The 70,442-nt window shown below is 45.5% G+C and overlaps 3 protein-coding genes and 1 long non-coding RNA gene across 5 annotated transcripts in view; 1 reads left to right on the top strand and 3 right to left on the bottom strand.

The window, feature by feature from the left end:
- Positions 1-4,217: 4,217 nt before the first annotated feature.
- On the top strand, positions 4,218-36,896 carry ZDHHC9 (zDHHC palmitoyltransferase 9). Of its 2 annotated transcripts, XM_040468161.1 has the most exons (11): positions 4,218-4,412; positions 4,758-4,825; positions 6,008-6,309; positions 16,171-16,331; positions 21,357-21,515; positions 27,498-27,635; positions 28,558-28,606; positions 29,360-29,462; positions 30,857-30,960; positions 31,357-31,453; positions 35,324-36,896. In XM_040468161.1, exons 3-11 carry the CDS (start codon positions 6,143-6,145, stop codon positions 35,438-35,440), a joined length of 1,095 nt encoding a protein of 364 aa, XP_040324095.1. In that variant the 5' UTR covers positions 4,218-4,412; positions 4,758-4,825; positions 6,008-6,142; the 3' UTR covers positions 35,441-36,896. The 2 variants fall into 2 exon arrangements, with proteins under 2 accessions (XP_040324095.1, XP_040324096.1); XM_040468162.1 differs by lacking the exon at positions 4,758-4,825.
- A 3,319-nt stretch (positions 36,897-40,215) lies between these two features.
- LOC121025540 (uncharacterized) lies at positions 40,216-44,056 on the bottom strand. Its single transcript, XR_005788096.1, has 3 exons — positions 43,944-44,056; positions 43,195-43,196; positions 40,216-40,226 (listed from the first exon to the last, which is right to left on the bottom strand). It is a non-coding gene; the product is annotated as an uncharacterized LOC121025540 (long non-coding RNA).
- Positions 44,057-46,840: 2,784 nt separating this feature from the next.
- SASH3 (SAM and SH3 domain containing 3) lies at positions 46,841-60,440 on the bottom strand. Its single transcript, XM_040468077.1, has 8 exons — positions 60,213-60,440; positions 53,441-53,536; positions 52,570-52,716; positions 50,926-51,064; positions 49,573-49,721; positions 49,214-49,423; positions 48,913-49,063; positions 46,841-48,364 (listed from the first exon to the last, which is right to left on the bottom strand). Exons 1-8 carry the CDS (start codon positions 60,267-60,269, stop codon positions 48,174-48,176), a joined length of 1,140 nt encoding a protein of 379 aa, XP_040324011.1. The 5' UTR covers positions 60,270-60,440; the 3' UTR covers positions 46,841-48,173.
- A 7,804-nt stretch (positions 60,441-68,244) lies between these two features.
- The window catches only part of XPNPEP2 (X-prolyl aminopeptidase 2), a 26,916-nt gene continuing 24,718 nt past the window's right edge, over positions 68,245-70,442 (bottom strand). The window contains exons 20-21 of the mRNA XM_040468076.1: positions 70,306-70,395; positions 68,245-69,683 (exon numbers count right to left, since the gene is read on the bottom strand). Of these exons, the coding sequence (XP_040324010.1) occupies positions 69,489-69,683; positions 70,306-70,395 (285 nt within the window). The 3' untranslated portion in view covers positions 68,245-69,488. The remainder of the gene's footprint in view (positions 69,684-70,305; positions 70,396-70,442) is intronic.

Consider the following 70,442-nt stretch of genomic DNA (forward strand, 5'->3'; position numbering starts at 1 on the left):
TGCTTAGTATAGTCTGGGCAAACTGTGGGTGCTCAATACACACCTAATGATTAAATGATAAACCAGTTTATATATTGGGCAACACAATCCCTTGAGGTCAGCACCTGGAATGAGAGGGTTGGGTAGTGTCAGAGACTAGGGCTGTGCTGGGTCAGTATCAGATGCTCTCACTTGGATATCAAGTTTAGACCACAATCTAGGAACCTCATTTATATAAAGCACCTACCATAATCCCTGGCTCAGAAGAGGTCCTCAGTAAATGGTCTTTATTGGTGAGTGAGTAGTCTTAGGGCAAGTGTTGAGGGCTTAAGCACAACACCTAAAACCATTCAGGATGGAGTCACAAATCCACAGACTAGAGATGAAACAAAATTGAGAACTGGCAGGAGCAGACAGGTATTAGAGACTGAAACAAAGGCTCGGTATGAGCAGTTCACTTGCATTGTAACATCACCTTCCTTGCCACTCCAGGCATTTTTATTGGGTTTTCTGTATGTTCGGCTTTCACACAGTGGCATCTTAAAGGTGTTTTTCAGTCTCTGACAGGAGCCAACAATGCCAGCACAGTGCTATGAATACAGGAGGTGTGTAATGAAAGAGATTCCACTGATCTCTCACCTGTTGCAACAGATAATGTGGCAGCAATGTTGAGGATTCACTTAACAGGTGAGGATGATGGTGCTAGAGAACAGCAATTTGACTAGAACAAGATTACTGCCTAAGCTTTTCCTAGTCAGAGAGTGGGGTGCCCCTGGGATTGGGGAACCAAGAGGTCAGTCAGGTAAGGATTAACTTCAGTGACAAATTTAGACATTATGAAGACATGGGGGCACATGGATGACACGGGTTCAACAAAGTAAAGAATAGGTTTCCTTCTTTTTACCTTTCTCTCCCCTAGTCAGTAGTGTAGACAAAGGAATGAGGTGAGAGAGGGTAGTTACATACAGATGTCATCATAACATATAGCATTGATTGTGTTTCTCCTATATGCCAGACATTTAGTACACATTATCTCTAATCTCCTTTATAACTCTATGAAATAGGCATTAACTCTATTTTACAGGAGTTTATTTTTTAATGTTTATTTTTGAAGGAGGGAGAGAGGGAGAGGCAGAGAGACAGAGGAAGAGAGAGAATCCCAAGCAGGCTCCACTCTGTCAGCACAGAGCCCGATGCGGGGCTCAATCCCACAAACCATGAGATCATGAACCTGAGCCGAAATCAAGAGTCGATCGCCCAACTGACTGAGCCACCGAGGCACCTCTATTTTACAGAAGTTTATACAAGCTACTAAGAGTCAGGATTTGAACCCAGGTCTATCTGGCAATAAAGCTTTTGTGCCTTCTGTTATGTACACCATTCTGCTTCTTCTATGTTAGTGGTAGTAGCCCAGGCTTTAGGGAAATAGCTGTTGGCTAAGAACTAGTTGGTTACGTGTGGGCAGGGCATCCTGTGGCTCTTTCTTTTGCTCATCAATTCATTCTACAAATATATATTTATTTATAGCCAGAAAGTCTGGAGAGGATTGCAGGTCAGGTAGGTGGGGTGGGATGGGACACGTGTGTGGGGAGGAGGGCAAGGGGACATAGGGGGGTTGAAACTTGAGAAAATAGAGAAAAAGGGTCATCATGAGCTTGAATGCAGGATGGGGGCTGACTTGGGGGGTCTGTTCTTGCATGAAGTACTAAAGGGGTCTTTGGGTGTTTGCTGAAGAAATACCTGGAGGAACACTAACAGGCAAGCTGCAACCCACTGGCAGCTCTCAGGACCGCACTTTATACCTACACATCCATACACACTAATGCAGGATCCATAAATATGGAGACAGATTTTTTTAAATGTTTATTTATTTTTGAGAGAGAGAGAGAGAGCACGAGTGGGGAAGGGGCAGAAAGAGAGGGAGACACAGAATTGGAAGCAGGCTCCAGGCTCCAAGCTGTCAAGCACAGAGCCCAACGCGGGGCTCAAACTCATGGACCGAAAACTCACAGATGGCGAGATCATGACCTGAGCCAAAGTTGGATGCTTAACCGACTGAGCCACCCACGTGCTCCATGGAGACAGATATTTTTAAACAAGCACACCAAAATGTATACCACACAATGGAAGCTGATGCCTTTATTCCAGTGGTGTTTCTAGTGCCCATCACATGGCTGTAACTCCCCTTCAAAGGAACCAACCCTCATTTGGATACATAAAGTCTGGGAGGTTTGTTGAGAAGAGAAAAGAAACAATCTCATTTTATAGTCACAATTTAGTTGTGTGTGTGCATTAAGACTTTCAGGATTATATAAAATGATGTAATTACATAGAAGGAAGTGTTACAGAATGTTTGTCCATATAAATCTTCCTTATTTTTCTTTTAGTGGTAAACACAAGTAATAACAGATTGTAATAAAAGAAGCCTGACCTACACAGCCACTTAATCCCAGAGGGATGTGACCCACAGCAGGGAGGGGCAGAGCCCAGGAATGCACTGCTGTAACACATCAATTACAGGACTCCCTGGGCTTCACCTGCATCTGAGATATGGACAAAGTATGTTTGGAAGCTGCAGAGATTTACTTTTGACTGCTCCACAGTCAGGGGGATGGCAGCTGGGATACACATGCTATCCCTAAGGGCATCTAGTGGGTACAGGCTTGGTAATCCAGGGGTCTGACGGGGCCGAGGGAAGTTCCTCTCCCTTTGATAGCCAAGTGTATGCAACACCAGCACCTTCCAGGAATCAAAGGGGAGAATGGGAGGCAATTATAGTGATCATACAGTTTAGAGGGAATAAAGCAGTGATTATAATCAGCATGAGTGCTAAGGAACAATAGAAGCTTTATAAAGATATACTTTACCCTACAAATTAATTATAACACATCTCTCTCATAAGAGAATTACCTAGTGATTTTTTAATCCTTTTAAATTTTTGATTGAAGGGTGGTGCCATGAAAGTGTCAAATGTAATTATCATTAGATAGCTTTTTTTTTTCCTTCATATGATGTGGGACCCAAATACTGTAAAGGAGAATTAGTTCCTGACCATGTACATGGTCCTTCAACTAACACACCAAAACTCTGCCTTGGGAAGAGCTTTGGCAGTCTCCTGTGTACTAATTGCAAATACTCTCACCGTAGAGAAACTTTATTCAAGCTCAGGAAAATGGGTAGCAATCTAGGCATTGTCCCCAACAGTGTGACATGTAAGGAGAGGTCACCTTCAGCCCTTTGTCATATTTCCTCTTATATTTGGAAGCCAAGAGCCATACTAATGAAAACAGACTTAATGCCTTTTAAAGTCCTCTGTAATAATATTAATTCCCTGGTTCTCAACTGTTTTCCCCACTCCAATCTCGAACTTCTAAAGGATGCGACTCACTCAGATCAGTAGCAGTGGCTCATTGTGGCAGTAACTGCAGAGGTGAGAGTGGCAGAAGGAAAAAAATCAATGTGGTTGGTGGGTGGGGACTCTGCCTTGGATCCCCGCCCTCCTTAATTATCATAAGCTTTCCAAAACGAACATTTCCAACCTTCTTGGCAATGTTACTTCATTACCTACCTGGAAGAATTTAAGTCCTGTCAGTAGAGTTTTTCTAACTTCGTCAATTATTTGTTTTCGATACTGCAAAATGATTCTATGTTCCTGGGGACAGGTGTCCCTTTCAAGTTCCTTTTTATGTGTGTTTTCTTCCAAAAGCCAGGGTGGTGGGACAGAGGTGAAGTCCCTAACTACTGAATGGGACTTGGGAGGCAGAGGACTTGTCTTTATGCTAAAAACGAGTAAAATCCCGGGTCGCGGTTGATTTCATGCAAATAGGGCCGAAGAGGCCCAGGGCGGACCTAGTATGAGCCCTGGGTGAGCCCGAGTGAGCACCCGGATCTGCGAGCCAGTGTTGCTTCAGCGTCATGCCGTGTGTGTGAGAAGAGGCTGGTACCCCTGTCTCTCCTTGTCTCATCAGCAATACCTTTCACCTCCGTGTCTGCGTAACTATATCAGTAGAAAGCGACGCTTCTCACATTGGCTCTCGGACCCCAAAGGGAGGCTGGCAGTGGCTTGGCAGGTGGGCACGAAGCCGGGAGATGGGTGGGGGAACGGGGCGGAGGCAGCGTCGAGTGGCGTTCGGGGCAGCCAATGGTAGTTCGGGGCAGGGGTGGCAGGGGCGGAGGCGCCGAGGCCGAGCAGCCAATGGGGGGCGAGCAACTACTGGAACGACCTGGTGACGTGAGGAGCGTTCCATTCGGCCAGCGGTGGGCGGTTGCCACAGCTGGTTTAGGGCCCCGACCGTTGGGGCCCCTTGTCAGGAGGAGGCAGCCTCGGGGCTGGGGAGGAGAAGTCGCTGCCACCTCTGGCGGCTGACGCGGTCCCCTGGGACAGTCCACTTCCTGCCCTCAGTTCCCCGCCGAGTTCGGTCTCCAGGGTTCAGGTAACGAGGGGTGGGGGTTGGGGTCTCCTGGGCTCGGCCGCATGGTGGGCTAACAGCCCGTCCGCTGTACCCAGCCGCGCGGACGTTGGCACTGGCCTTCTCAGCTGGGCAGCCGCCGAGCCCCTGACCGCGGCTGACTACACGTGGCGGGGCGTGTGTGAGTGTGTATGAGCGTGGGGAGGTGGCGCGCGTCCCAACCTGCCTGGGGCGGTGGTCCGCTGCGTGGCGGAGGCTGGGCTGGCCTCCCGACGCCGCGCCCGCCGCCCGCCCGGGCCTCGGGCCTCGGGCCCCAGGCTGGTGGGCCGGTCGCTGGCTCTCGACGGATTTTGATCTTTGTTCTCCCAGGCCCGGCTCCCCTTCCTGGTCTCCCTTCTCCCGCTGGGCCGGTTTATCTGGAGGAGATTGTTTTCCAGGTTAGTTTTACACAAAGGAAGTGTTCTCTGCCCCTCTGGTGCTCCCTCCCCTTTGCCAAGGCTTCTTGCTTTCTCATTTCCCTGCTCATCTCCTAGTCTCTATTTGGACCCTTGTCCTCTCCAGCCTGTAATGATTTCGGGTTGGTTGTTTCTCATCAGTCAGGCTGGCTGCAGGTTTCCACCTCATTCTTGCCAGCGTGGGGCATGTGGTGTCAGTAAATAGAGGCCACAGCACCACACCTGAGAAGAGAAGGGTGGCAGTGGCTGAGAAAGCCTGGGCCTGGGGGTTCAGGATCACCCAAGTGGTGATGGTACTTATGGAATGTCCCAGAAAGCAAGCACATTTATGACTTTTCTTAGCTGCTGACATGTCCACCCACCCCACCCCCAACCATTCCAGAACTCTCCTGCTTAAGTCAGCCTTTCACCTACAGGTCTGTGATGTGGTTTCATTAAGATTCCCACAAATGTTAGGCTAGACTAGCAAGATTGGTTCATTTCCCAGACTCAGGAAGTTACAGAGGGTTTGATTAGGGGAAATCTGTTTTGAGTAAATACAACCTGGATATGTGTACAGAGTGTCCAGAACCTCCTAGCCCTGCCAGAGGGTGACTTGTTCCCTGGTGTGATTCATATTTGAGTGGCTAATTAAAGAAAGAAGGTGAATGGAGGAGGGGAGGGAATGGCTCCTTAAGGATGGAAACTCTACCATTATTTTGAGTCTTCTTACTGATGATTATAGAACACTGTGGTACAGTAGAAAGTGCCCTGGCCTGAAAGTCAGCAGACGTGTTTTCTTGGCTTAGCTTTGCGGCTGTGTGACCCTGGACAAGTGATTTCCTCTCTTTGGTCTTTACTTGTTTCCAAAACAAAGTAATTGGGGCTATCGCCCTAAAAATCCTTTCTAGTTCCAAGGTTCTATGATGATAAAATCATCAGTATTATATTGGAAATATAGGGATTATTAAATCCATAGTAAGAAGACATGGTAACCCCCTTCTTTTTTGAGAACATTTAGCCTTTTCTCCTTTTAGAGGATACACACAGATTGGAAATAAACTTTTCCCACTTCCCTACCACTACCCCTTTAGGCAGTGCTCATTTTTCCACCTCTGGTAAAGGAGGGTTGAACTGCATTTTCTTGTTCCTGCCTCATATTTTTCTTTTTGTGCTTTCTCTTAGGGCTACAAATTGGACTTTTGATGATGTTTGACCCCGCGGCAGCAATAGCAGGCATCGTGATTTCAAAGCTGGGCTCAGCTTCTCTTTCTTCTCTCTTGTAATCACAAAGCCCGTTTTGGACCAGGAATTCCAATCATGTCTGTGATGGTGGTGAGAAAGAAAGTGACACGGAAATGGGAGAAACTCCCAGGCAGGAACACCTTCTGCTGTGATGGTCGAGTCATGATGGCCCGGCAAAAGGGCATCTTCTATTTGACCCTTTTCCTCATCTTGGGGACATGTACACTCTTCTTCGCCTTCGAGTGAGTTTCTATTGAGTAGACTTGCCTGATTATAGTCACTTTGAGTCCAGGGGAAGAACCTTCTTTCTGGAGAGTTTGTGGATGGTCCTTGGATACCACTATCCTCTTGAGTAATGTCTATAGATTATGCTGAGTTCATTTCCTTGTGCTTGTAACAGGGTATTTGCTTCATTAAAAACCCAAGACCTTTGATACCAATTTTGTAGCACAGATTTGGGGCTACCCCTGGCACACTTGGGAAATAAAGGCATTTGTCTTTGTTACTCACCTCTCCTTTTCACTGGTCTCCTTAGGAGTTTAGTGACAGACTCCATCTTCCCCATCCCTCTTGGGCCTAGGGGCAGCCCTCATGGTCATAACTCTATACCACAAAACTCACCTATTCTGTTATTCTGGGTCACCTCTCCTAGCTATTAAATTGAAAAGCCAACTGAACTGGGAACTTGCAGATTGGTTCCAGCCTCAGATGCATGTGTGGCACATATGTGCTTTTTAAATGTGAGTTTCACTCTAGATCACTCAGCATAAACAACTCTGTATCCTGTGTGTGTCTGATACCAGCTTTGGAGTTGTTTTTTTCTTTGATATAATAGCTAGTACTAGAGCCACCATTTGAAGCCTGTATAGGTCACTGCTCTAGGGAGGTGACCAGTTGGATTCTAGGGTACTGTGGCTTGACTACTGGGTATGCTGAGAATGCTGTACGCTCTAGGGATGGGAACAATGCTAATTGCTTTGGGATTATTATGAGGAGGGCCTTGAGGAGCCAAGAGGTGTGTGTGTAGACTGTGAGCCACCCCTGATATGAGTCTGCTATAGTTCATTCACTACCATGACCCCGGGGGCTCCCAGGCTGGGGTGTGGCTGTGGCAGGGAGGAGGGGGCCCCCTTGGCTAGCCTTTGTGGGTAATCAAAATGAGCTCTGATCTCTTGGAGCTCATTTTTGTCCTTCTGTAAGGGCTCCAGGCTTTCCCAGTGCATCAAGAGTGATTTTTCAGGCTGTTTTGCCAGACTTTTTGATGGTTGCAGCTGGCTTGAGCAACAGTGGCAGGGGTGGGGGGAAGTTTATAACAGGGCTAGAAAAGGAAGGTCAGAGAAGCTCTTTGTCAAAGGCTCTTTTGCTTCTGACTTTGTGAAGTATTTGGTGAAGTCAGTCAGGTTGGAGATGGCTTCTTATTTGCTTTCCCAGTCTTAGGTTTACGGTGGCGTGTGTATATGTGTGTACTTGTGTGTGGTATAAGTGAGCATGTGCAATCAGGCAGGCATATGTGTAACACTAATAAAATGCTGTCCCCTCTCACCCTTCTCTCCAAAAAGAAATATTTTTTTGCTTTATTCTTTCCTTGCTTTTTGGAAGTGCAGAGCTGATCTCTGCTTTCTATCATTCTCCCTCTCTTTCAGTCCTTACCCTGCTGAATCACTAGCTCTTTTTGCCGCCACTCCCCTCCATCTTAGAGTTAAATTTGTGAGGTTGGAACTATTTAAAATAGAGATGAGATTTGTTTCTATGCCCTGAGTGAGCTGGTAATTCTGGGCCCAGAAAACCTCTGGTTTGACTGTCCAGGGGAATTGGGAATTTGGAGCTATTGGCGTTTGGCCTTTTTTGTATCTGGGAGCCAGACAGAGTCTGATTTGGATCTGTCCCACTTAGGCTCCAAAGGCCTTTGAACAAAACCGCCTGTGGGATGAAGCTTATAATTAGCTAAGTTACTGTTTGACAGAGGCAGGTTAAGTTTTCTACCAAGACGACTTTTTTCCCCAGGTTATTTCTTGTGCTTTGCCCTCAGATATGAAGGGTGAGGTTGTTTATAAACTGCCTTGAGTTACAGCTGTCTGTATGATAGAGTAAATATTTTTTAGTGTAAGGCTGGGGGAGGGAGAAGTGGGGGAAGGGAGAAGGAAGTAAACGTGTTAGCTAAGGAGTGGAATGGGGAAGCATAAGTCTGACCAAAGGGGAGAGGACCCTGGCAATGAATCATTTTTACTGAGAGTGGTTGAATCTGTTTGCGTGCATATATGTGTGTGTGTGTGTGTGTGTGTGTGTGTGTGTGTGTGTGTGTGTCTGTCCATGTGTGTCTGTCACGTATAGACATACAGACACTCTAGGTGGTGGTTGCTTTATGCCTAGCTGATGACAGGCTGTACAAAGGACACCAGCCTGCCTCTGAAGAATGAAATCTTTTTCTGGTTGACTGTTTTCTTTGGAGTATATAATTCACTACCAACCACACAGTGGGGGATGGGATTTGGGGGACAGGATATGGGCCCCTTAGTTAGTATTAGAACATAGGGAGACCTCAGGAAATCAGCTAATCCAGTCCCCTGCCTTCAGGCTGGTGAGGGTATCTGAACCACCAGTGAAGAGGGCTGTCTATTTTCATCCCTAAATTGTCTAGGAGCATAGATTCCACATCCTTTTACTGTTGCATTTTTGCCTTGGGGAAGTCTAGATCTTGCCGCACATCTGGACCTGCATTTTAGTAGTGGGGTCTCGCTTGCAGCAGGTGCTTAGGAACAAGCACAAGTTGATTTATAGCTGCCCATGGCACAGCCCTGGGTTGGCCAGATGGCTTGAGAAATCTGGTCAGGCATGTGGGCACCCCTTGATGAAAAACATGCAGTATTAGTGGTGCCAGTGGATATCTTTTTATTTTTGGATTTTGCCTTTATATGTTTAGACTTCTCAAAGGAGGGGCCTGTAATTTTCATTGGACAGACAGTAGGCTGAATACATAAAATGAATAAAGGTTGTCCATCTAGGAGCTAGTTAGCTCTGTGTTGTTATAAGTGTTTCCAAAGATACTGGGTAGCCACCTCTAAGGGCTGCTGTCACAAAGTGGATTCCTGCCTGGAATGGGAAATTGGACTACATTATCACTGAGCCTCTTGCAACTCTGAGAGTCTGAAATTCTGCATAACTGTTGTGTTTGTCTGGAAGATTCAAATACACACAAAAAGGAAAGGATAGATTACCAGTAGGTAGCTGTATTTAAATACATTTACATATTTAAATGTAATTGTATCTATGGTAAAAGTATTGACTTTAAAAGCAGAGTGAAAATTGTGCAGTGCTTAAGAAAAGGATTTCTTAATTTATCTTTAGGGGGAGGCATTTAGGAAATGTGCGTGTATATGCCAGTTTCAGCTTTGACCACATGAGCCATTCTCAGTCTTTTCTGGCCAAACCCTGTCCAGCTTGTGTAAACATGTAGCCACCAGCTTGGCTGGTAATGTCAGGACATTATAGCAGAATGACACTGACAACTGTGAGGTGTCCAGCTACTCAAAGACTATTGTAGTAGGTAGTCAAATTCAACTTCCTGATAAAGCTAGGGGGAAGGACCAAGTGCACTGTTATCTGGAATTGGCTTCCTAGCTATCTCTTTTAACTTTGTGACCAGATCACTGGTGGGGTCAAGGTACCCAGACTTCTCTTGTGGCAAGAATGACTATGTGACTTTTGACACCTGAAGTAGAAGCAGTTTGCTGCTATGATCAGTGCTTATGCCTCATTGTGCTGTATGTAGAGGAAATTGTATCAAGGCACTATCAAACCCTGTTGGACTGACACACATAGTTGCTTCTGATGTACAGAGGAGTCATTGAATTGGATGAACTGAAAAAAGCTTTGTAACGCTGCTCAGTAATTGACCCACTTCTAGCCTATCCAAATTCTACCACTCTTTCAAGTCCCTTCTTGAGTTTTCCTTCATGAAACCTTTCTAATAATTCCTGCATTTGTAGGACTAATCATACATACTGCTCATTTAACACATAATCTTATGACATTTCTTAGATTTCTAAATTCTATGATTATTGCACTTTGAGCTCTTTCAATGTCAGGGACTATCTCCTATGTCTATGTAGCCCCCACAGTGCCCTCTGCCAGGCCTTACGTAGCATAGATGGTCAGTAAATGTTACTGAATTAATAACACATTCTGGATACACTTTAAATGTCTTGACTCACATAATCATAGAATGGTAGAACTGGAAGGGGCCTTGGAGACTATCTCCATCCTTTTGCAGGTGAGGAAACCAGGCCCACAGAAGAGGTTACTTTACCAAGATCAGCTGGACAACCAATACCTCTGTATGACACACTACCTTTCATCTCATTGTAACCTTTTGAATATGGAATCCAGAAGACATTCAGGTTTACTAAAGTGTGCATATTGCCAAGTGCTAGACCAGCATATTCTGGGTTCTTGCTAGCTAGTGATTATGTTACCTAGTGGCATCTAGGTTATTTGGGCCTCCCCAGCTATGCTCCTAGGAAATGAAGGTATCTTTGTAGAAAACTGGTAGCATCCTGGCATGGCATTCTGGTAGCCTTGCAGGAACAGGGAAGCCTATCTCTAAGTGTGAACCTAGAAAGTAAGCTTTGTGAGTTATGAGGGGTCATCACCTCTGTGACCACTCAGAGTCCTTGCTGCCTGAATGAGGGTGGCTTGGAGAAAAATTAAGCAATATGTGCTCCCTACCTCATTACCATGTGGGTGATCCTGATGAAAGGGGCATCATGTCCCTGCAGACAGAGGAAAGAGAAATGGTCATCTGACAACACAAAGTTGCCAGGTTTGAGGAGACACAGAGCTATGTAGACAAAAGCCAAACTGACCTGGCAGAATATTTGTGCCTATAGTGACAAGATCCAGGTTCCTGAAGTTACTTAGATGAGATTGGAAAGGGGGAAATGTGACTTTATCATGATCTCTAACCAAGAGAACATTCTCCAGAAAATTTTTCTTTGCAGGTTCTATCTTGTGCTTTACCTAGCCCAAGATTATGTCTATGACTTGGCCAACCAAATGATAGTTTTAGAACATCATAGTTGTCTCTCTGATACCAATCTGTTATAGTACTTGGCTAAGTTCAACTTCCTGATAAAGCACACTCCCTGCAGAAGGGTTGAGTTATGTCTTCTGAACAGTATGCTTTCCTTTCTTTGCAGTTCCATCATTCAGAATTTATCTGTGTATATTCAGTCTCTACTACTTTTTGTGATAATGAGTTTCACACTGTCAATCTCTATCGAATGCATCTCCCATCTTTTGAGAATGAGTTTTAACTGAGTATAGTGATTTTCTATTTTGGGAAAAGCAAGCACAAAGAACAGGGATGTCCCCCAGTATGCCGACATCAGTTGAGATGTTTACTGAAGGAGAGAAGAGACCTTCTAAATCTTCCTCAGAGATGCCTGCTAGTATTGTGTTTAAGAACAAAGGAAGCACCTTATTCATTTTGCAATAGCAAGAAGCTAGTGAATTCAGTGTAATTAAGGGTATGTTTATGGAATGGAGCAATGAGAAGACAAGAACCTTATGATGATGATTAGGTAAGGGCAGTTTAACTAATGGAGGGCCTTGGAATACTGGCCTGTGGGGTTTGGGGATTAATAAAGAGTGGGGAATTGTTCTAAATTTTTAGGCAGGGGTATATTATAATTGAAATTTTTTATTTGTTATATTTGAAATTTGTTACTTTTGGTATAACTAAAATGTGAAATTTGCTATTATAACAGATTTAGCAACTACTTAGCGGGCTTGCCTGGCTACAGATTTTGGCCCTTTTCAGTGAGAGGATGGTTCATTGCCTCAAAATTGAAAATGTCCCTGTTTGGTTAATTTTCCCCATTGCTACTGGAACAAGACAGGGTATACATCTTCCCCTGGCCTTCACATAGCAGTCAGGGGCTGATTTTCAATTATGTTTTTAGTGTCTAAGGAAACTTTTTCCCTATCAGCAGACTCTGAAGTGTCATCAGAAGACCCTTGAGTCAGTCTTATACGTGGTTCTATATGTTTACTATGCTTTAGAGGTAAGTAGTATGTAAAAGGACAGACAATGACCCATATCAGTGAGAACTTATAGCAAAGGCTTATTGCCATTATGTGGGGCTAAGGGCCATCATGGGGCTCTAATCCTTGGGCCCTTTCTGCTGTTCCAAGCTGTGCTTAAATCCACCCTTAATGGCTGCTATGGGAGCAGTTTTAAGCAGCCACCAGCTTCCCAAGAGAGCTCTTCTCTGACCACTTATAGTCCTTAGGGTATGAATCACCATCCTAACCCTTGATTACTGGTCTTATCTTATTCTGTAGCTGTTTCATATGTTAGTTATGTTTTCCCTAACAATATTAACTCCCATTTTCTTTTGTTCTTCATTTGTTAGGCCCATAAATACTTGTTGGCACTGAGCTTTTGGGGAGACTTAGAGGTAGAGTATTGTATAGAACACTAATCCACACTCCCAGTCTATGAGGCAGAGCCCTGCTATGGAATCTGTCTGGTTTCTTACAGGTTCCACTTATGAATCTCTTTTGAGTTTTTTCACATCAGTTGAAGTCTGTGTCATCATCATTGTCCCTCCAATGAACTACCGTGCTGGGGATGGGGGATGGGACATGACACACCAGCCCAGCCTGGCACTGCTGGTTACTGCTAGACAGTACCACCATGTGGCCCATGGGACATGTGGAAGTCCAGTCATTTAGCCTAGCTATGGAAGCCTGAGGCCAATCAAGAAGTTGGTAGAAGATGGCTTAAAATAATGATATCTCTTCAGGTGGAATAAATGAAGACTTAGTGGGGACATGGTAGCATTTATAAAATTTACAAGGGAGAAAAGCAACCACTAAACCCTCTAGAAGGGGAAATTCTCTTGGCACTTTGAAGACAAAAGAGAGTTCTGTTTCAAGAAGCGTATGGATATCATTATTCCAAGAAGTAATATGAATGGAAAGTACTAGGGGGTTTCAAAAACAGCCTATATTTGTGGATGACAGATCCCATCTTTCACTAAGACAAATTACTGATTTAGGATACTCCTGACTTTTCAGATCAATATTGGGAATTACCACCAAATCTATACATACCCTATTCCTGTCAGAGACAGGCCTGTAGCTTACTGCAATTATGGTATTAACCTATGTGGATATTTTTGATCATAACTGCTAAAGACAGACATGACATGTTATAGTTTACAGTAGTCTTAGCCACTGGCTCTCTTAGTTTCCTCTTACTTGGAGTGGAAAGGCCTGTTGGTTCCACATCTGCCTTCTCAGCCACACCCACTCACTAGTGACAACTGGCTGCCAGTAGCCTCATCTCTGGAGAACAATACAGTGGGCCTATTGTGTACTTGTTGACACACAGAGTGGATTGTTTTAGCAGGTGCAGAAGATAGTCCATGTGGAGATTACAGAGACCTTTATCCTTGACGGCGTAGCATAATTCAAATCTAAGTTGTTCTTTGTCTGGTTGACAAGCAGGTGTTGGAATGGGACTTAGTTAATCTCAGGTCCTTTGTGCATGGGGTTAACATTGTGTGCGTGTGTGTGTGTGTGAGAGAGAGAGATGTATATATATTTTCTATCTTTTTTTATTTGGTATTCTTTTTTTTTTTTATTTGAGAGAAGGAGAGACAGAAAGAGAAAGGGAGAGTGTGGTGGAGAGGTGCAGACAGAGAGAGAGGATCTCAAGCAGACTTCACACTCAGTGCAGAGCCCAACACAGGGCTCAGTCCCATGACCCTGGGATCATGACCTGAATCAAAATCAAGAGTTAGACACTCAAGCAACTGAGCTACCCAGGCGCCCCTTTTTCCTCTCTATTTTTTTTTTCCTGTAATAAGACAATTTAAAAGCCCTTTGGTGGCTGATTGGATGGCTCTGATTTTTCTGAGTCTATTTATTGGATGCTGTACACCCAGAGCAGTTTGAGTCCTAGAGACATTACTTGTTTTCAAGAGTGATCTTAGAAATGGGCAGTGATTAGAAAGATGGCTGTTTTCTGTTAGTGTGGTAATTTTACTTGGCTTGCTTGTGAAACAGTCTTGTATTTCTCTTGTGTCCTTTGGGTCCCTGGTAGGTGGAGGTGACTTTTGTTTCTGAATTCACTTCTTGATTATCTGTACTACTGAAGGTGAAACAACGGAAAAGAGGGTAATCCACAAGGTAGTGATATGCAGGGGCTTTAATTACTCTGTACTAAGTCAGATCCTTCAGTTCTTCAAATTTTGTCCCCTACCCTTAGCTTTTAGAAGGAAGTAAGTCATACAAAAGCAGACTAAGACCAAGGATTTTGTTAAAAAACAAATAAGCAGGCAAACAAAAAGCCACAAACATCATTTTGCAAGTTTACTACATATGTTCACCTTTATGACAAACCGCTCAGCCTAATATTATAGTTGACTTGCACCCTTCATGCAGTTGTGTGTGTGGCGGGGAGGCAAGGGGAGGATCTCATGGGGACTGTTCCAAAACTACAGCGAATGTATAACCCCGGGGTTAAATGTTTGCTCTGAATGGACAGCAGCTTGCTTAATCCCCATGCCGATGAGGTAAGCCTTTTTCCTTAGCGTACTTTTTCTACTCTCCCTCTGGTCCTTGCTCATCCACTTATAGTCTGCCTCTAAGAGAAGATCTCTGTGTTGAATGAAAAAATGTCCCCCAGGAGGAAGAGAATAAAAATAGGTCAGTGATAACTCTCATCGCATATTCCTATTTATTTGGTTTGAAATTCAGTTGAATGTGACAAGTATTTGTTGGTAGCTTCTTTGTTCCTGTACTTGCATTAAGCTCTGGGAGATAAAGAAGCATGATGGTAATTGTTAACAGCTGGCATTTACTTAAAGTTTACTATGTGTCAGGTACAGTTCTAAGTACTTTATTTATATTCATGCATTTGATCCACAAAATGACCCTATGTAGTGCTATTATTATCCTCATTTCACAGATAAGGAGACTGAAGTTAATTAAGTCACCCAGCTAGGAGCTGGTAGAACCACAATTCAACCCCAAATGTTCCCACTCCAAAAAAGACAAGGTTCTTGCTCTTATGAAGTCCAGCTGGGGGAGATGAGGTCAACATAGTGAAAAACAGCTAGGAAACAATACAAGGCTCTGGCAATGAGGATGACAGCGGTAGAGAAGGGAGAGATTAGTGCAGCTCAGGATAGGCCTTTCAGAGGAGGCAAGACCTCTCTAAGACCTCTCTCTATCAAATCTACCTTGTGGATTTAGTGTGAGAATTGAATGAGATGGTGCATATAAAGGGCTTAGTGCAATGCCTGGCATATGGTGAATGCTCAGTAAATTGTGATGATGACAATGATGGCATTGATGTCTCTGGGACCTGAAAGATGAGTAGAGCTGGGATATCCAGAGAGGAAGAGGGGTAGTCTTCCAGATGAATTATGAGGAAAGGGGGAGGAAACATTATGTTAAGAAGGGGTGCTAGGAGATTTTCCTTGCCTAACGTCAGTAGGCACCTACTAGCAGAGCTCATTGAGGAGAGAAAAGAATGGATGTTTCAAAGTCAGTCAGCAGCCCAGAAACTTTTCATTGGCTTTGAAGCATGCCAGACCTACCCTCTGTCTGACACTGGGACCCTGCTTCATAAATGGTCCTCATCTTTTCTTCCTCCTCCTTGAGCTCAGGCCTAATGCTAGATGAGTGTTTTTGAAAAGCTCTACACATTCCCAGAGTAAGAGCAACCTGTGGTAATTACAAGTCCAGGCTCAGTTGCTTCCCTGACCTTAATAGGTGTGAGCCTTTCATGAGGCACAGAGGAAATGGGGTTTTCAGCAGGCCAAAAGGAGAGACTGGACTTGGTGATAGGAGAAGTCCCTTGAGACTGTCTTCTCTAGGTTATAGGTCCACCAATCAAATAATTGTTGACTTCCTATTATGTGCAGAACCGTATATAAGGAGTTATGGGTAATTCAAGAGAAGAAAAAACATGGTCCCTTCCCTCAAGGTACTGCCGATTTTCTTGTGGAGACCCGATCGACATGCTGGTAACAATTTGAGGTCAATACAGGGTAGGTATAACTAAATGTTCAATTGGCTGCTTTCTTCAGATGCCGCTACCTGGCTGTCCAGCTGTCTCCTGCCATCCCTGTGTTTGCTGCCATGCTCTTCCTTTTCTCCATGGCTACACTGTTGAGGACCAGCTTCAGTGACCCTGGAGTGATCCCGCGGGCCCTACCAGATGAAGCAGCTTTCATAGAAATGGAGATAGGTGAGTTTTCTAACCAGCTGGCAAGATGCTGTGCAGTGGGTGACTTTAATCACTAAGGGAATAGAATCATGTAGTTGCAGATTAAGAATCACTTCTAGCCTTTTCCCTGTAAGAAACTGAATCTGAGATCATGACCACCCTATGAATTTGGTAAGGCAGATTTAGCAAGATTTGAAAGCCATATGCTTCATACTTCCTTGTGTTGGGTTGCATTTCGGGAGGGGTTTGTTACCAAGGTCCTGCTGCACTGTTCCCAAGAGGATGGCCTTTTTTACTTTTGAAGGGTCATCAACGCATTCGATTTTTTTGATGAAAGCTATAAGCCTTCTTTTCATAAAAAATATTCTTATATGTTTGCATATACATATAATTGTGGCTGTAATTTCAGGGATTATAGATCTTTTGAAGCACATTCACGGGCCCCACCAAGAATTCCTGATTTAAGGGAATACAAAAGATGAGAGGAGACAGCCATGGTGCCAAGAACCATTGAGAATTCTAGGAAGGTAAAGGAAGGAAATGGAAGCAGTTCTAGGCTGATTACAGTGTAGTTTTCAGGTCTCTTTGGGACAGAGATAAAGTGATACAATAGCCATGGGCCAGGGTGACTCCACAAATTAAAGCTGAAGATCCCAGGGCTAGAGGAGGGAATATCCTAGGAGCTCACACTGGGAAAGAAGGCTGTGATACCAGTACTAGCAGGGACTGGGAACCCAGCAGACCCAACATCAGTGCCTCCCTAAATTGTTTGCAAGTCCAGTACCCAAGTAGCTTGAGTCAGCATCCAAGCCAGACAGAGTAGAAGAAAGGGACCCAGAAGTTGTAAGACTAAAAGCTATGCCCATGGAGCACCAATATGCTTCTAGATTTTTAGACTGTTTGTTTTTTTTATTTTAATATTATTTTATTTAATTAAAAACACACAAATCTATCAGGGTTATAATAGGTATTGCATTACATTTATATTTTTTGAGAGAATCTACATTTATATAATATTATCTGCCTAAGAAAATGTTGTGTTTTTATTTTCAGATTGAGTTTTATGCCCTTGGATAAAATGTTTATAGTTTTAAAGCCTAGTTTCTGTATTTCTTCAACGTTTATTTATTTTTGGGACAGAGAGAGACAGAGCATGAACGGGGGAGGGGCAGAGAGAGAGGGAGACACAGAATCGGAAACAGGCTCCAGGCTCTGAGCCATCAGCCCAGAGCCCGACGTGGGGCTCGAACTCACGGACCGCGAGATCGTGACCTGGCTGAAGTCGGACGCTTAACCGACTGCGCCACCCAGGCGCCCCAAGTTTCTGTATTTCTTATATTGAGTTTATTCCTGATGTTTATATGCATGCTATTATTAACAAAATATTTTCTCCCATTTCCATTTGATGTTTTTTCTTCCAGTTTTATTGAGATATAATTGACACAACATTGTGCAAGCTTAAGGTGTAAAGTATGATGGTTTGATACTCCTAGAGTGGTTTGAAAGCTTTTGTATTCCTTTTGTTTATTTTAGCTGCATTTACCTCTAGCTTCTTGCTGAATTTCCTTTTTTTTTAAATTTTTTTTAATGTTTATTTATTTTTGAGAGCGCGCAAGAGAGACAGAGCATGAGCAGGGGAGAGGCAGAGAGACAGGGAGACACATGTCCGAAGCAGGCTCCAGGCTCTGACTGTCAGCACAGGGTCTGATGTGGGGCTTGAACTCACAGACTGTGAGATCATGACCTGAGCCGAAGCCAGGTGCTTAACTGACTGAGCCACCTAGGTGCCCCTGAATTTCTTTTTTAAAAATTCCATCCTGTTTTAGTTGAGCCAAGGGGACATAGGCTTGTGCACATCTGAACTACTTAGGGATGGGGAGAGGGTGGGAATGGTGGGGAGAAAGAAGAGGCCAGGTGTGTTGGTGCAGCCGGAGTTCAGGGGAGACCTGGTAAAGCTGGGGTAGTTAGGAGAAAGATAGGAGGGAGAGTTGTGTGTGCCATTTTTTCTCCATCTGGATTATTCTTTTATCATCCCATTTCCATTCACATATGGAGAAACTGAAGGTCAAGGCAGTGCCTTGACTTGTCTTTTGCATCTCACAGCAGGTGTTAGCAAGGTTAGTTCTGTTTTGCCAGATCACTGGGCCTAGAGCCCAGGTTTGAGCTGTCACATTCTGACCTCCCCTTTTAGCATGTTCTCTGTGTAGAAGATTGCATTCTTGAGTTCATACATATGTTTATGTTAGCAAGTTTTTGTCAACACTACATTCAGCCCTATGCTGGGTATGCTGTGCATGAGGGCTGGGGGATGGGCAGCAGGCGACACTGTGATTTCCTTGTATCATAGTGCCTCATGGGGAGGACAAACCATGAACTGTATCTCACAGGTGCCCTCATGTAAAGCACATGCAAAGGAATATTAAGGTGGCATGCTGGTACTTTTATCATTCTCTAATGAATAGCTATCATCCTTTTAAGACTTGTGACACACTGTTATTGTTTGATTTCACAGCATCTACCCCACTCTTCAAAAAAAGGAAAAAAATTCCATATGGTAGATATTTTTAAAATCAAAGTAAATTGAAAAATTATTCTGTTTTTAGAATTATCCTGCACATCTAGGGGGCAACAAGACAGGCATTCTCATACGCTACAGATTGATGGGCGTGCAAATTGATACAATCTGCCTGGGAAGCATTTTGGCAATAAGCAGTATGGGTTTTAAGGGTTCATACCCTTTGACTCGGTAATTCCACTTCGCTTAGAGTTTAGCTAAAGGAAATAATCAGAGAGTTATACAAATTACTGCAGAAGGATTTTTAGCTCAGCATTTTTTCCTTTGTCCTTCTTTTCTTTTTTAAAAATTTATTTTCAGAGAAAAAGAGAGCGAGAGAGCATACATGCGGAGAAGGGGCAGAGAGAGAGAGAGAGAGAGAGAGAGAGAGGGAAAGAGAAATCCTAAGCAGGTTCTGCGCTGTCAGCACAGAGTCAGACATGGGGCTCAATCTTACAACTGTGAGATCATGACCTGAGCCGAAATTAAGCCCAAACTTTTTTTCTTTTTAATATGGGCCTAGCTATTTTAATGCCAGCAACTTCATATTTACTACTCAGATTTCAACATGCTTTTCTTTTTTTTCTTTCTGTTTTAGAAATTAATTTTAACACATGTATATATTCTTGGGGAAGGGAGGTGGGAACTGGGATTCCCAGTGGTGGTGATCAAAGTGGATTTAAGCTTTATCTGTAATATTTTAGGTTTTTGCATGCAACATCACTTAAATAGTAAAAACTCAGAGACCACTTAAATGCGCCACTATATGGAATGGTCAAATAAATTACAGGATGTGCATATGATGGAATATTATTATATTGCCAATATTCATCTTTTTGGAAGAGAATTTAACAACCACAGAAAAACATTCACCATATAATGTTGAGTGAAAAATATAGGGTACAAAATCATATCTATATCTCAAATTTTTAAAAATCATGAATGTTTACTTATCTATTAAGGAAATATACCAAAATGCATGGGTATCCTTGAGTTGAGAGACTCTCAGTGATTTTTATTTTTTCTTATATGTATTTTCTGTTTTTTCCAAACCTTTTACAATATGCACACATTACTCTTATTTTTAAAAGGTTGTTTTTCTGTTTCTAAGTATTACCAGTCTTTTTTTATGCATATATTTTATTTTTGCAAGATAATACCTTTTTATGGATGTTGCTTTTTAGCTTACATTTTCATTTTGCAATATATTGTGAATATTGTCCTGTGTCTTCATTCACTTGTCTACATCATTTTAGATGGTTGCATAATGTTCCATCCTGTGCATGTATCATAATTTACTTAACCAACCTCCTGTTGTGACACTGAGGTTATTTTCACGTTTTCACTATTAAAAGGGACTCTGTGACAAATAATCCTTCCACCAACATCTTTTGTATATCTCTTTGTAATTTTGTTAAGTTCCTAGAAATAGAATTGATGGATCAAAAAATATAGACCTTTAAAGTTTTGGGAGCCACTGCTTTATTGCTTACCAGTAATATATAAAAATACCTTCTCCCCATCCTTGTCAACATTGGGTATTCTTATTCTTTTTAATATTTGTTAATATAGTAGGTAGAAACAGTATCTGTGTTGGTTTTTATGTCTTTGATTGTCAGTGAATTTGGGTATTTTCATTATATATACATATATTAATGTTTATTATTATATATAATATATAATGTATATAATATATAATATATATGGAATATATAATATATATGTTATATATATTAATGTTTATTTATTTTTGAGACCGAGAGAAAGCGCGAGCAGGAGAAGGGGGCTCTGGAGAGAGAACGAGCAGGAGAGAGAGGGAGACACAGAATCCAAAGCAGGTCCAGGCTCTGAGCTGTCAGCACAGAGCCTGACATGGGGCTTGAACTCATGAACCATGAGATCAAGACCTGAGCCGAAGTCAGATACTTAACCGACTGAGCCACCCAGGTGCCCCTCATTTCATATATTTTTTAGCCATTTCTATTTCTTTTATGAATGCTTTTCTTTGTAATCTGCCAAAAAAACCCCAAAACCTGAAGAAACCCTTTTTCACATATGCACAAAAGAATTGCATGGCATTCAGTGGAATTTGGGGGGACACTGTGATGTTGAAAGTGTCCTCTGGAATGCTAGTCTGTAGAAAACAGTGGGCCCTTAGGGCACTATTGAGTACTCCCAGTGCTTTTTTTTTTTTTTTCAACGTTTTTATTTATTTTTGGGACAGAGAGAGACAGAGCATGAACGGGGGAGGGGCAGAGAGAGAGGGAGACACAGAATTGGAAACAGGCTCCAGGCTCTGAGCCATCAGCCCAGAGCCCGACGCGGGGCTCGAACTCACGGACCGCGAGATCGTGACCTGGCTGAAGTCGGACGCTTAACCGACTGCGCCACCCAGGCGCCCCACTCCCAGTGCTTTTTGAGAAGTGGTAGGACTTTTGGACTCAAATAATGGCTGGCTAGCAGTGATAGTAACTGTCTTTACTGATCTTCAGAGGCTACCAATGGTGCAGTGCCCCAGGGCCAGCGACCACCTCCTCGTATCAAGAATTTTCAGATAAACAACCAGATTGTGAAGCTGAAATACTGTTATACGTGCAAGATCTTCCGGCCACCCCGGGCCTCCCATTGCAGCATCTGTGACAACTGTGTGGGTGAGTAAAACCAAAGGGGCTTTGTCTGGGGGAAAGGCTGAGTTGGAGAGGGTCAGGGTTATTTTTCTAGGGAAAAATCAATAGGGGTGGGAAGATAGATTTACATAAGAAATAAGCTAGATTTAGTTAGGAAACTTTAGATAGGAAGCAAGCTTCTGAACAAGTGAAAAAGCAACTGTACTTGTGTAGATCAAATCTTATTTTAAATATCCTCTGGTCTAAAATTTACTAAAAAAAACCTTTTTGGTAAATGGGGAAGTAAACTTTACCTGTTTTTAAAATCTGCATTTTCCTTGACTGGATTTGTTTCAAGTGGAACCCATCTTATGTAGGGGGAAGAAAACCCTAGTCCATTGGAGGGCAACTTCGGGGAAAGAAGGGATATATAAATCCTGTTCCCAAGAAGAAGAAAGTTGCTAAGATTTATTGAGATCCTACTATATAGGAGGCACTGTGCTAAGTGCTTTCCCTTTCTCTCATTTAAGACTTGTAAAACCCCAGGAGGTATTATCCCCTTTTCACAGATGAGGAAATAGGTGAAGCACCTTTGTGCAGGTTCGTGTAATTAATGTGAGATGCAACTGGAACTGGTCTGATCCTAAAACTGTCATTTTATCTTTCTCTGGTAATGCTGCAAGGGTGGCAGGTGTGCATAATACATGGGTCTGTGCTTCTATCTGCATATATGTGGCTTAGTTGTAAGCATTGCCTCATGTGTGCTGCACCCTGAGAAAGATCAGAAACAGGCAGTAAACATATCCATCGATAGACATATATGTGCAACTCTTTATATATATATATATATATATATATGTATACTTCTTATATGTATACTTCTTATATGTATACTTCATATATATATATACATATATATATATGTAATAAGCATACTTCTAGCATTCTTTATATATGCCATGGAATATGCCTGACTGAGTACATTGCTTTCTTCTTATTAGCCAATTCTTTAGGCAAAGGTTGGGAAGATATATCTTAATTTATATGGTAAAAATCTGTGTGTAGATAGGATTTTTATAAATTAAAACTCATTTTTTTTTAAATTTTTTTTTCAACGTTTATTTATTTTTGGGACAGAGAGAGACAGAGCATGAACGGGCGAGGGGCAGAGAGAGAGGGAGACACAGAATCGGAAACAGGCTCCAGGCTCTGAGCCATCAGCCCAGAGCCTGACGCGGGGCTCAAACTCACGGACCGTGAGATCGTGACCTGGTTGAAGTCGGACGCTTAACCGACTGCACCACCCAGGCGCCCCAAAACTCATTTTAAATTAGCCAGGAAACTTGATATTTCAAGAAGGTCAGATGTGAGGGTTTTGATAAATAATTCCCTCTCCTTATTAATATTCTTAAATATAAAGAACTCATACAAATTGCTTTAAAAAAAAGAGGCAGTAACATTCCAGTAGAAATATGGACAGTTTATGAAACAGGAAATGCAATTAACTAGTTAACAAGAAACAAAATTCATCCATACTAAAAATCAAAGAAATAAAAATTAAAACAGGATCTTCTAAAATCTAGAATATTAGCAAGGAAAACCTGATAATGCTTAGTCCTACCCTGGTAAGAGTGTAAATTGGAACAAAGTTTTTGGAAGACAACCTAGTGAGATTCTTAAAACCCTTATTAAAACATGTACACCCTTTGATGCTAGTGATTCCTTTTCTAGAGACCTGTCCTAAGAAAATAATCAGGGATGTGGTAAAAGGTTTAGGTATGGAAATATTTATCTCAGGATTATTATAATGATTAAAAATTCAATAAATGTAATTGTCCACCAGTAGATAAGCAGTCAAATAAATTGTGGGACATTTATGCAATAGACTTATGGAAAAAGCTCATATCAGAAAGCTAAATGAAATAAAATAGAGATAAGCTACATTTATAGTGTGATCTCAGTTGCACATTTGAAAAAATATATGTAAAGATATATGCAAGGAAATACACCAGAATGCTTAGGCTTATAGTTTATTATCTATAGGTTGTGGAATTTTGAGTGATGCTGTTTCATTCATTTCCTTTTTTATTTTTTTCAAGTTTTCTATGATGAGCATATATTAATTATATTATCAGAAAAAGTATAATTTAAAATGTAGTGAAAATAAATATGTATAAATCTACAGTTTCCAATATTTTTATGGCAAGTTTGCTTAAAGTGAGGCTATATCTGTAATTCTTGATTCAGGTATTATCCTAACCACTTGGGTGTGTCTTCTCTACATCTTCTTTTTCTCTTCTGAAAAGATATATTGTAGCCCTTTAGTCAGGAGATGTACCATTCTTACTACTTGTGTGTGTCTTCTCTACATCTTTTTCTTTTCTGAAAAGATATATTGTAGCCCTTTAATCAGGAGGTGTGCCATTCTTTTTAATTTTTATTTATTTATTTACTTATTTTAACATTTATTTATTATTGAGAGACAGAGAGACACAGAGCATGAGCAGGGGAGGGATAGAGAGAGGGGTAGGGGTAGAGAGAGGGAGAGACACAGAATCTGAACTGGGCTCCAGGCTCTGAGCTGTCAGCACACAGCCCGACATGGGGCTCAAACTCACAAACTATGAGATCATGACCTGAGCTGAAGTCAGTTGCTTAACCAACTGAGCCACCCAGGCGCCCCAGGAGGTGTACCACTCTTGCAGTCTTTATTTTGACCCGTGCATAGCTTATTGCTTTTTAAAAATGATGTATTTTATTCTTTGTGTGTTTTTCATTAAAATAATCCATGTTCATTGTACAAAATATGGGGAGTACAGAAAGTATAAATAAAACTTAATCCCAAATTTACTCTCCATTTTGCTGTATCTCCTTCCAGTGCCACTTATTTAGATCTTATATAGATCACACATGATAGAGTTTTTAATCCTGCCTTTGTCACTTAACATTATATCCTGAGTATTTTTCCAGATCTTTAATAAATGTGTTTTGAATATATTATTTTAATGACTGCATAATCCATCATATGGCTACATTGTAGTTTATTTTTAAAATTTTCAATATTCTAGTTTATTTAAGCAGTTTCCTATAATTAAATATTATTTACTATTCCATTTTATTCATTATTATTGCACTGCAATCAAAATGATTAAATTTCAGGATGTGGAGGAATTAGAACCTTCATACAATGCTGGTGGGAATATGAAATGACATAGCCACTGTGAAAAACAGTTTGGCAGTTCCTCAAAAAGTTAAACATAGAATTAAAATTATCATATGACCCAACAATTCCACCCCTTGTGTGTGTGTGTGTGTGTGTGTGTGTGTGTACATATATATATACATACCTAAATTAGCCTGTTCAGGCTACCATAGCAAAATACAACAGACTGGGTAGCTTAAACAACAGAAATTTATTTTTTCACAGTTCTGCAGGTTAGAAGTTCAAGATCAGGGTGCAGGCAGGATTGATTTCTGGTGAGGTCTCTCTGTCTGGCTTGCAGGTGGGCCACCTTCTTGCTGTGTTCATGTGGCCTTTTTCTATGTTCATGCACTCCTGGTGTCTCATCTTCTTATAAGGATACCAATCTTACAGGATTAGGGCCCTAAGCTTATGACATTTAACCTTAGTTACCTCCTTAGAAGCCGTGTTTCTAAATACAGTCACATTGGGGGTTAGGGCTTCAACCTGAATTTTGGGGGGACACAATTCTGTCCATATCAATACCAAAAAGAGTTGAAAATAGAGACTCAAACATTTTTGTACATCAGTGAGCATGACAGCATTGTTTACAGAAGCCAAAGGTTGGAAACAACCCAAGTGTCCATCAATAAATGAATGGATAAACAAAATGTGGTATATCCATACAATGGAATATTATTCAGCCATAATGAGGAAGAAAGTGCTGATACATACTACAGTGTGGGTGAATCTTGAAAACATTATGCTAAAGTGAAAGAAGCTAGACAGAAAAGCCAAATATTGTATGATTCCACTAATATGAAATATGTAGAATAGACATAGAGATAGAAAGATTAGAAGTTACCAGGGACTGGGGGAAGGGGAAAACGGAGAATTACTCTTTAATGCATACAGAGTTTCTCTTTGGGGGTGATGAAAATATTTGGAAATAGGTAGTGGTGATGATTGCACAACATCGTGAATGTAGTAATTGCCACTAAGTTGTACACTTAGAATGAATAAATTGGCAAAATGCATGCTTTATATTTTACCACAATAAAAAATACTAATAAAAAATTGCTAAACTTAAATTTCTGTGCATATCTCTATTTCCTTAAGAGAAATTACTAAAAATTAATTTATTTTGCCAAAGCGGTGTTAGCCTTATTAAGGCTGTTGACACATACTGCCAAATTGCTTTTCAGAAAGCTTCTCTCAATTTATACTCCCACAAAGAGTATATTAGTGTCCATTCCATGCTATTCTCACCAGCACTGGATGTTATTTTTATATTCTTATTTCAATAGGCAAAAATTGTCTTATTGTTGTATTAGTATTGCACTGAATCATTAGTGAATCTGAAAACATTTAAATATATGTTTATGTGGTATTTGTTAACTGTCTCTTTTTGCCCTTTGACTATTTTCTTTTTTTTTTTTAATTTTTTTTTTCAATGTTTATTTATTTTTGGGACAGAGAGAGACAGAGCATGAACGGGGGAGGGGCAGAGAGAGAGGGAGACACAGAATCGGAAACAGGCTCCAGGCTCTGAGCCATCAGCCCAGAGCCCGACGCGGGGCTCGAACTCACGGACCGCGAGATCGTGACCTGGCTGAAGTCGGACGCTTAACCGACTGCGCCACCCAGGCGCCCCTTGACTATTTTCTTAAAGGAGTATTTTTATTTTGTTATTGATTTGTAAGGACTTCTCATATACTAACATACAAAATTTACATACATTCCCATTGGTTTTTTTCCTGTTTAAAGATTCTTTATAGTATTTTTAACATATATAAAATGCATATTAAGGTTTATGGAGTCAGATATATTTTTCTTTATCATCTGTGTTTTCTTCCATTACTTTTATGCTAAAAATGTCCTGCTCTACAGTGGATAAATGTTCATCTATTCTTTATAGTTATTTTATGGTTGTACTCTGTTTTTACATGTAATTCTAATTCATCTGGAATTAATTTTGATTAATTGTGTGAGGAGAAAAAAATCTAACTTTATTTTCCACCAAGTAGCCAATTGTGTCAGTTATTTATAGAATAATACTTCCTTTCACCACTGTTTTTGTAGAACTGCCTTTATTAGACAGTAAATTCTTAAATATTCTAGAGACTTTCTGGGTACTTTCCATTCCATTGAGCTATGCCACATCATTTTAAGTGTTGTAGTTTTATCATTTAAAAATTTTTTTAATGTTTATTTACTTTTGAGAGAGAGAGACAGACAGACGGACAGACAGAAGAATGCGAGCGGAGAGGGACAGAGAGAGAGGGAGACACAGAATCCGAAGCAGGCTCCAATCTCTGAGCTGTCAGCACACAGACCGACGTGGGGCTTGAACTCATGAGCTGTGAGATCGTGACCTGAGCCAAAGTCGGACGCTTAACTAACTGAGCCACCTAGTTTTATCATTTAAAAAAAAATAACTAGAGGTTAAGAAAAACCACACTACTCATTTTTTAAAACTTTCCTTGGGTATTTTCACCTACTTATTCTTCCTGAACTTAGTAAGTCCACCAAAGGTTTTTCTTTGGAAAAGCAAAGTCTCTGGTCAACTAGCAGTGAGGCAGTGAGGCACTGATCCCTCAGTGCATTAGTTTCTCCAACTGTAAAATGAGGAAAAGAATATCTTATTTTGCTCAACTTCCAGGGTGATTGTGGGGATCAAATGAGATGACTATGAAAACATAGTGAAAAAGTGAAAAATAGAAACCAGTGTTTTTTACAGTTGAAATCAGCAGTGACACTGGGGGTCTCTAAATTAGGTATTATGTAGATGTCGTGTGTGCTTTGTTTGGGCGGCTTTGGCACTGGACTCTCTCTTTCTCCCACAGAGCGCTTCGACCATCACTGCCCCTGGGTGGGGAATTGTGTTGGAAAGAGGAACTACCGCTACTTCTACCTCTTTATCCTGTCTCTCTCCCTCCTCACGATCTATGTCTTCGCCTTCAACATCGTCTATGTGGCCCTCAGTGAGTATGCAAGGCAGTGTGTGTTGTTGGAATAGGGGTGAGGAGTGGGAGAAGACTTAAGGACAGCTGAGGGAAGTTGGGTTTCCTGGTGGGACTTTACTATTGCAAAGGCACCCTAGGACCTGGTAGAAATGAGCACTGCTCTTGGGCAGAGCTCCAAAACTCAGCTCACATCCATCTGTATTTACTGAGTGTGTTGGCCTTCTCATTGGCCCTCTGCTGAAGGTTGAGGCTGTGATTATGGCCTGTACCCAGACTAGTGGACATTTCTGAGGCAGTCTCAAAGACTGAGGATGTATGTTGGCTCTGCATCCTTTCTTCTTCTGCCTTGTAAGACCTGCCCTGTCCAGGTGATAGGAGGGATTATACCAGCAAAATACCTTTTAGTTGCTCATGGTCTACTTTGGGAGATAGAAAATACACACACACACACACACACACACACACACACACACACACACACACAACTACCAAGTAACCCTAAAGGCAGATGGGATGTGGAGTTAAAGGGGGAATCTCTTGATCAAGAGATGAGTTCTCAACTAGATTTTGAATAAGGGAGAGATACGGGTTAATCAGGAGAGAGGATTTTTCTTGGATATTTCTGATTTCTTTCAGCTATGAATGAATATTCCCCATCTGTGCCCATAGTTGGAGGCTAGGGAAAAGGGAAAGGAGTGGGAAGCTTGGCTTCTATCAGACTCTCTAGTCCAGTGCCAGGTCCTGCATTGAAAATGTAAACTCTTTAGTGAGGAGACTACCAGTTTGTAGGTGAGAGTCCCTTGTCTGAGTGAGGGCTTAATCTCTTGCCAGCTTGTAACAAGGGATAGGGAGGGAGGAAAATGAGTGGGTACTAGTGTAAGTGTGCATTTTTTACTAAAGTTATTGATTTTTCTTTCCACTTGTCCTCCCAATTTAACAGAATCCTTGAAAATTGGCTTCCTGGAGACGTTGAAAGAAACTCCTGGAACATATCCTCCCCTGGCAGTATGTCCCTGTGACGCCCTCTTAAACTAGTTTCAAGTAGGCTTTCTCTCTGCAGTTCTCCCACCATCTCGTTTTTCAGATGTCACAGAGTGCCAAAGTCTAAAATAAAAAAAAAATGTAGTCTTAGTGGTAGCAACCAGAATGGAAGATGGCCAGGGCTTAAAAGGAGGTCCTTCCCTCACCCCTTTCTCCACTGCCTCCCTCCTAAGTCCTTCTCATCAGTCTCAGCCCTGCCTCCTCTAGTGGGCTGTCTTTGCTTCAGTATACCTCTTATGTCACTTGATGGAAGTCCTACCTTTTTGTTGCAGCTAAGGCTTATTTTGTATAGCAGTTGTATTTCTGAAAAGGAGATTCAGATGGGATTTCTATAAGTCACATTCTGTTTTTCCCACCAATTTTTCATTACAAAGTTTATTTTTTGATGGATTTTCCATTGGCAGTGATGGCCAACATTGTTTAGCTTTGATGAAATGTCCTCTTCAAAGAGCTAATGATAAATAAATGAACACTTAAATACACAAGAATTCTTAGAGAGCTACTTGTAGTGAATACACAGGGGTCCTTTTCCTTTTATATATCCAGTGAGTTTAGAATTCATCTGTTGTTATATACAGATACTTGGCCATTTGTGATATATGTTCTGAGAGGTAAAGATGGTGTGATTGGTGCCATGAATATGGGCTGAGGCATTGAGTCCCCTGGTGTAGCTGCTTCAACATTCCTTAACATTACCTCACTGTTCTAGAAGTGCTCATTTGCTTCTTCACACTCTGGTCCGTCGTGGGACTGACTGGATTTCACACTTTCCTCGTGGCTCTCAACCAGACAACCAATGAAGATGTGAGTCAACTTTCCCTTTTCCTTATCACATATTCTCCTCTCCAAAGCCTATTCTGTCATTACCTGCTATACCTGCTAGAGAACTGAGTCTCCAGGGCTTGGGAGGTTGAGGCAAATGGCAACCTGGCGTGGGAGACTGTTAAATTTACTGTGTGGAGGAGAAAGCAGACTGCTTTGGTTGGAACTGAGTACCTATGTAGAATTGCGAAGAAGAGGTTCAATGGTTAAGCGGGTACGATGTCTTCAGCTGTTCATAGATCCTTAAAGGCTAGTTAGTGCCTCTGGATTTGGAATGGAGAGGCACAGTTGCACTGACTGAATCCCTCCTTTTAAAAAATTACTAATTAATCCATGTTTATTATAGAAAATCAGAAAATACAGATGAGTAAACAATAGCAAATAGGTTACAACTTTACCTCCTAGATGTCACCATTGGTTTCTTTTCAGTTTTTATTTAAATTCACCATTGTTAATGGTATGATTTGTAGTCTTTCAGACCTGTTCCTGTGTTTGTTTATATGAATATATATATATTGTATATATATGTATATATATATATGTATATATATATATTGTATTTTTTTATTTAATTATTTATTTGGGGTGGGGGGAAGAGAGAGAGGGACAGAGGATCCAAAGTGGGCTCTGTGCTGGCAACGAAGAGCCTGATGTGGGGCTTGAACTCACTGAGATCACGATCTGAGCTGAAGTTGGATGCTTAACCTACTGAGCCACCAGGCACCCCTATATTTTGTATTTTAAAACTTTTTAAATGTTTTTTAAAAACATTATTTCTGAAAGAGAGAGAGAGAGTGCAAGTGGGGGAAGGGCAGAGAGAGAGAGAGGGAGACACAGAATCCAAAGCAGGCTCTAGGCTTTGAGCTGTCAGCACAGAGTCCGATGTGGGCCTCGAACCCATGAACCGTGAGATCATGACCTGAGCCAAAGTCAGTCGCTCAACAAACTGAGCCACGCTGCCGCCCTTACATTTTGTATTTTTAGTGGAAAATAATACATATTATCCAGCTCCTGATTTTTCACTCTATTGTGAACATTTTTCCATGGCTATGCAGGTATTTGTTTTTCTTGTTGTGGCAAAATGTATGTAATACAAAATGTACTATCTTGGCCATTTAAAAAAAATTTTTTTTAATGTTTATTTATTTTTGAGACAGAGAGAGACAGAGCATGAATGGGGGAGGGGCAGAGAGCGAGGGAGACACAGAATCGGAAGCAGTGTCTTAGCCATTTTTAAATGTAGAATTTAATAGTATCAAGTACATTCACGTTGTTGTGCCACCATCGCCACCATCCATCCCCAGAACGTTTTCACCCTTTCATGCTGCATTTCTTCAATGTAAATTTTAATACAAGCCTTGGCTTTTATCTTGCAGATCAAAGGCTCATGGACAGGGAAGAATCGTGTCCAGAATCCCTATAGCCATGGCAACATTGTGAAGAACTGCTGTGAAGTGCTATGTGGCCCCTTGCCCCCCAGGTACTTAGAGGACTAGAAAATCCTGGGACTCTTGGGACAAGCAATTCAACCTGATCCTATTACCTGGTCTGATGCATTCTTCTGAATGTGGCCTTTTCGTGTCAGATAGGTCTTCCCAAGGATTATCCTTCGGTGCTATATCTGCATAGACCACAGGCTAGTTGTTTTGAAGGGACGACCTTTCATTCTTATTTCATCTGTTTGTTCCTTGGTTAATGTGGTATTCCCTGGTTTGTGGAATGAAAAAAGAACGGAAGACAGGAGGCATGTGCTAGGATAATGCTAGATTGCTAAAGGACAGGTTTATGTTTTCCAGTATACACAGCAAGGTTCAGTGGGGTGGGTGGGTGGAGGGGGGAATACAAAGTGCTTTATTAACTGTCCTCTCTCCTTCAGTGTGCTGGATCGAAGGGGTATTTTGCCACTGGAGGAAAGTGGAAGTCGACCTCCCAGTACTCAAGAGACCAGTAGCAGCCTTTTGCCACAGAGCCCAGTAAGTATTCCTGACTTAACAGCTGAGTCAGTGATAGAAGGTGTAGGCTAAATTTACACCTTTGAGATACAATTAGGCAACTCCATGTCCAGTGGCTCTAGCTTCTGTCTCTGCTTCTCCACTGACATTGTCTTCAAATCTTTGTGCCCTCAAGGTGGATTTAGTTTCTTTGACATTCTGTGCCAGTCACTGTGCTGGGTGCTAGGGATATGCCAGTGAACAAGGCAAAGATGTCTCTGCTCTCAAGGAGCTCATTGTCTAGTAGAGATGAGAGACAAGAAAACAGGCCATTGCTCAATGTTGTGAAAAGTGCCTTGAGGAAGGAAGCATGAAATGCTATCAGAGCAAAGATAGGGGTCAGGGCAGCGGGTTAGAGTTAATGGAGTGGTTAACTTGGTAGAAGGGGCTTCCTCCCTAGAATATGTAGATGTTGTGGAAAACCTCCCAGCTGTCTTGTTTAGGATATACATTATAAAATATGTTCCCCAAAAGGTATTATTTGAACTTTCTTTTTGTATAATTGCTTTATTGAGCTATAATTCACATACTGTAAAATCTCTATTTAAAATGTATAGTTCACTGGTTTGTAGTATATTCACAGAGTTGTGCAATCATCCCAGCAATCAATTTTAAAACATTTCCTTACTCCTCACCAAATGTCAGCACCCATCAGCAGTCACTCTCTCTTTCCTCCTAGTTCCCCCAGCCCCATCCCTAGGCAACTATTAATCTACTTTCATTCCTATGTATTTGCTTCTTCTGTATATTCCATATAAATGGAATCATATAATGTGTGGCTTCTTTCATTTGACATATTTTCAAGATTCATCCATGTCATAGCATGTAGCAATACTTCATTATGTTATATGGCTGAATAATATTCCATTATATGGATAATACCACATTTTATTTATACATTCATTGATAGCCATTTGGGTTGTTTCCACCTTTTGGTTATCATGAATAATGCAATGATGAACATTCATGTACAAGTTTTTGCATAGACACATATGTATTTATTTATTTTGGCTATATACCCAGGAGTGAAATCACTGGGTCATATAACTTTATGTTTAACCTTTTGAGTACCTGCTGGACTGTTTTCCAAACTGGCAGCACCATTTTACATCCCCACCAGTAGTGTATGAGGGTTCCAGTTTTTCCACATTCTTGGCAACACTTGTCATTGTTATCTGGCATTCTGGTTCTAGCCATCGTAGTAGGTGTGAAGTGGTATCTCACTATAGTTATGATTTGCATTTCCCTAATGCTGCCGAGCATCTTTTCATGAGCTTATTGGCCATTTGTATATTTTCTTTGGAGAAGTATCTATTCAGATTCTTTGTCAATTTTTAAATTGGGCAATTTGAATTTTTTTGTTGTTGTTGAGTTCTAAGAGTTCTTTATTCTCTATGTTAGTCCCTTATCAGATATATGATTTCCAAATATTTTCTCCCATTCTGTGGGCTGTCTTTTTACCTACTTGATGATGTCCTTTGAAGCACAAAAAGTTTAAATTTTGATGTAGTCCATTTTATCTTTTTTTGTTTGTTTGTTGGGCTTTTGTTGTCAGTAGATATGTAAAAAACCATTGTCTAATCCAGGGTCATGAAGGCTTATGCCTGTTTTTCCTAAAAGTTTTATAGTTTTAGCTCTTAGTTAGATCTTTGATCCATTTTAAGTTAACTTACAAATTCTTTCTTTTGCATGTGGATATCTCTGCACCCTTTTTAAAATTTTTTTTTAAATTTTTATTATTTGTTTTTTTTAGAGAGAGAGAATGGGCAGCAGAGGGGCAGAGCAGGGAGGGATCTTAAGTGGGCTCCATGCTCAGCGCAGAGCCTGATGTAGGGCTTGATCCCATGACCCTGAGATCATGACCTGAACCAAAATCAAGAGTTGGATGATCAACTGACTGAGCCACCCAGACACCCCTCAGCACCCTTTGTTGAAAAGACTGCTTTTTCTCCATTGAATTGTCTTGGCACCCTTGTCAAAAATCAATTGACTGTAAATGTAAGAGTTTGTTTCTAGACTCTCAATCCTATTTCATCGATCAATATATCTATTCTTATGTCAGTATCACACTGTCTTGGGTACTGTAGTGTTGTAGTAAGTTTTGAATTTAGGAAGTGTGAGTCATTCAATTTATTCTTTATTCAATTGGTTTGGCTGTTCTGGGTCCCTTGAATTTCCATATACATCTTAGGATCAGCTTGTCAGTTTGCAAAGAGGCCAGCTTCTTTAAAAAGAAATTTTAATGTTTATTTATTTATTCTGAAAGAGAGATAGAGAGAACAGGTGAGGGGCAGAGAGAGAGGGAGACAGAATCCCAAGCAGGCTCCGAAAAGAGCCCGATGAAGGGCTCAAATTCACAAACTGAGAGATCATGACCTGAGCCAAAATCAAGAGTCGGATGGATGCTTAACTGACTGAACCACCCAGGTACCTAGAAGCCAGGTGGAATTTTGATGGGGATTGCTTTGAATCTATATAGATCAATTTTTGGAATATTGTCTTCCTAACAATATAAAGTCTTCCAAACTGTTAACATGGGATGTCTTCATTTGTTTAGATCTTCTTTAATTTCTTTCAACAATATTTTGTAGTTTTCAGAGTAGACGGTTTTTTTAAAAAAAAAAGTTTATTTATTTATTTTGAGAACAAGAGAGGGAGACTGCAAACTTATGAGCGGGGGAGGGGCAGAGAGAGACTCCCAAGCAGGCTCCGCACTGTCAGCCCTGAACCCAAATCACTCACTTGTGAACTCATGCAACTGTGAGATCATGACCTGAGCCAAAAATCAAGAGTCAGACACTTAACCAATTGAGCCACCCAGGGACCCCTAAGGTTTTTCTTTAAGTTTTATTTAAGTAATTTCTACACCCATCATGGAGCTCGAACTCATGACACTAAGATCAGGAGTCCCATGCTCCTCTGACTGAGCCAGCCAGGCACCTCCAGAATATAAGTTTTATACTTCTTTTGTTACATTTATTCATAAGTATTTTATTCTTTTTGATGTTATTGTAGGTGAAATTATTTTCCTAATTTTATTTTTGAAATGTACATTGGCACTCTATAGAAATTCAGTTGATTTTTGTATATTGATCTTGTGTCTTGAAACCTTGCTGGACTTGTTTATTGTAATAGATTTTAGTAGATTTGAACTTTCTTTTCAAATAGAATCCTACTTTTAAGTGAATGATTTTTTGTAAAGTAGATCATTGTTCTCTATTTTGCCTTTCCTAAATTTTGAATTTTCTTTTTTTGAAAATACAGCAAACTCTTGTTTATAAATTGTTATCATCATTTTGAATATCATTTTTCTGATGAATATGACCTTAAATCGTAACAATCTAGGTTAGTAGCTCTAAGTTGAATGTAGGGAAGGGTAGTATTTTAGAATCACTCAGGGGGCATTTTCCTACCACATATACCATCTGAAGATTTTGCCACCCCACCCTATTTGGTTTAGAATCACTGTTCTATTGAGCTGTATGTTAGGGCGAAGAAAAAAAAAAGATTGAGAACCACTGAATCAGGCCTATGTTAGACAAGTATGTTGCAGCATTCTGTTATGAAGGGGGGGTGTCTGCATAATTATTTGTGGTCCCTTTTATTATTATCATGAATAATAATGGAAACATCTATCCTCTGCAGGCAGTGAAGACTAGAACTTAACTTCAGATGCATTTTGCTGAGAAGACAATAGTCTAGTCTTGGTTCTGAGTTTGGTGTGGGTGGCTGCATATCTGTAGCATCAGTGTGGCTGATGGGTTGAGAGGAAGAGTTCAGTGTCTATGGATTATCTCCATTTGGATGTTGAGGGAGAGCTTTGTATTGAATTTGATATGTTTTTCTTCTCAGGCCCCAACAGAACATCTGAGCCCAAATGAGATGCCGGAGGACACCAGCACTCCTGAAGAGATGCCACCCCCAGAGCCCCCAGAGCCACCACAGGAGGTGACTGAAGCTGAGAAGTAGCCTATCTATGGAAGAGACTTTTGTTTGTGTTTAATTAGGGCTATGAGAGATTTAAGGGGAGAAGATATAAACCTGAGACAGAGAGCAAGTGAGCTGTCCCTGTTAATATTTTTCTTTGGTCTTTATTCACACAATTGCACACTGGCATTTTCTTGCTGCAAGCTTTTTTTTTTTTTTTTTTTTTTAAATTTCTGGACTCAAGACAGTTGCAGAAGATATCAGTCACCTCTGGTAACTGGACAAATGGGTCTCTTGGACCCCAGCACTGGCTTTCCATGGCCTCAGCCATGGAGTCTCCTTGGACTCCCTTCTCTTTCCTCCAGATCCCAGCTCTCCTGCTTGGGGTCAGTGGTCCAATTCTGGGGATAAAGGGTCTTGAGACTGGCTCAAATCCTCTCAAACTGCTGCATGCCATGAGTCCAGAGGCAGTCATAGAGAACTCTGGCCAGGGAATCCTAAAGGGATTCTTGGGACTTTCAGAAGTGAAGAGGGTGGAGAGTGGGGTTGGAGGATTCTCCTGGCTACAAAGTGCCAACATTGCCAGCAAATCCTTTCAGGAATGGGGCAGGTACCTTCCACTTGTATTTATTCATGTAGTTTCTCCTTTGTCCCCTGCCCACTTTCTAACACCCAAACCCCACCCGTTTCCAGTTAGATATATGTAAGTAGTTGCAGTAGAGACAACGATTCACATTTCTTGTAGACTACCGGAACCTTTTTAATACCTGTGCCATTCTTAGTAAGAATTTATGAGATGCCAACGGCATGGCCCCTCGCACTCTTTGTCTCATCTCTCCTCCTTTCTCATTAGCTCCTTTTGTTTTCCTTTTGACTCTTGCTCCCACTAGGAGCAGGAATGGCAGTAATAAAAGTGTGCACTTGGGTGGTTCCTTTTCCTCAGAGGAAGCCTGAGTGCTCACTTAAACACTACCCCCTCAGACTCCTTGTGTGAGGCCTGTAGAGGCCCTGAATGCACAAATGGGGAAACCAAGGCACAGAGAGGCTCTCCTCTCCTCTCCTCTCCCCCTATGTCCCCTCAAAAAAGAAAAAAAAAAGAATAACCAGTACTTCCATTAGGCCTCGGCTGAGTGAGGAGGGAAAGCCCAGCACTGCTGCCCTCCCGGGTAAACCCACTCCAAGGCCTTGGCCCACCTCGGGCTTGGTAACCACATGGGGGCTTCCTCCAAGCCCCACTCTTCCAGCACTTCCACCGGCAGAGTCCCAGAGCCGCTTCACCCTGGGGGTGGGCTGTGGCCCCCAGTCAGCTCTGCTCAGGATCTGCTCTATTTCAGGGAAGAAGATTTATGTATTATATGTGGCTATATTTCCTAGAGCACCTGTGTTTTTCTCTTTCTAAGCCAGGGTCCTGTCTGGATGACTTACGGGGAGGGGTGGGGGGAGTGTAAACCAGAACTTTTAAACTATTTGAAGGTGATTAAACTGTGTCTAATGCAAACTGCCTGCCTCCTCCTTCCCCTTTCCATTTCAAGAACCACCATGAGGGTGTGAATGTCTTTGGGGGTGGGGGTTGGGGGTGGGGGTTGAAGGGGTTGCTTGTTACTACCCATACTTCCATTTTCTATGGGGTCCTTGGGTTGGAGAGATAGCTCCCAAACTCTCCACTGATCTATACTGCATTCTGGGCCGATGTTTACCTTTTTCTGGGCTATGAAAAAAGGGCTTTCAAGGCAATATACAGTGTTAGCAAGATTGGGAGGCTTGGAGGGGATTGTATTTACTCAAGAGAACACATTCTTTATTAGAATATTGTTTTTATGCAGAGGGATGCTGTTAATTGCAAATGAGTCTTAGTTATTAAAGCAGGCTCATCAGGGCCCCCTCTTGGAAATATTTTGTTAGTGATCTTTTACAAGTGATGGTATATATTTTTTTTTAAATGGTCTAAAGTCAAGACTCCTTACCAATACCTATCTCACCCTTCCCAGTTAATCACAATTAATGAAGTTTGGCTGCTTGCAGATTTTTTGTATGTCTTCCTATTTTTCTTGTAGCAAGGTTTGAGTTTAGCAATCTTTAGGGAGAGTGGGGAGACTGGCTCTGACTGTCTCAGATTCCTCTCCTTTCTGCCTCTACTTTCCCATTCTTTTTCTGGATCTCTCAGTTTTATTCTTGTAGTTAGATTTGAGTTAGTTCAATATAAGGCCAAACCTGGAGAGTTTGGAAGTTACTAGATTTTTTCAGTTAACCTGACACTTAGATGAACCCCTTTTTAGTCAGTTCTCAGCCTACCCTGTCTCAGCCCATGTCTTCTCTTGGGTTTGGACAGATTTCTCTCCTCATTCAACTTACCTCAATGACTTTTCTGCTGTCCCTGAGATCTGTCAGAGAAAATGTCTCTTTCTGAGGTGAATGGTAAACACGGAAATCCCTTATCTCTAGTGTGAAATGAGTTTTTTTTTTTAAGTTTCTGCATTTTCATACTCCCTGCCCTCTTTCTTTTCCTTTATAAATCTTCTGTATTTAAGACCTTGGCCTGAAGATCTGTCCCATTCATACCACGCACCAGCTGTGATTGTCCCTAGTCTGAGTTCTGATTAGAGAGGAGATTGAAGAATTGGTCCTTCCCGGGGGAATAAGCCTTAAATTGTTCAACTCTTTTCAATGGCTGACATTCTTTCCACCTCTCCCCTTCCTCTCCATCCCTTAAGTTTCCTATGCACCCCACTTCCCCAGAAGTATGGCTGGCACAGATCCAAAACCTTCTGGGGGTTGGTGGAATTTGGCTATTTGGGAACACTTCTCCATGTCCATTTGGCTCTGGGGTCCTCTTAGCCCTAGCAGAGAACATCATCTCCCCCCTTGCTTTTTTTCCTCAGTGGTAGTTGTGGGTTCTAATTCTATAGCAGCTAAATTCCATTCTTCCTGCCCTGACCTTCCTGCCTTTACCCTTACGGCCCCTTTTCCTACTGACCAAATCTCTTTACCTTGTTGGGGGAAAAAAGTATTTTGTTTTTAAATCTATTTTCTAACTTAAATGCAATTTAATATGTAAATCTCTGCACTTTTGTGTGAGCCTACAAATGTGTATGTGTGGTAGGTTTTTCTCTTTCTGGTATTTCTTAATAAAGAAATCTTTCTTTTTGGGGTGAAGCCAATCAATGAAGGAGACTTGAATGGTTTTAGAAATACAGGGATGTCTGTTTCTTTACTTGTTGTGCCTAGTGTGAGTGACCAGCCCCTCCCCCACCTTTGTGCCCCCCCCCCCCCTCCTTTGAGAGGGCCCTCAGCTGAGTGGGGCAGGGAGAGGGACCTGTCCTCTGTGTCTGGTACTCCTCTGGGACTGCTCTGAATGGCTCAAGCGGTAACCTAGCAACCTAGTCCCCCTCCCCCTTCCATGGCCTAGTCCTGTTAGTCCTTTTCTTCCAGCTCTGTTCATTTTATACTCCTGAGGCTGGGGCCAGGCGAGGGAAAATCACTGAGGGATCACAGTAAATGGTTTTTAAAAAGTGGTAATTTGCTCTTGTGCTTTGGTGCTACTAAAGAAGAACAGTGCTTTCAATAATTCCAAACACATTTGTGTCAGTTTTAAGCATACATTCTAGGAATCACTTGCTATTCTTACGCAATAGGCTTTAGAAATAGTACCAAAGGCTAAAACTGTGAATATCATTAGTTTTAAAGGATGCAAGCCCAACTCACAAAAAAGGAAGTCATTGTGAATTTCATGTTTTGGGTAAATACGAAATGGGAATGGGAACTAGAAATCTGCATCTGTAAACTTTTGAACGTCCTCGAGGACATCAATGTAGGTGGGAAAACCTAGTGCAATTAGCTGGGCCTAATTATTTTACAAATCAACACAAAATATGTTTTTACAGTTTTAATATATACACTGAATTTCCAGGAATGCAACAATTCTGTAAGTTGAGGGAACAGGGTACTATATTTGGTTCAGAACTTTACCAAGAGTTGTGACTTTTGAAAATCATGTCACTGACAACAATGCCATTCATGGATTTTTAAGTTGCCAATACAACGTACCTGTATTTATCTTTCTTTGTAGCAATTGCATTCACAGTGAATCTACATGTATAAGTGGAACCTCTGACTACTTCATATCTTTTAGTATAGTCTTGCCCAGGTTTTGCGTATTGAAATACATATTATCTTATAAACAAATTTCCTGTTTTTCTCCTTCATATTGTAATTAGTGTATTATATTGCTATTCTGGAAATTATGTGTAGAAGCTGGTTATATTAACTATGAAAGTCATCATTTCAGAGTGGCAAAGTGTGCATCACAAAATATTGTATCTTCCAAGGGAGTATTGGGGCTGATAGAGCTGAGAAACACTATATTATCTCAAAAGTCCCTTTCTACCTCTAAATATTTGGAAAATTCAGAATATAAACAAACATCCTCCTCCCCTCACACACTTAATGTGCTTTTTAATTTTAAAAGCAACACATGCTCATTGTTGAAAATTGGGAAAGTATAGGAAAGTAAGAAGATTTTAAAAATTATCCATCAACTCGTCACCAAGAAAGATATAATTATCACTGTTACTGTTTTGGTGTGTTTCTTTCTAGTCATATATATACATATATGTGTGTGTGTGTGTATATATATATATATATATATAAAATTCTATATATATGTATCTTATATACCTATATATGTATATATATGATATAGATATCTATATATATGATATCTATATAGATATCTATATATATGATATATCTATATATATACCTTAAGTTCTACCCCCAACATGGGGCTCGAACTAACAACCCTGAAATCAAGAGTCGCATGCTCTACCGACTGAGCCAGCCAGGCACCCCAGTGTGCATGTACATTTTAAAAGATAACTGGAATTAACTATAAATAGAGTTTTGTATCCTGCTTTTTTAAAACTTAGCATTTTCCATATCATTAGGAATTTTTGAAAATAATTCCATAACATATACATAACCCTTCCCTTATTGTCAGCCATTCAGGAGTTTCATTTTACATTATTGTAAATAATGTTGTGATGAACTTCTTAAAATATGGGTATATCTGAGATGCATTTCCTTAGACTCCTAGAAATGGAATCACTAGAGTCAAAGGGAGTGCTCTTTTGAAGGCTCTTGATAAATATGGCCAAATTGCTTTACAGAAAAGCTGTCACCATTAGTCCTGTGAGCAGTGTATCAAAGAGCCTGCTTCAACACATCTCATTTAAACATTTGATAATTTGATAGTTGTAAACTGGTGTCTCAGTGTCGCTTCATTTCTATTTCTTTTGTTAATAACAAGGTCAAACATTTTTTGCACCTCCCCTCTCTCTTGCGTTTCTTGCCAATTGTATTCTGGGAATTGGCTGCCCAAGTCCTTTCTTTTTCTTCTGGTATTGGGGGGTTTTCTACTTGATTAATAAATGAGAGCTTGGAGCTCACACTCCACCACAGGCCAGGAAATGAGGGGACCCTTATTTAGAAGTGGTTTTACAACTCTGGAACATGGTGCAGAATTACCTCCCTTGATATTCCATGCCCCTTCACTTTCTTCAAGCTCCTCTGTCTGCTTTTTCTGCCAGCCACTGGCCATCTTCAGCTATCTGGTTGTTCCAGTGTGGCTAAAGGGTTGTAGTTGTGTGCCAAAGTAGACACAGGGTGATTATTTGTCATAAAACCCAGGCTCTGTTAAATGGCATTGCTGAAAGGAATGTGCTTGCATTTGCTCTTGCCCTCCCACCAAATTAAATACTGTGACTTACCTAAGGTTATATACTGCTAGAGCCCAGACCAGAACCCAAATGTCTTGACTCCCAGTTCAACGTTTATTTATTTTTGGGACAGAGAGAGACAGAGCATGAACGGGGGAGGGGCAGAGAGAGAGGGAGACACAGAATCGGAAACAGGCTCCAGGCTCTGAGCCATCAGCCCAGAGCCTGACGCGGGGCTCGAACTCCCGGACCTCGAGATCGTGACCTGGCTGAAGTCGGACGCTTAACCGACTGCGCCACCCAGGCGCCCCTTGACTCCCAGTTCAGAGAGCTTTCCCACATAAGCCAGGCGCAGACAGATAAAGGAGTTTGAATAACTCCAGTGTCACTTGAGTGAAATGAGCCTTTCATTTATTTATTTAATATTCAATAAGTACCTGTTGAAAACTGTGTGGTGGGGTTGACTTTAGGAGAAATTGCATTGCTGACCCCATTCTGTTGTGAGTTAAGAACCAGCAATGATTTCAGGATTTTTTTTTTTTTTGCCATTTTGGATTAATTTTACCAATGATGTCTCCATTTTAGGCATACAGAGGTCTGACTGTATATATTCAGGCTGATGTGGAGGTGGGTGGTGGATTTTTGTTTTAAACTTAAATCTCTTAAATATTTCTCCAGATCCCTGCACTTAGGTTGAACTGATGGTTGGGTTTCTTTAGCACAGAAAGTCAGGAAGTTGCTTTGCCTGGTTCCCACAGTCAACTTGGCTGTCCCTTTGTGAGGGCCATTGCCCTGGGCTCTTTCTGTCTCTATCCCTGGCAGGTCCCAGAGGCAATGGTATACAAATGCTATATTGGTAACTGTGAAGTTATAGGAAAATGTGAAGCCTACATATAAAGTGCTATAGAATTCCATTTATTTAGGGCCTTCCTGGAGGAGGAGTCTTGGCTGAGTCTAGAAGGGAGGCAGTTCCTTCCCACTTGATTGTGTTGTTGGCTGAATACTATAGTATGTGGCCAATGTTGTGTGAGAAGCCAAGGTAGCCTCTATTGTGGCTTTCTTTTCCCCAGCCAGGGAAACTTCATACCTCATCGTGAATTTCCTGACTCAGGGTGGGGGAAGGTGTTGGACCTCACTGAGACTACAGTGATCAATGTCCTTTTTTCCTTTTAAAACCCTCTTTTAGCTTTTGTTTTAATGCCCTTAGTCTCTAATGACCCCACCATGGCCTCCACTTATGCAAAAGACCTGAGTGTGGAGGTCTCTAATGACTGCGAGTTGGAAGCTGTGGCTGGGGACTGTGTCAAACCACACTGCTATACGGTTTGGCGGGTAGGAGAGGGAATTTGTGGAGTTGACAGCCTTCATTGTGGGATTTGGGGAGAGCTGATCACAACGTACCTGGGGAAGTCTAATGAAGCTTGTTAGAAATAGGGACAGCCATACAGAGAAAGACAGATACCATATGTTTTCACTCTTATGTGGATCCTGAGAAACTTAACAGAAACCCATGGGGAAGGGGAAGGAAAAAAAAAAGGAGGTTAGAGTGGGAAAGAGCCAAAGCATAAGAGACTCTTAAAAACTGCGAACAAACTGAGGGTTGATGGGGGGTGGGAGGGAGGGGAGGGTGGGTGATGGGTATTGAGGAGGGTACCTTTTGGGATGAGCACTGGGTGTTGTATGGAAACCAATTTGACAATAAGCTTCATATATTGAAAAAAAATTAGCAATGCAATGTCAAGTGTGGACCTTGCTTTGACACTGATTTGAGCAAACAATAAAAGATATTTCCGAGAAAAAAAAAAAAAAAGAAATAGGGACAGCGAGTGGGAAGGGGGATGATTCATTCAGGTGGGAAATGCTGATTCCCCCAGCTGCTTCCCTGATGGGCCAAGGAGGGGGAAGTTGCTTCAAAACCTGAACTGGGGAGGAACTGGCTGGACTCTATTTCTTCTTGAATCTAGCCTTTATCCTGTTCCTTCTAGTAGCCCATGGATGTCCAAAGGAGTTGCCTAAAGTAAGTCTGTTGTTTAGGACTGATCATCCTACTGTGAACGGGGCAGATCCAGGGCTTCCCCTCACTCCTCAGGTGGGCTTTCTTTCCATCACCAGCTTCTTAGCACCACAGCTGGCATCCTTTACCCTGAATCCCAAAACCCTCTGGGAGCTGGGATATCAGTTTGTCTGTGGGCTATAGCAGTTAGTCTGCAAACACATATCGACACGGCTTTTGTACCCAGTCTTGAGCTCAGTACCCTGGAGGTTACAAAAAAGTCAGAAAGCCACCATTTATTGTTACTATGTGCCAGGAACTTTATATGCATTATCTCATTTATTTCTCTATCAACCCAAAGAGGTAAGTATTATTAGATCATTATTCTTTTTTAAATTCAATTTTTATTTTTAAAAAAAATTTTTTTTTCAACGTTTATTTATTTTTTTGGGACAGAGAGAGACAGAGCATGAACGGGGAAGGGGCAGGGAGAGAGGGAGACACAGAACCGGAAACAGGCTCCAGGCTCTGAGCCATCAGCCCAGAGCCCGACGCGGGGCTCGAACTCACGGACAGCGAGATCGTGACCTGGCTGAAGTCGGAGGCTTAACCGACTGCGCCACCCAGGCGCCCCTCAATTTTTATTTTTTAAATAATTTTTGTTGAGATATAATTAACATATAACATTGCACACATTTAGCATGTGCAATGTGTTGGCTCAATGTGTTTGTATATTGCAATATAGATTATTATTCTTATTTTACAGAAAAGAAATGTGTATGTATATAATCACCTGAAGTCATGTAATTAGTAAGCGGTGGAGTCAGGATTTGTAGACTCTTTAGTTTAACTCTAAAGCCTTTGTTGTTGGTCACTACACTAACTAGGGATTCAAGGTGAAATGGGCCTTGAATGGAGGGAAATGGAGGTAGCAAGGTGATGTGAATTTGGGGGATCAGGTATATATTATCATTCATTAAGCATTGATTTTGTTTTGGACACTCTACTAAGTATTTTACATAAACTAGTTCATTCAATCTTTGTAACAACGCCATGGGGCTAGTACTATTATTGCACCTTATTGATTTGGAAAATGAGGCTTGAGGAGGTTAAGTGACTTATCCAGGGTGACCCAGCTAAGTGACAAAGCCAAGATTTGAACTCAGGTTGGCCTGGACTCTTAACTGCTAGGCTTTGCCTGACCGAGAGAGCTGCCACTTGCTGTCCCCAGGCCCTGGAGGGGCCCAAGGTCAGAGGAAGAGCCTCCTTGCCCTCTTGGACTAGCCCACCCCCACCCTCCCAAGGGGAGCCTAGGCTTCTGAAATACTAGGCTGGGGGAAGGGATAGAGGGTCTCTAGCTGAGAAGACTCAGCCAATTGGACTGCAGCCCTTGGTTTGCTGGGATAGGGTGCCCTTAGCATCTTCTAGATGTCCATGGGCTGGTGAAAAGGTTCTGACAGCCCTGCCTGATGGAGGCACTTAGGGCCCTGGGCTGTAGCCCCACCTGGCCCCTGCCTTTCTTATCCCTCAGGCCCTGGCCTGTAGAGTACAATTTCCTCATTGCCCCTCCTCAGCTGCCTGTCCCGAAGTCTTGTGATCATTGGAGTCTTTGCATAGCTATCAGCCTGTATCCAGCCTGTAGACAAAACTGGGGCCTGATAGCTCTGAGACACTCCACACTCCCCTCCCTAGGGTGGGGAGGAGTTCAAAACACTTTCTCAGTCTGATTTTACTTTTTCTGATATTTTCCTTTCCCCAGCTTAGGCCTAATAGATGGGTACTACCCGAAGATTTTAAAAGGTTTCGGAATCTACTCTGATAAGGTCCCCTCAGTTTGTGTGGATTTTAAGTACTTTGTGCGTTATTCATCCCCCACTCCCCACCTTTCCAGAAGCCTGTGCCAAAAGACAGCAGGAGAATGACTTTGCTACTGCTCCACATTGGAGGCCAGAGGTTGGGGCCTATTTATTTAGTGTTTTTTTTTCAAAACTTAAAATATTGTTCCTTTTTAAATAGACAAAATAATAGATACTTTTAAAATCCAAACACAAGAAGAATGTACAAAGTGGACACTTCTCTCCCTCCCTCCCCCAGTCCCACCACACTAGTCTCACTGGTAACCATTTGGTGCAGATCTTTCTAGTCTTTATTCTTTTGTACGTTTTCCTTTTCTTAAATAAAAATGGAATCACCCTATAAATAATGTTTTAGTACTCATTCCCCGCCTCCCATGATCCAGCACAGACTTCTTTTACAACAGGAATGTTTGTACATTATTGTATAATTTAAAAATTTGTAATCAAACAATAAAAAATCACAAAGATTTTTCCCTGTGTTATGAAATATTTTTCTACCATGTCATGATTAATGGCTGCACAGTATTATGTGAATGAACTATAACGTATCTAACTAATTCCCCATTTGCGTTGCTTCCAATTGCTTACCCTTGCAGACAAAGCTGCTATGAGCGTCTTTGTCCATATATCTATGCACTTGTGTGGCTCTTTCTGTGGATCAAGTCCTAGGAGGGGAATGGCCAGGTCAAAGGGTGTCAAAGGCACATGACAGAGGGTCAGATTGCCCTTTGGAGGGCAGGAGGCTTCTGAAAGGTTGTTGGACTCCCTACTCAACTTCTTCAACCTGTCTGAGCTTCGGTTTCCTCCTCTGTAAAGTGGGAAGATGATGGCATGTACCTGGGCGGGGGTAAGCAGGAGCAGGGTACTTCGGAGATTGATTATCTGAGAGAATAAAGGCCAAGTGCTTGGTTTCTGGTACCGCAGTTGGTGCCTACTAAATGGCAGCAAGTACACGGTACCATTGGAGCTTAGAGGCTGTTTGAGCTTCTCCTGGTTTCTCTGGTGAGGATAATGGTTGCAGCTGCCTGTGGCCCACAGCCACTAAGGGCAGTGGTGTGAGCACAGCTGAGAACAAAGCCTGGAAGCAGAGCAGCATTGTGTTCACTCTGGCGGCAGCTCTTACCGCAGTCTGCCATCCCTCGTGCAGTTCGTGCAGGCAGAAACAGAGGGAGTTTTTTGTCTCTGTCCCACCTCCCAGGAGTTTCTATAGTTTCAGTGGGGACAGGATGGGGTCCAAGAAGAGGTGGCCTCAGAGGGAAGGCCCTGCGGAATCCAAATTTCTCCCTTTTGGACCCTGGACAGCCCCTAGCATGGGCCCTTCCTCACTGGTGTAGGTCTTCAAGGCTCTTGTTAAATAACCATTCTAGGAAGAGGGAAATAAAATTTTTTTTTTCAACGTTTATTTATTTTTGGGACAGAGAGAGACAGAGCATGAACGGGGGAGGGGCAGAGAGAGAGGGAGACACAGAATCGGAAACAGGCTCCAGGCTCTGAGCCATCAGCCCAGAGCCTGACGCGGGGCTCGAACTCACGGACCGCGAGATTGTGACCTGGCTGAAGTCGGACACTTAACCGACTGCGCCACCCAGGCGCCCCTAGGAAGAGGGAAATAGATACCCACACTCTCAGACCCCAGCAAGGCCTGTGGCTCTGGGATTCTGTACTCTGAGGATTGCTGGTTAACAGGGAGGTCAGAGCCAGTTAGTGCTTCAAACTGGAGTGTTAGGTTGGCAGGATCAAGGGCAGTAAGCATCTTCAGGGAAGGGACAGATGATCCTGAAAGGTCATTGGAGGTCATTTTGCTGAGTCCAGCTTCAAAGGATACTGGTGTGACCTTCCTCCAACCCTCTCTCCATAAGAAAGATAACTGGAGACTGTATTTAGTTCTACCTATGTTTATTGCTGCCAACTTATCCGCCTCCATCCCCTCACATTTACACCCAAACCTTTTCCCCAAGGTAGCTTTTACCAAAATTCTTCATAGTAGGTCGAGAAGTGTGTTCACGAAGCAGGCCGTCCTAGACGTAGTGGGCCCTGTCCCCAGGCCAGTTGGACCCTGGGGAAGGTTTACTCTGGGAATTCAGGGCACAGACTTGGTATTGACATCAAGGGAGGGTCCCCACTGACACATAAGCTTCCTCCCGTTCTAGAACTGTACATCAAAACCTCTTGGAAAGCAAAGTTGGGGGTAGTGGACTCCCCAGTGTCAAGCTTCATGCTTTCTTTGTTTCTAAGAACCCTTACAGGGGGCCGAGTCTGAGTCCAGACTTGCATCTGGCTTCAGAGGGGCAGTTCTGTCCTTGGAAGTCAGATATATCTGCCATTGGCCTTCAGGGGAAGTGTCATTGGATGGTGCCAGGAGTGGAAAGGGAGGGTCATATTGTTTTAAGCTGGGGGAAGTTGTATCTTGGCTTGAGTCACGTGGGGAGGTATGGAACGAATGAGCAGGAGGAGCCGTTTCATTTGGGAGCCCAAAGTCCCTTCAGCTCCCTCAGTAAACCCCACTGGTGTCCTCAGCCACAGGTGACAGGAGAGCAGACTTTTAACGTCACAGAATGTCAGAGCTGGCAAGGTCCTCAGCAGTATCCACTCTAATCCTCACCAGTCCTAGACCTTGATTGGGGAAAGCACTTGGTTTAAGTCAGATGGCGATTTAGTGGCCAGACCTCTCAAAAAGTTAAGGAGAAGGAATGTGGGGAAGGTCCATGTGGCTTTCTTCAAGCCTTGTTCGGGGAAGTCTGTATGGACCCATGATGAGTTAGGGTCCTTTCAAATGGCCAGCCCCCCTAGGGTTTTGAAACGTACCTGAAACATTGACTTGGCCCCCTTTTCAGGAGCAGCGTGACAGGGGAAAGTGGTGTGAGGGTGAGGAGGGTTTGGGGGCCCCGGTGGTGAGGGACATGGGTAGGATGGCCCCGCAGTGTCCCACTTGCTGTGACTGGGAGCAGGCAGTGCCTGGAAGTTCTGTGCTGTCAGTAGCTGGTGGAGGGAGGGGACTGGGTGGGTGGGACATGCCCTTGGGTGGCTCCGCATCCACTCCAGCCAAGCCTACAAGGAGGGCCTTGGCCGGCCTCCGCAGCCCTGGGCACCGCTAGGGGAGCAGGGCCAGACTCGGCACCAGTCCTCTGGGGTCTGGGCCTCTGTGGGAGGCCGGGCCCATCCCCAGTGTTTGCCGCTGGGGCCCAGCCTCGGCCTGTGCCGCCGCCTCTGCCTCAAGGCGCCCCGGCCAGGGAGAGGCCCTGCAGCTGCTCCTCAGGGCCCGCCAGCTCCGTCTCATCACGCCCGCTCTCTGAGCCCTCGAAGCAGCCAGAGTCTCGAGGAATGTCCACCTTGGGTTCGGACACTGTGTTTGCCGCTGGCTCCTGGCTGCTCTCGGTGCCCTCTTCTGCCTCCTCGCTGCCGGCTGCCGGGCAAAGGAAGGAGATGGAATGTGGGGGTGCTTACGCCTTAGCTGGGAGGGGTTTCCAAAGTCCCAGGGCCCCTTGTGTGTGGGGTAGGGACTCTGGGAAGTCTACCATAGGCAGTCTCTCCCTCTGGGCACCCACCACCATCCCTACCCTGCTCACCCTTTCTGGCTTAGAACCATGTGGGAGTGGTTTCCAAGGCAGCAACCCAGCCCAGGAGCTCAAACTTCTTCAGCACCCAGCTAGCAGCTGGGAAAGCTGCACTTGTTCCTGGTTCTGTTATTACCCAGCTTTGAGGCCTTGAGTACATACCTTACCTTCTCTGGCCTTAAGTCTCCCTTTGACCCCAAAGGGAGTTGGACACCATCATCCCTAAGACCTCTCTGTTGCCAAACTTTGCCTGAGACTGGAATTGGAGTGTGGAAAGTGCCTTCCCATTGCAGAGGGGTCCTGGGGCTGAGTGTGCTCAGAGGGCAGGGCCAGGGCAGGCCTCCCCTCCCTGGAATACCTGCAGGCACCCCCACACCCAGCTCCTAAACCCACTCACTGTCGTAGTCCAGCAGCAGCTCGGCGGCCGTGAGCAGCTTGGCCCGGTGCTGTGGGTCCATGATGTTCAGCTCATTGAGGTGTGTTTCCCGCAGCTCTTTGAAGTCCTCCAGTGTCTGGTAGCCATTGAGCAGCAGGGTGGACGTGTGCTCCTGTGGGCAGAGGCAGACCACCATTGTGGCCACTTACAAGCCACCCCCGCTCAGGATCCCCCCCTTCCCACATAGCTGACCATGCCCTAGCCTCCATTTCTGGGCCAAGTATGCCTCCCTTGATCTTAGAGTGCAGGTCCCAGCTCAAACCTCCAGGCCTATGCGCTCCAGTAGCTCATGCAGAGTCTTGGGCTTGGGCCTCTTGCCCTTGCTTTGTCGGCGGGTGGGGCGGGCAGGTCCTGCGGCCTCCTCAGGCAGCACATCCACATAGATGAACTTGAAAGATCCCAGCCTGCCATTGAGCAGGCCCAACCATGTGCCCACAGGTGGCTTTTCAATGATCTGGATCACATCTCCTTTCTGTTGGGAGGACAGGAGAGCACAGTGGAGCAGGGGAGAGGGGAGGGGTATTCCCTTGGCCTCCAGGGACACTTGTACCCTGGCTCAAAGAAGGCTCCTTTATGAGCACAGCCTTCCCGGCTCAGGAGAGGCCTACATGCCAACCTTACCTGCAGTTTCAGCGAGTCATGGTCATAGGGGCTGGGAGTGAAGTCGGTGTGGACTCGTGCCCTGCCACAGAAGGGCCCTGTGTACTGTGGGGCAGGTGGTTCCTCTCCGAAGCTGCCAGAGCCTGGGCTGGGGCTGCAGAGCTCACTGCCTGCAGGATATGGGGCAGGGAGGAGGGTCACCTTTGTCCTAAGACAGCTGTGGCTGGAAATCCCTAGGATTCATGCTGGGGAAGAATGCTGGTCTCCGGCAAGTCTCACACTGCAGAAGGGGTTCTGACCCACCTCCTCTACCACCCTGCAGGAGCACAGCTTTACCTTTGGGACCACAGGCATGAAAATGGTTGACCACAGAAGGAGAAATGGCTCATGGACTAAAGAATGAGCAATTTGGAAGGACCTCTAGAGACCAACTGGGCCAACACCCCAATGAACAGAAGAGGAAAACTGAGGCCAGACAGGACAATTGACAGCTCAAGGTCTCTCAACTTACAATTGGTAGCACTGGGGCCATTAGACTCCGAGTCTCCTGACTCCTACTCTAGTGCTCCTGGAAGCCACCTTGCACCTGAGAAACCACACCCTAAACTAATATTTTACTTTCTCTACTTAATAAGACTCTGTCTGGTTATAACATCACATGGAAACTCAGACAGGCTCTTTCTCTCTGGGAGGGGAGGGATGGAGGGCATTATAAGTGGCTTTTGGTGGGGGCAGGGAGGTGTCTGTGGAGTCAGAGAAAGAGCATAGAACTTAGAACTAGCCTGAGGAGTGAGGACAGTGGCTCTGTGGGTCTGCGGCCCAGAGTCTGCAGCCCCTCCTCCAGGAGGGGCTGTCCAACCCCATAGACATCTAGAACATGCCAAATGGCGCTCTGAGCCCAGCAAACCAAGGGCTGCAGTCCAAGAGGCTGTCTTCCCAGGTGGAGACCCTTTACCCCCACCCCCAGCCTGGGACATCAGAGGCCCAGGCGCTGTAGCCTCTACCTCCCCTTGGGAGGGTGGGGGTGGACTAGTCCAAGAGGGTAATGGGGCTCTTCCTCTGACCCTGGGCCCCTCCAGGGCCTGGAGACAGCAAGTGGCAGCTCCTCTAGGCAGACCTGAGCTCAAGACTGGGTCACCTTGGGCAAGTGAAAACCTTTGTGGGCCTCAGTTTTCACATCAATACAGTGGGGATGATAGTACTGGCACCATGAGGTTGTTGTGAAAATTTAACGTGAGAGGGCTCGGAAAGTTCCCAGCAGGTAAACTGTGAAGGTTCCTTTCTCTCACATCCCTCCCAGACAGCCACCTGCATGGCTCTAATCCAGTCCTTTTCTCCAGACTCAGCAGATGTTCCCTTCTGGCCCCTACTCACCTGTGGATGCCTGGCGGCTGAGTGCTGGAAGCTCCTGCTCCTGCTCAGAAAAGGCCAGTGCCATCTTCTCAGGGCTGGGGCTGTCCAGGCTGCAGTCTGGCGAAGTCGGGGAGGCTGAGCCCTCCTCCAGAGTGTCTCCCTGCAGGGGAGGGGAGGCAGGGAGCCCTGAGAGGCCTTGACTGGGATGCACACGGGGCAGCTCCGGGTGCAGAGGAAACGGGCCTGGGCTCCGTGGAGAAGTGGGGCCTCGCTCGAGCGTGGGCTCTGTCGCTTATAGGCTGCCTGGCATCTCTGAGGCCAAGTTTCCGCTTCTGTGAAGTGGGAATGACAGTCCTTGCCCTGCCTCCCTCATGGAATGAGGAGCCTCTCCGGCACCGTGGTCTGCTGGACTCTGCACATTCATGTGAATGTGCTCGGTCAGCCTCAAGTGCCAACGTACACGCGGGAAGGGCTTTGGTGCCCAAGCCCGCGCTGAGCGCTGCTGCTAGGGCAGAGTCCAGCAGACCACAGTGCTGGAGAGGAGCTGCTTTCCGTTGGGTTCCTATGTGCCAGCCCTGCCCACCATTTCATCTCATCCTCACGGTGACACCAAAAGGTAGTGCGATGACCCTCCCAAGTTTACAGAGGAGGAGTAAGGGAGGAGCGTCCCCAAGGCCACACAGGAACCCACAACAAGTTGGAGTGACTCCAGCTCCTCCACTTCACCACACCTCAGTGTGGTGGTGGCCCTTTCACAACCGGCTCCCTAGGAATAAAAGCCCCGATTCGTAGCAGTTGCCAATTCCTGTGTCGGGAATCCTCCCCGCGGCAGCCGACGTCAAGGCACCGGTACGAAGTCACTGACCGAGCAGCACACCAGATAGGCTAATGCCCCCACACAGAGACTGTAGATGCAAACACCCTCAAGAACTTAGAGAATAGTAAGAGAGAGTAGAAGAGTCGGGAAATTATGAGTTCTGAAGATTGATGGTCGTCTCCTTATTTGTAATATTTGTTTAATTCTAAACTCATATAATCTCATTTTCAGCAGTGTTTGGGTTTCACATCTGACTCACAAAATTCCCGAAAATTTGGCCAGTTGCTGGCCCCAGCCGGCACGAGCCAGTGCGAGCAGAATAGAGCACACCATGGCCGGGCACCTTCTGTAAGAGCCCTGAGCTCAGCACACCCACTGTGTGACCTCAGTTCCTGACATGTGCTGGCCCCTCAGCTGTCTGTCCTACCCTTTCTCCCTGGGCTGGAGCCAGCCTTCTCTATTTTCCCTCACAGGGGCCCCTCTTCGAATCAAGTCTTCCCAATCCCAGACGCTGGTTCCAAGTGAGATGTTGAGGTGGATGAATTTGCTTCAGGCAGTCTCATTTCCCTGTTAGCGGCCCCCCTCCTTAGGGCTGCCTTTCCCAGTAGTTTCTGATACCCAGACTCCCATCCATCCTCAGACCCTACCCCTGCTCCCTCAGGACTATGCCTTGCTGCCAGGTCCACGGCTGAGTGAGCCCTCCTCTGTATGACCTTCCTTCTGGTACTGAATCAGGCCTTCAGGCACGGCACCTGAGCAGTGGCTGTCAAGGTGGTCATGCTCACACCCTGCCAGAGCAGTGCCTGTCCTCCCCATCCCCCTCTGCTCCCCCGGAACACAGGCCTCACCATCTCTTCTGACAGGGCCTTCACCATCATCTTGCCCATCTTCCTGTTCATGGTTCGGGAAATCACGGCCCTCCACTTCTTCCCCAGCTTTTTGCCACTCTTCCCGGCATCTTCTGGGATAGGGACACCTGAGTCATCTTCTGGAATCTGTGACAACAAAGGAGGAGGTCCAGGGACACTGGTGATCCTGGGTCCAGGATCTGAGGGCAGAAGGAGGCCCTCAGGTCCTGGCAGAGGATTAGGGGGTGGAAGTTAGAGGCCCCCATCCCCTTCCCTCCTAGTCCTGTACCTGATCAGCCCTATTAATCTGTAGTTAATTTGATAATTACAGTTGACCCTTAAACAACGTGGGAGTTAGGGGCGTCAAATCCCACCCCTGCTGCCTGCAGGTGAAAATCCATGTATAACATCTGACTCTCCCAAAACTTAACTACTAATAGCCTACTGTTGACCACAAGACTTACCCATAACATAAAGAGTTGATTAACACATATTTTGTATGTATACGTACTACATACTGTATTTTTACAATAAAGTAAGCTAGCGAAAAGAAAATGGTATTAAGAAAATTACAAGGAGGAGAAAATACATTTGCAGTACTGTCCTGGGTTTATCAAAAAAAATCCGCCTGCAAGTGTACCTGCGCCATTCAAACCCGTATGGTTCTAGGATCCATCCACTGTAATTTGCGATTGAAAAGAACGCGGCTGAGTTCTTGGGGCCCAGAATTTCGGTGGGTGGGAGGGCGGGCCTTCTGTATTTAAGCAGGCTTTCCTCAACAGTCTGAAAATCTCCTCTTCCCCCACCGTGCCATCCCCCCCCACCCGGGGCCTGCAGCCAGATCCCCGGAGGAGGAGCCTCAGCAACTCACATTATCATCCAGGTTAAATTCCTTCTCGCTCACCACGGGGGAGCTGGGTTTGGATTTGGCAAAATCCTTGAAGCTGCTGGAGCGCTGGAGTGAGAGCTGGAAGAGGCAGAGGAGCCGCCATGAGTGGCTGGAAAAAGGCTGGCGGAATGAGGAGCGAGGAGCTGTTCCCTGCTACTGACACACGCACCGCACGCACGTAGCCCAGGGCTAGGAGCGCCCACGTGTGCCCTGAGGACCTGGAGCTAATGAGGTGCAGCATCCAGATGTACTTGGAGGTACCTGGCTGCTTGCTGCTCTTCAGCCAAGAATAGCCTTGAATGCTGGCCCCAGGGCAAGCTCCAGACCTCAGGAGCCTGTGACCTCAGCCAGGCCTCAGACAAAGCCATTTCCACCGGTACCTGAAGTTCGGGCTCCAGAATTTTGCAGTGAAATACTAAATGAGTCTGGGCAAAAGCATATCTCCTACTAGAGACATACCTCAGCACGACCATAGCATCACCTTTACGTAACAGAGAAAACCTTCCCCAACACCACAGCGGCCTCTTTGCCCTGGATCTCATTCAAGCATGGTGTCCCTGTCACAGTGATAGTGGCACAATTGATGTCTCCAGCCTGATGAATCTGTGTCCTCGGAAGAGCAAGGAAGTCACACCTCAGGAATCAGGCCTGGCATTATACTTTCTGGAAACCCTCAGTAGAAGGTGCCAACAGATTTGGGACATGAACTATTGGGGTTAATTTAGTGAAAAAAAAAGCAGCCATTTTCTTTCTTCATCTCGGCATACTAGCCCACTAATATGATGGGCTGGCTCCAGTGCTTGGGCTTTTAAACCCTGCCAGTGGTTTGCACTGATGAGGTTGTTTTCAGGAAATGAGCGTTCTTAACTGTATATGCATGAGCATGGCAAGATGGCAGCCAGAAACCAGGGCCAGGCAGGTAAAGAGTCAGGCTTTACAGACAAGAAGTGGAGGCTGAGCCTGAATCAAGATCAACAGTCAAGACCAGAGATACACACAGGAACCAGGGTTCACAGATGGCCAGACAGATAGAGCGGGATATACTGCAGACACCAGAGATAAGGGCTTGAGGAACCGAAGCCCCAAACCCACACAAAGCTGAAAGTTTCACATCCTCTTTCCTATGAAAGGGGGGTCCAGTGACAATCCCCCCCAGGACAGGGGCAGTATCACCTGACCCCAACACACACACAATTGGCCCCTACTCCTGGGGACTACAGCGAGGACTCCTGGGGATTTTAGTTCTCTTGGTGGGTCTTGACCAAAGGCAAATAGGCAATCAGGGTCAGGGGCCACACCTTCCTAGAGGTTGCAGCCAACTAGCTGACCAGAAACTAGGTCAGCAGTCATGCCAAGCAGACACTACCACCATGAGGGCTGCCCGAATGAAGCACCTACAGCCTCAGTCAGAAAGCCTCTTCTGTGCTACACTGGAGAGATGGAAAAGGGGGGTGCGAGTGGGCATGGGGAGGGGAAAGCATGACCACGGGGTGACTGTTGTGGTTCCCATGCGTCTCCTCCATCCTCCTTCCTTGGTGTTCCCCACCCACTATTCTTTCCTCTTTTTCCCCCCTTTTTTCCCCCTTCTCTCCTCCACCTGTTGTTTATTTCCTTCTCTTGAATGGCTAGGATGAAGCTGCCTGGATAACTTCCTCCTCTTATTGCCTGGAAAAGAGGGAACAGAGAGAGGGTGGGCACCAGGCTGGCCTGGGCCCAAGGAGGGCAGGCTGGGCTGCTATTTATAGACCGATGGGACCACTATGGCCTTCCCTTCACTGCTCTTTAGCTTGTCTGCAGACCAGGAGGCTGAGAGTTGCCCTAGAAGCCCCAGGGACTGGCAAGCCTAGGAAAGCACGCAGGAGGGCAGGCACGGGGCCGGAAGTGGGCTTTGTTGGGGAGAGTAAACTCACCACCAGGCCGCAGTTCTTTCCTTTTCCTGTCATTAATCTGCAAGCTGGGGGCTGGGAGGAGAGCCTTTGGCCCCCAAGACCTTGTGTCAGGGCCCCTCTGTCCCAGCTTTAGCTCAAAATGGGAAGAAAACCATCCAAAATGGCCGTAGGGGTGGTGCTGGGACTTGGGCCTGCTGGCCACTCCTCAACCCAGGGACAGGGAAAAAACTAAACATGTTCTTCAGGTGACTAGGGGTGGGGGCCAGCCAGGGTAGCCTTTGGCCCAGCCTACCTCCAACCTGAGGGACAACCACAAATATTTGAAAGCCTTTTGGTGACTCTGAAATGATCCCCCCACCCATGTATGGGTTGAAACCCTTGAGCCCCTTTGGATTTTCCACCTGGCTTCCAGGTGAAGGGGTGAGACCTTCCTGGGGGGTTCCTGCCCAGGGCAGGAGGTGGTACCATACACTGTTGGCCCCTTTTCCATGTCCAAGAGGAGTATGTGGGCCTCTTGGAAAGAGCTACCTTTCTGGCATCAGATGTTGATGAGTTCAACTCTGGGGGTGTGTGACCTTCAGTGAGTTATTTAACCTCCCCGATCCTTAGTCTCTGTCAGCTCACAAGTGATCACATCTTGATTCTGCCATTGACCAGCTGTGCAAAGCTAAAAGAGTTCAACTTCTCTGGGTTTCCATTTCCTTGTGGGTAAAATGAAGACAAGAGCACCTACCTCGTTGGTGACTGTGAGGATAGAAGGCGCTGACACAGCAGCCCCTCAGCAAATGTCCATGTGTGCTTAGCCTTTCCTCTGACCCCCTCCATACTTTCACCCAGGGCGTGCCCCACCTGGAAAACTCCACCCTTCTCTGTCAGACATAGTTTCTCCCCTCCTTCACAATCCAATGGAACTGGAAACAACCCACATGCCCATCAACTATAGAATGGATACAGGAATTGTAACAGAGTCATGGAAGGGAATAGTACATAGCAATGAGCTCTCCCCAACATATGGATGAATCTCACAGATACGCTGTTGAGCAGAAGGGGTCAGCCACAGAGTACATTATACAGTTCGTCATATAGAAATTTCAAAACCTGGCAACACTAAGCTATGCTGTTGGAAGCCAGGATAATGGTGATCCTTAGGAAAAGAGAGCATGTAGTGACAATCAGGGGCATAAAGGAAGTTCCTGGAATGTTGGAAGTGCTTTTTTTTTTTTTTTTTAAAGTAAGCTCTATGTCCAATATGGGGCTTGAACTCATGACCCCAAGATCAAGAGTTGCATGCTTTGCCAACCGAACCAGCTGGGCACCCCGAAAGTGCTTTGCTTCTTGATTTGGGTGCTGCCTGTGAGGGAATGTTTGCCTTATAGAAATTCATTGAGTGGAACACTTATAATTTATGCACTTCTTTGAATGAATATTATACATCCATAGAAAGGCTTTTTAATTCCAGTTTCAAAGATGCTGCTCCCTGTAGGAAGGCTCCCCTGCTCAGCCCCTCAGAGCCTCACACTGTTCTCCATTGGCATCTTCTTCCCCTACTTCTTAAGGAAGCTTGGCTTTCCCTGGGTGTCTCTGCAACCACCCTCTCAGCTCCTTCATTGTACCAGCCATATACCCAGCACCCCCTAGGCCCTAGGCACTGACCTGTGCATATGTGGGCGTCCAGTAAGAAAGGGCTTAAGTACCTCCCAGGTACCCTGTACCCTGCCAAGCACTTCGTGCATACCAGCTCACTCCAGCCTCACCACGGTCCTGTCTTATGTCCCTATTGCCCAGCTGAGGAAACTGAGACTCAGGGAAATGAAGTGTCCTAGGTAGAGTCACACAACTGGCAGCAGCAAGAGCAGGAGTTTGAACTCAGGTCTGCAACTCTGGAAGCCTGTGTGTGTTGCTGTGCTCAGAGCTTACGGAGTTGCCTCCCAGTACAGCAATGGATTGAGTGTAATGGCAACTGTGGGCAGTGTTTGGAAGGAGCTTCCAGGAGAGCGGGTGGAAGCATGGAGGAGGAAGGGCTTGGGAGGGCTTCATGGAGAAGGAGGCACATTTAAGTTGCTCCATGCAGGGGAGCCAGGATTTCTCCAGGAGGATCCGGGAAAAGTTTAAGCAAGAATGAGAGTTATAAACATTCTGAGTATAGTGGGTATGGTGGGAGGTGGAGCAGAAAAGGTCATGGAAGGCCCTTGCCAGCCATGCCAAGGAACTTGGGTGGTAGTTAGCCTATGGGCAATGAGAAAGCACTGGAAATACAAAGTGTATGCTGGTGAGGGTGTCATGTAGAGGTATGCTTTCCTACTGGTGGGCTGGGTCTTTTATGCTCACCAGATTTTCCTAGTGCTTTTGGGATCAGTAGGGGGACACGAGGGTGTAAAGAGAAGGGGTTAAGACTCTGGAGACTGACAAATTTTGGCTTGGATCCCTGCTCTGCAGCTTCCTGTCTGTGTGCACTCGGGTAAGTCACTTCACCTCTCTGAGACTTGGGCATAAAACAGAGATAAAGACAAGATCTGCTCCTATGTCACAAGGCTGACATGCGAAGCAAACAAGCTAAGATATGGGTGCACGTGCAGCACCTGGCACCTGACGTGAGTCCTCCCTTGGTGCAGGCTCTTAGTGCTTTCAAGTCTTGTTGCCTCCACTTCAGGGCTAGGACTGAGGCTGTCTTCTTTGTAGCATGCTCCCCATGCCCACCCATGCCTACAGCACGCACCCTCTTGTGTGCACATGCATGCACGTAACAGAGCACTCTCACACTGATTGTTCCAGGCGATCTATACAACCTCCTGAGATGCGCAGATCAAGAACTATCCCCCTTTTCCAAAATGAAGGAACCAAAGCCCAGAGAAGGTCAATGAACTGTCCAAGGTCCTACACCTAGAACCTGTAGGATTTCAACCCCACTTTCTTGCCCCCTGCCCAGCACATTCTTTTTTGGCAGGCCTGGGATGAGGAGCAGGGGCAGGAGAGAGAAGCCTCATTTGTCTTTGTGGTTTTCCTTCCATCACATCAACCTCAGCCATTGAGAAGAAGGGACTTGCCCAAGGTCATAGCACTAGAGTTGTGCTGCTACCTCCAGGCCTGGGGAAGATGCTGTCCCTACCTTCTGGAAGCTAAGGGCATTTCCACAGTACAGGGCTCGGAGAGTGGCTCTGGAGGCTGGCCCAGGCTCAGGCAGGGGTGGTTTGGGATTTGCCTGGATGATCCTCCCTAGAGGACATGGACCTCAGAGTGCCACATGGGCCTTGCTTCTCCTGGGAGAAGCCTGTTGGGGTGGGGGGGGGGGCGGGAATCCCAGAGGCCGAGTCACCAAACAGAATCTGGATAAGGAAAGTCATGGAAGAAGACAGGGACTTTTGGCTTCTGTGTGCCTCTGGGGTACACATGGTCCCACTGTCAAAGTGTCAGCTCTTTCTCAGACCCTTTCCTCCAGCTCAGCTCCCCTGTGGTTTGGGGCCCAGCAGTGTCTAAAGCAGTCTCTGCTTCCCACCCCCATCAACCAGAGATCAAGGGGAAGTGGACCTGCTCACTGAGGGGTGGCAGCCAATGGTAAGCCTGCTGGGCCGAGCGCCAAGCAGGGCTTGGATGGTGGTGGCAGAGCCTGTGTGAAGACTCATGAGTCTCTACCCGCCTGTGCCCACCTCCGCTGCAACCTTAGAGGAGCATCTGGAGTGGGGAGTGTATAGCCGGAAATGGCAGCCACCCCAGGACCTGAGATGGGGCAGGAGGCACACCCCAGTGCCCCAGGGCTCAGCCTTTCAGCTGGCTGGGCCTCCGCTTGGGAGCTGCTCCCCTGACAAGGGGCTCCCCCGTAGGGCACCTGGGCTGAGCTCCAGGAGAAAACAGCAGGGCAGAGTGAGGGCCTGGAGGCCCCAGAGTGTAGCTTGGGAGCTAGGCCTGGGCCTCTTGGACCTGGTTCAAGCCTGCTTTGTGATGGTCCTAGGATCCCGCTGGATGTGTGGGATGTACTTGCTGGTTGCCTGGGAAAATCCTATAATCAAATCAAAGAATAAGTCTAGAAATCCTCAAATCCAACTTAGGGAAATCTAGATCTGGCAGTCTTCAAGTAATCTTCTATTGGGCCTCCGCTCCAGGAAGAGGAATATTTCAGCTGCCCATGGCACCTGCTTTTCTTCCTGGTCTTTAAAATCCCTCCACTGAAATTTCCCTCCTTCCCATCTCACCAGCTTCATTTCTCAGTCTTCACAAATAATTTCTCCCCACCTGGGAAGAAGCTGTACACCCTGTGCATTCTACTTCAGCTTTGGAAACCCTTTTCTTGAGTATAGAAATCACCTTGGGCCCACTCTCTAGTTGGCTGCCGCTCTTGTGGTACTGGAGAGCTGCAACAGAACTGAACCAAGGGGGCAGAGTCCAGGCGATGGCCACAGGGTAGGGGCCCCAGGAGCATCATGGCTTTTAACCAGGTGGCCCAGCAAGGCTCTTTGAGCAGCTCTTGAGAGGCCACGCTTGGGCAGAAGTAGTGGCAGGACCAGCGTAGGGGATAGAGAATTAAGTACAATCTTGGGATTCAACTCGAGAATTATATTTTGTGATTCTTAAATTCTGGTCTAGGGTTCTAAACCTTAATTTTAGGTCTCTATCCCATCGTTGTGGAGTTGAATTCTAGAATTCCAGACTTCTAAGAGTCTATTCTATAACCTTGCTTCTCTAGCTTTTGAAAGTCTCTTCTGTAGTTCTGCTACTCTAGTAACCTTTGGGCCCCTGCCCCACTGCCCTTTGGCCCTTGCCTACTGACACAACGTATGGCCTTTGGCTCTTCCCACTTCTAAGATTCCTGGAGGGAATGGGTTGAGAGACCAGAGGGAAGGAAGGAGTGGGTTCTCAGAGATGCTCCTCACCTTTCTCTTCTGAGTGGGCTCCTTATCGCTGGCGTTGGAGGGTTTGCGGCGCAACATGGTCCTCTGACCTGGTGACGCTCCGTCCTTGCAATCTTAGGTGTCGAGACACTGAGGCCTCTTGCTCAGCCTCGCTAACACCGTCCAAGGAGCACAGCATGGACCGAGCCTCTGGCCGCCACTCTGACTGCTGCAGTGGCAGCTTGGGGGTGCGGGCCATGGACACCCGGCAGCGGCAGCATACAGGAAGCCCCGCCACGTGACCTGCTCTTACAGCAATCGCAGCCCCTGCTGGCCCCTAAGGAGGAAGGAAGTCCCAGCTTCAGTCTCCAGAGATTCTGATGCAGACGGCTCTTAGGTTGAAGAAGCAGAGAAAAGTCCCTACTATGCCATCTCATGTCAATCATCAGCAATCCTGCTCCATCTCCCCGCAGGTGGCCAATCAACTGGACATTATATGGCCTACTCACACCTCTTATCTCACTGACCAGAAGCCAGAAGCCAGAAGTTGGACCATGTCTCTCTGCCTGTTAAGCCAATGCTCCTGGTCACCTTGCATCACCAAGGTCATTGCTACCACCACTACCACCCCTACAACCATGTCATTCCCACCAGTCATCCCCACCATCATCAGCACACTTACAGCCATCATCACCACAGCAATCACCCCTACAGTCAGCACCATCAGCCGTTACCCCCACAGTCCTCATCACTGCTATCAGCTTACAATCATCAGCCTCACGGCTGTCACCCTTATAGACATTCCACCTAGTCACCGCCCCAACATCTTACCCCTACAACAGTTATTCCTACAGTCATCACCCTTTACAGCCATCACGACATCCCCACCACTGTCACTGCTGCAGTCATTGCCAATGCTACCACAGCCACTTGCTAGAACAACCACCTGTGTAGTCAACAACTCTCAGCCATCCGCCTCTATCTGCAGTCATGGTTACAGCTATCTCCCTACAGCTATCATCCCCACTGCCACAACCATGCTGACTGCCGTCCTCACCACAGCAGTCATGCCTGGAGTCAAAACTCCTTGACCACCCCCATATATTTGTCATCACAACAGCCATCACCATGAAAAAGACATGATTTCACAAGCAACTTCATACCACTAGCAAATGTCCCATTCAAGGCATTTCTTGAATGCGTGTGTAGTTAAGTTTACAATGTTCACTTTGTGGGTTATCTGTGGCAGATATTTTAATAACTTCAATGATTTTCTTATTCCAGAAGCAATTCATATTCATCATATATAATTTAGCAAACGTGGATACACAAAAAGGAGGAAATTTAAAAATTCTCTCCATAATTATCTTCCATACTGTTTGAATAAATATCTTTCTATTTTTGAGCCTATAACTACCTCTCTCTCTATATACGTATTTTACAAAAAAAAATCATACTGCACAGAAAGCAGATCTGTGGTTTGAGGCGGTGGGGAGGGGAAGGAGAGGTCATAACGGGCACAAGGACCCTTTTTGGGGTGATAGATATGTTCACTATCTTGGTTGTGGTGGTTTCATGGGTGTATACATATGTCAAAATAAATCATACATTTTTAAAATGTGCAGTTTATTGTAGGTCAATCATACCTAAACAAACTGTTTTTAAATTATCAAAAATGAAAAAAAAGTCACATTTCCCCAACTCTGTTGGTATCTCCTTGTTAAACCGAATACAGTGTCATTGAGACTTTCTCATGCTAGGAAATATTCAACTATGCCAACTTTTTTTTCACTCTTCATTGCACATCCTTAAGGTAAATATTCATAGCCACAATTTTTTTCCTTTGGATGGATTTCCAGAAGGGGCATCCCGGGGTAAAAGGTGTGCATGTTTTTAAGACTTTGCATTCTGTAGCACTTGTGAAATCCTGGGCTGGCCCTCTCCTGTTCCCAAGATGTTCTTGTTGACTTCCTCCCCGCTTGTCCCCCAGCCTGCCCCAAGCCCTTTGACCATCCATCCGTCGGGGTGAGCTCAGGGAAGACCCGGTCCTTTCCCCCCAGGCTGAAACCATCCTTCTTTGGCTCTGTCCTCAGCCTGCCAGGCGGGCTCCTGAACAGATTCCACACCCCAGCTGGCTTCCGGGCTCTGCTGCCTGGGAAGGAGCCTGGCAGGGGTGGGGGACGCGGCCCCGCGGGGCGAGGGGTGGGCACAGGGCTTCAGGGGCTCAGGGCACCGGGGGCTCCCGCAGCTGGAGCCCCCGCAGAAGCTCCCAGGCTCGCACCGCGACGGCGCGTCCCCGAACCGAACCGGCGCGCAGGATGTGCCCGCTTCCTGTTTGCTCAGCCCCGGCCGCGAGCCGAGCTCACACACTAACCGCAAAGCGACTAAAGGCAGCCAGCTAACCAGGGCGCTGGGCCGCCGCCTCGCCTAGGCCTGGGAAAAGGCGGCGGGAGTGGGGGTGGGGACCTGAATCAAAGTGCAGAGAGGCGACCAAACCCCCCAGGACAGAAGGGAACGAGTGTGGTCAGCGCTGCCCTTCTGTCTCCTTTTCAGATGTGCCTCCCCTGATCGGCAGCCCCTGCTCTGGGGGTCCGGGGCTCCTCCATCTGGACTTGCCTTCCCCCAACTTTTCGCTCCTGGCAGACTGCCTGGGTCCTAGTCCCCTGAGGTCAAGCCCCAGCTGGCTAATGGGCCCTAAACACTTTTTAAATAGGTTTCCCTTCTGGGCAACACATTAGCATTTTATAGGTTACTTTCCAGGTACACAGAGCTCTCAGCTAAAGAAGTGATCCAGATCAGTAGTGCAGAGAACAAGGCCACCTCAAACTTGATAATGGGCTGGCAGACAGGACCTACAAGCTAGCTCTGTGCAGAACCTTGTGCTAAGCTCTTGGGGGAGACACAAAATAAACAGCTTCCGAAGTCCCTTGCACTTGCGAACTTACGTCCTAGGTGGGGAGGCAAGCTCACATTTGCCCAGTGCTTGTTCTTGGCCCAATGAGTTCATCCCAACACAACCCCATGAAATCAGCAGTTTAAACTGGGATTATTAGGGCAAGGATGTGACCAGTATAAACGTGGGGGCAGGAAAGCCTTGATTTAGCAGCTATTTTGTGGGATGTGTACGTTTTGGGGCGGGAGGTCCCACAGGTAGTGAGATCCCCTTGAACCTTCAGAGAGTAGACAATAGGACTGCCAGACACCGAGGTTACTGTAGGCTGCATTCACATAGAGCAGCCCCCACCTGCACTACTGAAGAGATTCTAATTCAGTAGAAGATCATGGGTGTGATATTTGACTGAGATATGTCTGAAAGTGTCCCTTACTCTCCAAATCCTTGTTTCAGAGAGTAAGAGTTTGGCTATCGAGGGATATCTATATTTGGATAAACCTTCAAAATGATTCTTAGTCTCACCTCTCCCAGCCACACACACACATCCAGTGGAAAATAATACTCTGTGGCAGGCGGTGGTAGTGAAGAGGAAGAGAGGGCATCTGGAGGTCTGATTCCAGGCATAAAAGCTGGATAGCTAAGGCCAGTTAAGTGTGTGTGCAGGAGGATCTGTAGTGGAGTCCTGTCAACCTGGGGAGTGCTCAACACCTGTAATATTTGGGTTGGGATGGGGAAGCAAGTTGACTTCAAACAGCTGTCATGAAGAGGAAAGGATGTATTCTGGTTGGCCAGGAATGATGGGAAACAGATAAATGGAAGGTTTGGGTTCCTTCCGAGGGAGACATTTTTGATATGTAGATGGTACTTAGTTCAACCCTGGTTAAGTAGTAGAGCTTCCTGTGTTTAGAAATGTTCAAGCAGACACCACACGGCTGCTTGGAAATACCTGGGCATTTCCAAGGTGAAGTCCACCTTGGAAAGCCCAGCCCATTAGCAGATTTCATGGTGGTAATCATAGGCAGGGAGGGTGAGAAGAGCAAAATCGCAGGTAGGAGAAGGGCAGAGGAGGGCATGGAACGTGGGCAGGAAGCATCCATTCCTCTTGCACACAGGACATATAGAGCCTGCAGCTGTAGGAGCACTGGGGAGTCCCTGACGGCAGGGGCTGATGGGAGGGAAAGTCATCTCTGAATCTCTGAACTCATGATAAGGTCCCAGTTTAAAAACAAAGAACACCTGCAGGCCACTGTGGCAATTACCACGAAGGAGAGGCTGGGCTTTGGCGCGCAGAGAAAAACACACTCACTACTCACTGCAGGCGTTTCTATGGGAGACTGGGAGGGACCCAGCTGCTCTGCCTAGGATTGTGTCCCAATGTTACAAGGACAAAAGTCGCTGAGCAGTCTAGGGGATGATTGTCTAGGGAAGAGGCAGAGCAGGAGACACCTCCCAGAACTGGGGTCAGGTAGAACTGGATTCAAATAGCCATAGATCACTTACTGGCTGCATGACCTTGGGCAAGTGACGTTGGCAATGAGCTCTTGTGAAGACAGTGATAATGTGGACCTTGCCTGGTATGTGTGTGTGTGTGTGTGTGTGTGTGTGTGTGTGAGAGAGAGAGAGAGAGAGAGCAGAGTTACCCAGATTACATGTCTAGAGAGAGCGCAGTCAGTCCAGCGCACAGCTCACACAAAGTGCTCTGTGCCTGAGGAGGGGCTATGTCAACTTCACTCCAGGCCCCACTTGCAGTTTCTCCTCTTGTCTTGGCACCTGCTTCCATATCTCATCTGGGCCCCATCTGAATCTCTGCTGCATGACTCTGCGGTCCATATCCTGAATGTCTCCAGCTTGCAAAGGGCAGGGTCCCTCAGCCCCAGCTATTCTAGAACACAGAAGGTGTGGCAAGCAAGAGAATCTGGAACTACTTAGGACTGCTGGGAGGGAAATCAGCTTCTCAGCTTCACAGCCTCGCCATGGACCACTGGGGTTTTCTCAACCACCCATCCTACCCTACTTGTGCTGCTTGCTCAGTTCCTGTTTCACAAAGAAACAAGGAAGTGAGGAGGTGGGCCAGTGCGAGGGCCAGGGCTGGCTGGGCGGGGTCAGGGAGTGCCTCCTACTTCCAGCCCAGAGAGCCTTGGAGGCCAGGGAGGGACAGGGAGGAAAGGGTTGCCATTGATTCTTTCATATTTCTATATATTTTTTGGCACCAAGAGTTCTAACCACCAATTTGAGGAAGTGCCCAGTGAGTTGGTAAAATTCACTGCTGACGTGGGTTAGCTGGGTGAGGGCAGCCAGCTCCACCCCTTCCGTGGTCCCAGCTCATGAGGAGCTGGAGACAGCTGGCCGGCAAGAGACAGGACTGGCTTAGTTATAATTTAAAAAATGCACCACTTAGACTCTTTGTGTATATTGTATGTATGTATGTATGTATGTACCTATGATCTCACCCATGCTCTTACCTATTCCAAAAAGGATTTAATCATCAAAAAATGTAGCTCAGTCCCATCATCACCACTGTTATCACAACTGTGTGACCTGAAACAGATCTCCTTGGGCTTCAGTTTGCTCCATAGAGGCAGTAGGGAGTGATGGAAGAACACACTGAATGCAAGAGAAGCAGCAGCAGAGCTGAGTCAGGATTCTGGGAATTTAATCCTGACTTCGCCCCACTGGGCTGTGTGACCCGGGGCAATTCCCTCCTTTATCTGTGCTGCTGTTGCATTTCCCCATCTGTACATCAAAGGGATGAAACCCACTTTTTCTTTGTGTTTGTGTTTGTGTTTTGTTTTGTTTTGTTTTTAGTCATGGAGCTCCTAGTCCACACTGGCTATGGGATTCGTGGGACCTGGTACAAAGTGAACATGCAGGGCCCCTTGTTGAAATTTTTTTTTAAATTTCAAGATGGTGAGAGCGGAGTCCAGGACTCTTCTAAGCACAAGATTGGTCACCTAGAAGGTGGTCCTGTGACTACTTCCAATACAGTTTAGTGGGAAGCCCATGCGGGTGCCTTTTAGCAGGAGCTCTGCCTTTTGGGGCAGTCCTTCTGGCATTTGTAAGGAACCCCAGGCGCTAGGAAGCATAGCTGGGAAAACACAAATTAGATCGTTGGTCAAAAGCCTGTCTAGTTTCGACGAGTTATATCTAAAATCTGGATCCTCAGGGGCGCCTGCATGGCTCAGTCGGTTGAGCGTCCGACTTCGGCTCAGGTCATGGTCTCACGGCTCGTGAGTTGGAGCCCCGCGTCGGGCTCTGTGCTGACAGCTCAGAGCCTGGAGCCTGCTTCCGATTCTGTGTCTCCCTCTCTCTCTGCCCCTAACCCACTCGCATTCTGCCTCTGTCTCTCTCTCAAAAATAATAATAATAATAATAATAAAAAACAGTAAAAAAGTTAAAAAAAATCTGGATCCCCAGTTTTTTCCTTACATACCTCCAAAGGTGAGGCAAGAGTTGAACTCATGCTGGGTGAATAATAATCGCATTATCATCTGCTGTCTGCCTGGCTTCCTGGCTCACAGAGTGTTGTCCCATCTGGATCTTATGGGCGGCTCACTGTAAGTTCATGTGGAAGGCGTTATAGGTAGTTTACAGAAGAGATAACTGAAGACCAGAGAGTGACTTGCCTACAGACACACAGCTGGCACAGCTGGAATTAGAAGCCTGGAATCCCATCTCCTAGGAAAGGGGGCTTTTCCAATGGGGCATTTATTTATCTTCAATTCCTAATGATGTCTCAAGTGCTCCTGCGTGTGTTAGCCTTGCTGTGTAGGCTCTGAATGTTTCCTTGCCTGATGCAGAGAAGCCCTTCAAGCGGGGTGCTCAGTGTGCTGACTATCTGGGGCCCAGGGAAGGAGGACCTGGGTGGCAGAGCCATGCTTCTGGGGACAGGGCTCTCAACCCCATGATGGTGGATCGGAAGGGGCAGTTAAGGGAAGAAATGAGGCAGAGCCCTGGGTCTTGCACTGAAGGGAGGAAAGGGGAGCATGTGAGCAGCCCTGGGCTGAGTCTGGCTCCCTGCCCCTCCCCCCACTACTGCTATGGCCTGCCAGAACCCCAGAAGCAAGTATCTGGGCTCGAAAGGAAAGGTCTTGGTGGGCAGGCCTTGAGGAAGCAGGATGGTGTGGAGAACAGTTGGGTGTCAGTCCCAACTCACCAGCTGTGTGATCCTGGCTGAACCTCAGTTTTCTCATCTGTAAGATGGTGAGCACCACACGACCTGCCCTTTTCTGAGAGAGTGGGTTCTGGGGTCATCTGACTGGTTTGAATCCTGCTTGTTTCATTTCCTTGAGGAGTGACCTTGAGCAAGTTGGTTAATCTCTATAAGCCTCATTCATTTCCTTCACTTGAAAAACAGGAATAATAAAAGTACCTTCCTGAAGGTTGTAGAGATTAAGTGGGAAAATGCAATAATGTATCGTACCCTTGAAATTTTATTAAGAGGGTAGATCTCATGCTTACTGTTCTTACCACAATAAAATAAAACAATTTTTAAAGTGCATATAAAGCACGGTGTCTCATACATACTAAACACTCAGTGCCTGGTAGTATTGATGACGGTCAGGATGATGATGGCAGTGACCACTTTAATTTTATTATTACTAAGCTGTCTTTGTGGGGTGACCAGGTGAGAGAGCAAATGACTCAGCAAATAGAGGCCCATTGTTGGGTGTAGGCTCTCAGTGAGGATGGCTCAGACTTGGGGTCTTTGGATGCAAGCATCAGTCGTGGTAACTGTCAGAGTTAGCAAACTAGGCCTGGTGGTCATAGGCGGGGGCACTCTGCCTGGTGCCTTTGCCCAGCACTCGGCCCTGGAAACTTGGTTCTCTCCTTCCACTCACTGTGCTCTGCTGAGCAAGGGTGCTGCTTCCAACTTTCCTGGACTACATTTGACAAGTTTCACAGCATGGGGCTCCCTTCCATCCTCTCCTAAAGGCTATCTGACCTTTAGCGCAGGAGGCGGTTGGCTGGGCGTGACATTCACGCAAATATGTGAATGTTCACACACGTACCCGCACGCATGCTCACATGCACATTCTCAAGCACATGTGCTCCCCGACCGAGCTTCTGCGAGCCTCATGTCCCTACCCCCCACCTCACCCCCTCCCCTTCCCCTCCTACCACAAAAGCCACAGGTAACAGCAGTCCCCAGCAACACAGAAGACACAATGCAAAACTCAGAGGCAGGCTTCGTTGCCATGCTGTTTTAAGCATCAAGCAGGATGTGAGCCCAGGTGGCTAACGGCAGGGCTGACCAAAGAAAACTCTGCCTCCCTCCCTTCTGCCCTGCCCCCAACAGCGGGCTCAGGGAACTTGGAGGTATGTTCAGGGATTTTCCACGGTGCCAGAGGGCAAAACAGCTGGACTGTCACTGCATTCTGGCCCCACCATGTCCCAGCCAAACACTGTGTGCCCTTGGAGAGGTCCCACCTGTCTGGAGCTCAGTTTTCCTATCTGTAAAATGGGGAAACCAGAGTTACACATGTTAAACCAGCCCACACAGGTTAAAGACCATCCAAGGATGCCGGGGGATTTAACAGCATTGTCACCGTGGCTGGATTTTGGAAAGTGAAAAGGGCTACCCATGTGCTGGGAAGTCTGGGATAGTGACTGAGCGCTGCTGCTCAGGTTGTTCCCAACTTTGAGTAAGGTCATATTCCAGAATGTTCCCCACATGCCCTCCTACCCGGTGGCCAAAGTCTTATGGCTTAACTCCCTATCCTGTCAAATGGCACGGAACCCATCCAGAGTTTAGAAGTGATGGGCTCGCATGTGGGGCAGGCTGGTGTACGTGCCCCTTTTCTGGCTAGCTTTCCTGGTTGCATTGTGTAACCAGAACACTCAGCCACCTTCTCTTACTCTCTATCTACAGGCACAGCAGGGAACCTGGAGGCCCCCCTGGTTCCTTCGGCCTGTGCACTGCCGCCAGGAGGGCACTGGTGGGCCAGGGACAGGTTGGAGTGGTCAGAGGCAGCTTCAAGGGTGTGGAAAGACCAGCAAGTCAGGAGTCAGTGAGGGTGGGAACAACTCTGGCTATATCCAAAGGGTGGCAATAGGGTAGGGCTCTCCCAGGGCCATGGACCCCCCGGGGGTTAGGGTACTGCCTTATAGTGGTCTTTTGCTGGGGGGGAGGCAGTGATAAGAGGCTCTGCCAAGTTGTAGATAGGTTAGGCCTACTGGGCTTACAGGAGGAAAGGGACTAGCTAGCTCTCCTATCCCAGGGCTAGGGTTGGGAGCCCAGGGTGAGGTACACAAGCCCAGAGGGGGCCTGCCCAGGGCCAAGAAGCTCTGTGTCTGTGGAACTTCGTCCTGGAGAAGGAGGCTGAGGGCAGTGGTTTTCAGGCAAGGGGCTGGCAAGGGCTCTTGGGGCATGGGTGGTGCGGGGTGAGGGGAGCTGAGCTAGAGGGTTGGCCAGGGAGTCTGAGCCTCTAGACTCTGCAGCCAAGGATGGCCAGAGAGGAGACTGCCAACAGAGAGGCCAAGGGGGCAGTATGTGGGGCCTTTGCTGACAGGGGCTCCGTGTGCTGCTGCAGCCACTCGAACTCCTCCAGCAGCTGCCGTTGCTGGAGCTCCGGGCCCACCTTCTCTCGGATGGTCTGGTAATAGTGGTTCAGGTACTGGAGCTGCAAAGGGAAGGAGGGGTGAGGACCTCCCCAGGCCAGGCTGCCAAAAGGTGAGATCTTTTCACCAAAAGGTGAGACCTCGGTGCCATCCAGCCCCCTGCTGTGGTAGTGCAGCTGCCCACCTCAGCCCAGGTACCCTTATGTACCCCACAGGTCCCTAGCCATCCTCAGGCCACAGGCATTTTCTGGGCCTTTTTAGAGGCAGTTCACCACAGTTTAGTGTTTAGCTGTTTAGAGTCACAGTGACTTTCATGGGGTGGGTGGCAGATGGGAGTGGCTCAGGAATGAAAGTAGGGCAAGCATAATTATCTTCATTTTACAGAAGAAGGGACTGAGGCTTATGCTAGGACTTGAGGTGGCAGAGACTCCCCAGGAGTTCACTACTGGGGGTTGGGTAGGTTGGTCTGACCAAAGAGTTCTAAAAGCTTTGGGGTCTCTGGTGAGTAGGGGAGGGATGCCCCAGGATGTGCTTATAAATGCCAACAGTGTGGACCCTACCAGGTGAGGGGAAGTGGCAGAGGGTCTTGGGGTAGAGGGAGAAGAGGCAAGAGAGGCCCAGGGTTGGGAAGAAGTCAGTCAGTGGTTCATGGGCTGAAAGATCAAAGTGCTGAGGATCACTTACCTGCTCAGGAGACAGCAGGCTGACATCAATGAGGTTCCGATCATAGGGCACCAAGGATACCACTTCAAAGGTCAGGTAGGACCCGGGGTACTGGGATGCCACAGGGAAGGTGGGAAAGCAGGAGAATGAGTGAGGAG

Source organism: Herpailurus yagouaroundi, unplaced genomic scaffold (assembly GCF_014898765.1).
Source record: "Herpailurus yagouaroundi ecotype Mexico unplaced genomic scaffold, PumYag 67681, whole genome shotgun sequence".
In the NCBI taxonomy this organism is placed as follows: domain Eukaryota; kingdom Metazoa; phylum Chordata; class Mammalia; order Carnivora; family Felidae; genus Herpailurus; species Herpailurus yagouaroundi.

Excerpts from the sequence above, each read along its gene's own strand:
- ZDHHC9 (XM_040468161.1), top strand. The coding sequence starts at position 6,143 with ATGTCTGTGATGGTGGTGAGAAAGAAAGTGACACGGAAATGGGAGAAA. Across the intron at positions 16,332-21,356 it reads TTTCATAGAAATGGAGATAG|AGGCTACCAATGGTGCAGTG; the intron begins GTGAGTTTTCTA and ends ACTGATCTTCAG. Across the intron at positions 31,454-35,323 it reads GCCTTTTGCCACAGAGCCCA|GCCCCAACAGAACATCTGAG; the intron begins GTAAGTATTCCT and ends TTTTCTTCTCAG.
- SASH3 (XM_040468077.1), bottom strand. The coding sequence starts at position 60,269 with ATGTTGCGCCGCAAACCCTCCAACGCCAGCGATAAGGAGCCCACTCAG. Across the intron at positions 49,722-50,925 it reads CAGCCGCCAGGCATCCACAG|GCAGTGAGCTCTGCAGCCCC; the intron begins GTGAGTAGGGGC and ends CATATCCTGCAG. Across the intron at positions 49,424-49,572 it reads ATGACTCGCTGAAACTGCAG|AAAGGAGATGTGATCCAGAT; the intron begins GTAAGGTTGGCA and ends TCCTCCCAACAG.